Genomic DNA, 72,089 nt, shown 5'->3' with positions numbered 1-72,089 from the left:
GATGTGTTCACTGATCCAGTCACCACTCCATGTGGACACAACTTCTGCAGAACCTGCCTGAACAAGAGCTGGACAAACACACAGACCTGCTTCTGTCCACTCTGTAAAGAAACATTCAGCAGAAGACCTGATCTCATGGATCCCGGAATGCAACCTCTACTGAGGGGGACAAGCCAACCCACGCTCCATCGAGCACAATCTCTACTGAAGTGGACAAACAAACCCCCGGTCCCGCTTCCCCGTATCCGGTCTCTAAAGAGGAGAAACCAACCACCGCTCCGACAAATGCAATCTCTACAGAGGGCCCAAGTCAATATGATATTCACAGGGCCCAAAAACCATAGAGGCACCCCTGAATACAATGATGAGACTGTTGTGCAACACTTTCAGGAGAAGCTCAATCTAGGATCTGACGTGTTCTGTGACATCTGTGATGGAAGAAAGCAGAAAGCCGTGAAGTCCTGTCTGATGTGTCAAAGCTCTTACTGTGAGACTCATCTGGAGCCTCATCACAGAGTCCCACGTCTAAAGAAACACACACTGATCAACGCTGTGGAAAATCTGGAGGATTATATATGCCAGAAACACTAGAGACCTCTAGATCTGTTCTGCAGAGATGATCAGACGAGTGTGTGTCTGTTCTGCACTGAAGGAGACCACAGGACTCACAACACTGTTCCTATAGAAGAGGAGAATCGAGAGAAGGTCAGAAACATAACATTTTAAAGAACAAATGAAATGCTTCTTTCTTGTGCACTGACATGTTGAAGAACATGTCCCTCAGAGTTCACATAAAAAGGGTGGGCTGGGGCATGGTTCATGTGAATTCCTGTAGGTTTGTTTCTGAACGCAATCTTACTAAATCATGGAAGTGAACTGCTATTAATGATGTATGAATTGGTCAAAATATGTATTTAAGTGTAAACTCACTAGTTTTCCTGATTAGCATGACTGACGCTCTACAACTATTTGAAAACCTGGAATCTGTGGGTGCAAAAAAACTCCAAATACTAAGAAAATCAACATTTAAATTTGTATGTTCTAAATAAACATACATGCAGTATATATTTAGAAAATATGTACATTTATTTACATGTCTATTTTTTATTCATATAATTTATATTATAAATAAATATATTTAATATATAAACAACATATTTTTCTGAAATATATATATATATATATATATGCATGTAAGTTAATTTACATATACATAATGAATTTACTCAGTACACACATATATATTATGCAAACAAAAACTTTTATTTTGGATGCGATTGATCGCAATTAGTTTGAGTGCACTTGATATACATATAAAATTTCTGCCCACAGAGAGTGACTCCCGCATTAATTTTGAACACTTTTTATTACAGTCCTGACAAATAGTATTAGTAATCAAACCCAGGTTCAGACCAAGCAATCGAACCAAGTGTCAAAGCACACTCAAAGATACAAAACAACTATTTTGAATTCATGGGGTTTTATAATGGTTTTTATATTCAAATAAAACTTTTTTGTCAAAACTTGGAATGCTAAATTCAGTCATAAATGTCTTCTTCTGTTTATGTACAATCAGTTGGTTAAGAAAAAGACGGACATGCAGCAGATGATCCAGAACAAAATGAAGAAGATTCAAGAGATCCAACACTCAGTAGAACTGCGAAAAATTAAGTGTAAAATGTAAGTAAAATGTAAAACTGATATGCATTATAATATATTGCTCAACAAAAGATGGAGACACTTAAATCACTCATTTAAACCAAGTGCAAAATCTTATACACATTGTATAATTTGTTGAGAACAAAATGATGTGACAGTTGTCACTGGAATGCAAAACCATCAACCCAATGAGGGCTGCATTCAAAATCACACTGAAAATCAAAGTATTTACAGGTTTGCATGAATTTGCAAGCCACCCATAAAGTAACTGGCTCCCACATGCATGTATGTGTTACCGGCTCCAGACCTAGGGGAATCTGTGCTGGCACATGCCAAATCACGCACTAAGCTGTGAATGATAAGGAGATGAACACATTATTGCCATGCTCAAGTGTAGTTTTAATATCTCACAAAGATGATCACAGTTGAAATATGGACATATCATACTTTGTCTACAAGCAAACCAAAATTCTCAATAAAATAGCATTCAACTGTCACTTTAACAATACTCATATAAATAAATTCAAGGCAATGCAATTAGTTCTCACATATTAACATTGGCATAACTGCATGAACAAAATAGCCCAATAAAGCTGAAAATACCTCTATATAATGTAGTATTGGTAATACTTTGAGATATTGAATACAGCATTTAATTAAATTAAACATTTAACAATTTCTCTAACCTAAATCTTGTCCTAATATCCTACTAACACATTCCCACATCATTTCCAAAAATTTCTTCTTAGTAACAATGATGGATGGTTAACACAAATCACTTTAAAAAAGTTATTACCCACACCTGTGAATGATAAGGAGAAGAACACGTTATTGCTATTAGTGATGTCCGATTCGTGAACGAATCGTTCAATTTAACCGGCTCTTCTTAGTGAACCGGTTGAAACAGTTCACCAAATCGAACTGAATCGTTTGAAACGGTTCACGTCTCCAATAAGCATTAATCCACAAATTACTTAAGATGTTAAATTTTTTAACGTGACTGACACTCCCTCTGAGTCAGAATAAACCAATATCCCGGAGTAATTAATTTACTCAAACAGTACACTGACTGAACTGCTGTGTAGACCGAACTGAAGATGAACACCGAGCCGAGCCAGATGACGAACGAACACGCCCACTGCTGGAGCAGTTCTCGTTCTCGAGTCAAGAGCCGGTTGCATCGGTTTTCGCATAGACATGTATAGAAAGGCTAGATGGCTCAAGGCGGGGTCAGCTGTGTCGTCACTTGGCGGCCATCTTAGGTCAGGAGACTGCGCTGCTGCTCCCTGCTGCTGTGGACGGAAGGTGAGTGACATACGCCAACTAAAATGCTCGTAACTTGCTGAATTCTTGACGGATTTACAAACGGTTTGGTTTATTACAAACCTTATTAACGTGGCTATGATTTGTGCTGATGCCGATGTTTAAATTGTAGCTTCACGTTTTGAGAAACGCTTAACATTGCAGCGTAGCTGTGTGTTTCATGGCTGCCCTCTACTCTAAAGTGATACCACAGTCTACATTTTCAATTATTAACAGGTTTCCTGAGACCAACAACGTTTCTTGACAACCTAATCTTTTGTCTAAATGTCATTTTGTGGATGTGGTTGTATTTATTTGCTGGCTAGCAGTGAAGAGGTCGTAAGTGAGTCACCAAGCAATTGTAAATTGGTGGGAGAGGCAGGGTTAGTCTTTCGTTTCAACATAGCTTTGAGTTACACATGATTTCCAAGTGGTTTGGTTTTTTAAAAACATCTTTACATTTGGATTACTTTGTTGGTTTTTTGTTTACAGAACTTCTGATTACGCTTGTGGAAAATGAGAGGAGGAGAGGGAGGGAGCTGTATTGATTATATTGTATTGATGGAAAGAGTTTTGTGTCCAATTGTGTCTTAATGTTTTGTTGTTGTTTTTTTGTATATTTTGTATATTTTTTTGTAAGTTTTTTCTAATTGTGTGCCTTTGGACCTAAGTAAAAAAACAAAAAACAAAGACCCATCTCTTTTCTCTTTATTTTACAGAATGGCAACTTGAGACAGATTTATTTACACATGTATTTAATAATGTAAATATTAGTAATAAACTAAATTGCACTATTTCATGTTTCATGTACCTTATATATTGACATCATTACTGTGTGTGTGTGTGTGTATGGGTATACCTAGTACTTTACCTGTCTAGTCTACTTAATATACTATTTTCTTAATAAACTCCGTGGCTATAATTTTTCACAAGTATGCAGTTAAATAGCCGCATCCCTGAAGTTTATGACACACCAAGCCGTTTGAAAATCGGTTGAAAATTGAGCAAAATATAGTTATTTCAGCACTACATGCACAATAGACTTTAATGTTATAACTGGACGAGCGGTCCTGTCCTAAGATGGCCGCCGTGTGACGTCGTCGGGTCCCATTGGCTCTCAGCGCCGGTAAGCTATCTAGCCTTTCTATACATGTCTATGGGTTTTCGGATCACCAGTACACTGAACTGAGAATCGTTTCTGTCGGACGCGTCCGATTTGAGAACCGATGACCTGATGCTACTGCGCATGCGTGTAAAGTATTTCAGAAAGTGTGATAAAAGATCTATATACATTTTTATTATTATTATTAATTTATTTTTTTAAGATGAATGTTTCTAATCTGTATATTGTAGATTATGTACAGGCCAGAGGGGGTTTCAGGGAAGTTGGACAATAATTAAGAACTCTAAAGACTCTATGTTTAATAGGAATAAGTGATGATTTATGAAATATGTGTATTGTATTTATAGTTAATGATGACATATTCACAAATTGAGTTTGTAGTAAACAGAACATGAACATGAGTAGAGCAGCTGATGATACTGAACTGCAGCACGTGCCGGTTAGAGTGATTCTCGTTCTCGAGTCAAGAACCGGTTGCATCGGTTTTCGGATCATCAGTACACTGAACCAAAACCGTTTCTTTCGGACGTGTCCGTTTTGAGAACCGAGGAGCTGAAGATACTGCGCATGCGTGATTCAGCGTGAAGCCGACTGACTCACTGCGCGTCTGAACCGAACTGATTCTTTTGGTGATTGATTCTGAACTGATTCTGTGCTAATGTTATGAGCGCGGGTAAACCAAGGGCTTGAATGAAGGGGCAATCTGGCGAAACGTAAGTTCATTTAATAACAAATACATCGCAATGGTTTATGTATAGTGGTTTCTGCGCTGATGACACCTAATTTATTTACTTTATATCTTCAAGACTTAAATCCTCATATGCACATTATTGCTGTTACTGTATTTGGGTGCGTTGTTGCAAAACTTAATTGTAAACCTTTTCATGATTATGAGGTTTTTAACTGACTAAAGTTATGATTACTGACTTTATATATTTGAATGTTTGATAGACGTGACGCCATTACGTCATTGCCAATGACGTCATTACGTCGAGCGTAAAAGAACCGGTGAACCGTTTTTTTCAACCGGTTTATTGAATCGAACCGTCCGAAAGAACCGGTTCGCGGAAAAGAGTCGAACTTCCCATCACTAATTGCCATGCTCAAGTGCAGTTTTAATATGACCCGGAACTCGAGCTGTCGGTCTCCTAATAACCCACTAAAGTGCCACACTGCCCTCTACAGGTTTAGTGGTGAAATACATGAAATATTAACTCTTAGTACAATTCTGCTAAACACAAAGTAGTAATAAAAAAAATAAGTGGTGGGGTAACTTTTTTTTACTTTTTTTACCCATACAGCATAATTATTTCCTCTACCCGTCACACTCTCCCCTACTTTAAAGAGATGTCTCCTGACATCCAGAACGACATTATCTATCTGACGGTAGAGCAAGAAGAATAGAAATCTGTCTGTATTCCCAACTGTTTATAAGGTCAGTAGCTTACTATTCACTGTTATTGTCAAAACAGTCATTAGTAAAAATATCAAGTCAGTTTATGATGTCAAGGTCCCGCTCCTTCTCATGCACAATAGTTCTTCAATAAACCCAGGCCACTAGTTGAGAGTAATAACTCACTTCAGGAGTCACTGTTAAGATAGGCATTGGATAAATGGCACCACACATAGGGTTTGCTCCTAATCTCCAAGGCTGGTAAGAAGGTTTTCCTGGCTGGTCATACATAAGAAGATTTCTGGGCTTGACTTGTCTTGTGGATCTCCTCACTTGTTGTTCTATATCCCTTGTTGGTGGTAGGCCAATTGTGGCTTTTGTTTCAGGCTGGTCGAAGATTCCATCCTCCACAATGTCATCCTTGTGCAACTCCTGTCTTTCCACAAATGGTGATGGTCTAGCATGAAAGTCCACCGGTTCCGTTCGTCTGACATCCTCATACTCCGAAGTTTGACTTTGCAGATAATACTCAGGAGCTACCACTCTCAATCCACAACAAGACTCTGGTTACGGTAGGTGGTGTCTGACAGTGTTTCTCTCATACACAGACAAAGGTCTAAGATGGTAGGAACAGTCTTGCTCATCATCAGAAGTATCTGATTCAGCTGTCTCTTTACGTTGCACGTGGCATTTATTTCTAGGTAACTTCTTTCCAACACCTCCATCACTTTCCTTAGAACTGATTGGTAGGTCACTGACCGGGAGGAGGAGGTTGCGGTGCAACACCCGAAAGTTTTGGTCACCCGTTTCGGCTTGAATTCGATATACTGGACTATCCTTTATCCTCTCAATGACTCTATGGATCTGTTGTTCCCAGTATGGCCAGAGTTTGCCTGGACCCCCTCTCTCGGAGAAGTTCTTGACTAGCACACAGTCACCTGGTTGTAACACACCTCCTCTGACATGTTGGTCATAGTACCTTTTCCCTTTCTCAGAGGATCTCTTACTGTTCTCAGTGGCTATACGATATGCTTCCTGCATCCGTGAAGCCCACATCTGCACATACTGTTGCTGTGTCCGTACCTGCTGATCCGAATTAAGGTTGAAGATTAGGTCAACAGGCAACCGAGGATGTCTCCCAAATAGGAGGAAAAACGGTGAGTACAAAGGGTAAGTAAAAGTCGGGGTAAGCCAGGATGGGAGGACTAGTCAACATGTCTACCAGGTGAGACACCATTGCACTATGCTCTGAAGACCAACCGATAGGTGTCTTAGATGGAAGGTGGTCACAGGGCTTTCCTTTTTTGGTAGATTTTACATGAGCAGGATCTAGGCGAGACTCATCGGGGTGTTCTTGGAGCTTGAACAACGGTCGTGCTATCCGGGTGAAATCCTGGATAAAGGAGCGATAGTACCCCAAGAACCCCAGTAAAGATCGGACCTCCCAGACGTTCCTTGGTTTCCTCTCCTTTAACTTCAACACTGCTTCCAGATCCTTAGGATCCACTTGGATACCTTCACTGGTAACCAACCGTCCCAAATACTGCACTTGCCATTTAAAGAGCTCACACTTGGTCGGTCGCAGTTTCACACCGCACTCCCTAAGGCGAGACAGCACTCTTCTCAGGTCCTCAACATGGTCATGGAAGATCTTAGAGAAACAGAGCATGTCATCCAAGTAAGGGGAGCAGCATTCATCCCTCAGACCAGCTAGCTGCTGGTGCATTGGTAAGGCCAAAAGGGAGACGTACCCACTCATAGAACCCCCAAGGTGTGCTGAAAGTTGTCATATGTCGGCAACCTTTCTTCGACAAAACCCTGATGGTAAGTACTACCTTGGTCGAGAATGGAGAACCAGGAGTTGCCCCCCAAATTATCCAAAAGGTCTTGAATACGTGGCAGTGGGTGACGGTTGGGGATTGTTTTGCTGTTCAATCCACGGAAGTCGACACAGAGGCGTAAACTCATGTCCTTCTTCCTCACACATACAACTGGAGAGGAATAAGCTGACGTCGATAGTTGAATCCAGCCTTGGTCAAGTAACTTCTGTACATAATTTTTGACCTCCCAATACAAGGGTGTTGGAATAGCATTATATGACTTTTGTACTGGGGTGTCATCCCTGAGGTTGATTCTCAGTTGTAGTCCAGGGATACACGCAATATCTGCATCATCTTTGGCAAAAGCAGTAGACTGTTCATATAGCATTTCCCTAAAAATTCTCTGTTCCTCCTCTGATAGATGTGATACATCAACTGGAGGGTGCCACTTATCATGGACCTCATGGACTTTGCCTGCGGGGATGGTAACCCCTCTCTTGCTGATCTGTACCACACGTGGTGTTGGCTCATCCATGACAATTTAGATTGTGTCAAACCAGCTTGTGGAAATGAAGCAGTCAGTCAAGTTTGCATTATTTAGGAAAACAACTTCCATTTTAAGAAAAAAATAACAAAAATTATATATATATATATATATATTAAAACAAACATGATTTATGTAACCATTTTAAAGAAAAAGGGATGTTTTGTTATAGCTTTTGGAGCAAGGGTATAAAGCTATTGTTTTTCTTTAAAATTGTTACATTAATCATGTTTGTTACTTATTTTTTAATCAAAGTGGAAATCACTTTACTAAATTAAGTTAACTTAACTAAAAGCTTCACTTCCACTTTCACAGAATTAAATAGTGTGACAAAATAATGTGCTGTTATCCTATGGCCAGACGAAACCATTAATTCTAGGCTGCAACAAAGTCAGATTGTGCAAAGGACTCATCTGGTTTCTGTGGCCTTGTCTAGGTGATGGGGTCTTCTCTGGGGCACATTTAGTTGACAATGCTGCTTCAGATGCTCTGGTAAATAATGTCCCAGAGGTCCTCTAATGACAGGTCTGGGGAATGCGAGGGCCAGTCAATGGCATCAATGCTTTTATCATTCATAAACTAGTTAAAGTTGTACTAATTTTGTTTGTACTTTTGTTAGTTTTGTTTCTATAAACTGAAGGGTTTTACAGATGGTTTGTCCATATTCCTGATTTTATATGACATTTTATTCTAAAGCATGGAAAAAAAATGTTTTCTTCTGCTGTTGACAATATCTAGGGAATAATTAAAATGGAAAACAAAAAGCTTTTTTTAATGTGTAAATAATATAAAATAAGCTAGCTTTATTCAATTTCCTTAGATTTCTGTTCTGGGCATTTATGCAATTTGGTGTATATATATTTAGACAATGCATCATTTGCATATTTAAATATTTCAGAAAACTTGTAATACAGATGATATTTGCAGTTCTTTAGGGGACCGAAGCTGGTATCCATACTTTGGATACCCTAATCACCTGGGTGTCTTGCCCTAACTGTGGTTGAAAGCTCTTGTATAAAAATTTTTTGAATGAATGAATGAAACATTTAATTAACAATTAAAAACTAAAAACACTCTTCTTCCTGCTGTAGATGTTCTCATCCCTACACAGTCATTCACACACCAAGAACTGAACTGAGATCAGTATAGATACTGATGTGAATGTGCTCCCTCTGCATAGAGCTCTGACTCAACTGAAGAAAACAAATAAGGCACTAACTAAAAAACTCAGTAAATCAGGTATGTAAATCAGATACATCATAGAATTACAGTGCTCTTATGGCACAATACCTGTCTTTGGGAGTAGCCTCTTGAAAAAAACAGTTGGAAATGACTGAAAGGAACAATGTGTCATATTTTTGTATTTAAATATCCAAAAAAGCACAATAACAGTATTATATATTTTGCTGACCGGTGTACTTACAGTTGTAAAGGAAACAGGTCAATTTAGCTCAAAGGGAATCATTTAAGATTTTAAAGGGAATTTGAACAGAATCACTGTTTCACGGCTGATCACTGAGACGCCCTGCGATTCACTGAACGAGCCGTTTAACATCAAATCTGTGCTGGATATTAATATCCAAACTATAGTGAAAACACTATCAATTAACACAGTAACAAGATCAGCAGATTAAGACATTAACTTGTAAGCACAAAACACAAGATACTTCTCTTTTCAATATGAATAAGGCTTTATTAGATAAATCTAAGACATACCCAGCTGGCACATGACCAACTTTCAACGTTGAAATATGTTTGAAATAAGGTCAGTTGTTGTTTTAACGCTGAAACAACGTTGATACAACAGTGAATCAACGTTACGATATCAACGTTGATCCAATTTGCAAAATCGAAAGGTAATTCAACGTTGATTCAACCATGGTACCAATGTTGTTTCAACCTTCAATCAAAGTTGAAATGCCGGCTGGGTATAAACTAATCTAACACATAAACGCACGCACTCACACATTCACACAAGTTGCAGGAAGATCGAAAGTTAGGGAAAGATGAGTTTAAGAGAATGGAAATATGGAATCCCAAGTTTACAGCAATACGTTAAATTGCATAGACATGTACAACCATCAATCACTTAATGAACCCTCGCACTGAGTTCCTCAATGAGGTTAAAATTATATTAGATACACCAGCACAAATGTCTGAAGGTACATTGCCTGTGTTCCCGTTGTTGTCGTTGAAAGGGGTTTTTCCCGATGTCGCTGATTGGCTGGAAGTTCAGTAGTCGCTGAAGTGACGTCTTGACAAGCCGTGGTTGGTTGTTGGCTGAAGGTGCAGAGTTGTGTGTGCTGGTTGAAGTTGAACGTGCAGACGAGGTCAGACGGCGTTACAAAACTTAACTCAGAACATGAAACTCTCAAACGGAAAAGAAAAGAAATAAAGTTTGGCGAGACTAGGTGGTGTTCCTTCTCATCGTGGCTAAGTAACAGCAGGCGTGCAGGCTGAAGCACGCTGGAACCGCACTCAAAGAACAGTGATGACAAACAGCATGGCTAAAAGCTAAAGCTAAGAAGCAAAGCTAAAAGCAAACTAAAAGAAGACATGACTAATAGCAGAAGCATAGCTAGATACTAAAAGCAGACATGACTAATAGCAGAAGCATAGCTAGAGACTAAAAGCAAGATTTTATGGTGTCCTGAGTATTTAAACTGGCCTGTTGGCCACCCCTCAAATGTTGTCTTGACCAATCAGATATTGTCTTGGCTCGGGGGCATCATAAATCATATGTTTATCTCACCAAGCATGTGGTCCGAATTTTCCCGCTCTTGCAGGGTATAATTTTGGACATGATTCCTATAACACAAATATGATACATTTGACAAATATTTGATTGTCTGGACTAATTCAAGCAAGCAGATTCGATTACATAGATACTAGACATGACTATGTATCCTTAAGCTATCCCATAGTTATTAAAAGACATACACAATAAATGATTATAACATGATAGTCAAATGTGTGGGTTACACATAAATGAATATGGAGTGAAGCGATGGACTGATTCATTTATAAGTCATTTTGGAGTTCATTTTGGTCCATATACATGTAGAAAAGACAGTTTCTTTGCCATTCTCTTGAACCAGAGGTTCAAAGCCCCTTCCCCCTTAGGAATTTCAGTCTGGTTCTGCTAAGTGGGGGAAGTCAATGGAAGTGTTTAACTCTCATGGGTTTACATGTGATGTCCAGCGTTGCATTTCCATTACGAACAACAAATTTGACACTAAATTTCTCTCCTTCGAATTGAAATTGTAAATAATTGTTCTAGTGGTGTTAATGTTGAAAGCTGTTGTGTGAACAAGTTGGTTGCTCATCTTGCTTGGGACTTGTGGCACAGAATGTTTTATGGCTTCCTAAGGAATTCGGCTCGTGTTTCAAACACAGCCCTGTTCGACTCTTTAATTTGTCTGGTTAGAGTCATTTCTGCTACACAGTACATTATCTCAAATGTTTCAAAGAATGTTTAAATCCAGATAAATAAGCAATTTTAACTATAGTGACACGTACCGTGTCCATAGTGTCATTGTGTCACCTGCCAATGACGTCATAACCTGTCAATATCCGTGGACATGGAAACACCAAAGACACTTTAATATGTCATGCATTTTAATAGACTGGTGACTACCACACACAGTAGCATTATAACAGATCTTTCAAATGCATCAAATGCAGCAGGCGCAATGATATTACACAGCGCAGTAATAAATAAATATTTAACTGATATATTCCTTTATACAAATTATCACACTCATATTGTCATGTGTGTTCACAGGGTTGGGATGGGCTCAGAAGTATGCAGGTACAGTGTATCTGATTTTCTCCAATACACTTTAAATCATTTATAATCTGCTTTATAAACATATGAAAATGTTTGTTTTGAAGTCGATTGATAATGTCTGATCTCTCATCTAGTGGATGTGACTCTGGATCCTGATACGGCGAATCCATGTCTCATCCTGTCTGATGATGGAAAACAAGTCAGTCGTGGAGGCATAAAGAAGGACGTCCCAGAAAACCCAAAGAGATTTGATGACTATTGTGTTCTGGCAAAGCAGGGATTCAGTTCAGGATGATTTTACTATGAGGTTCAGGTGAAGGAGAAGACTAGGTGGAGTTTAGGAGTGGCCAGAGAATCCATTAACAGGAAGGGGGACATTAGTCCGAGTCCTGAGGATGGGCTCTGGTCTATAGTATTGATTAATCGGAGGCAGTATATAGCTTGTGATAATCCAGCAATTGGTTTCTCTCACAGAAGGACACCTGAGATTGTGGGAGTTTTTGTGGATTATGAGGAGGGTCTGGTCTCTTTTTATGATGTGGGCTCCAGATCTCATATCTACACATTCACTGCTCAGACTTTCACTGACAAACTCTATCCATATTTTGGCCCTGGCCATAATGATAAAGGTAAAAACTCAAACCCACTGATAATTTCACCTGTCAGTTGAGACAAAGTGTTTTCCTGAAATCTCATCTCAAAACATTAACTAACTATGGATGTGCTGTTAAGGAACAGAATATGTAAAGCAAAACCAAAAAAGGAATTCACATTCCAAAATGAAAAATTATTCTTATAATTAGTTTATATTAATGATAATAAATGAGTGTATGTGTTTAAGATCCATGATCAAATAAGTTCTATTGATCAAAATTAATACATGTGGTAAGAAATGGTTTAAAGTGCACAAAAGGCAATCAATAATAAAAAAAGAATGTTTAAAACAGTTGTTCTCAGCCTTTTTTTTTACTCCAAGCCTTTTATATTCACAAAATCCTTTGTATCCTAGTGATATTACTTTTCAATTGCATGAATTTTAAAGTGTTCTTTTTTGGAAATATTGTAAAAGAAAAAAGGTCACTGCAGATATTATTCTAAGCACAAGTCGCCAATCTGCCCCTGCAGTACAGCATAAATTGCATCTGTCAATGGTGTCGCTTAGTTTTGTAACGAGAGCCCACACTTTTTATCGTTTCACTCTTGCCGCAATGACTGACTGCACCTTCGAGCAAACGTCGGCCACATATTTCAGTGAAGGGAAATGACAAGCAGCAGTTTCTAATTCGTCATTAACAATGAAGTATATGAAGATGAAACCACGCAAGTATCAATAACAGTATCGTTTGTCCTGAAGCTTATCGGTACTCCGGTATCGACCCAATTACATACCAGTCCAAAAATAAAATACCGGTTCTCGGTACTCATCCCTACTAATGAATCTTTTACCTGCTTATAAAAGCAGCAAACTGTAGGTGTCGCACAATTATTTACATCATTCTCACATGAAAGTAAAATAAATCAATACTCGTATAGCCTATCTTAGCTTGACAAACCAAGAGTCAACATATTCTCCTCAGAAGAACTGCCAAAATGACTCTTGCAATAAAAAATATAAAAAATTGGCAGTTTCGAGCTTCAGGATCGTGGCATACACTCATACAGTGAAAACAGCTTGATTTAAATGAACAGAAATCTTTTATTATTATTACTATTATTGTGTAAAGGTCACATTCGCATTGTCTTGGGAACTTTTTACTATGTTTTCATCATTAATTTTTTAATATTATATTTATTTTGACTTTTTTAAGATGACAACATTTTAGTTAAATGTAGCATGATTTAGGTATTTGCTATATCTAGCTACATTTGCAAATTTGCAAACTACCAAAACAAATAGTTGCAACAATTATTATTTGTACATTAAAACTATGAAAATTCGATATTTGCCAATTCTCTTGTCAAAAAATGGCCTAAAAACAACACAGATATTCTTAAAGTTTGTTACATTATTTATACACTCATCACCAGGGATGAATAAAGAACTGTTGCATATTGATGATTATGGGCGGAGCTGATGTATGACATCACTGCAGGTGAGTGAAAGACTTCAGTGAAGGTGAAACTAAAAACAGATGAGCTGGAAGATTCTTCAAACAACAACCTCTTTATTCATACACACTGAAACTAGTGATCAACTCTGATAATGACTCACAGAAAAGGAAGGAAATGACAAAAGAAAAAATAAATAATTAGGTCAATATCTAATGTAATGAAGCAATATTATAAGTTCCTCTATTTAAAATCCTTAAAAGTTTTGGTAAAACTTTATTTTGGTTGTCCCTTTTGTACATGGTCGACTAACTCTCATTAAAGTTTTAGTAGCCTGTCTGCTCAATATCTGCTAACTCATTATTGTGATGGTCTCCCAACAGACATTCTACTGACCATAAGTAACTTTGCAAATGCATGTCAAGTTAATCTAACCTAACCCTAACCCTACATCTCTAAACACTCTAGTGAGGAGGAACCGATATGACCTTATTTTGAACAAAATCTTACCGAAACAAAGTTTGTTTTGAGTTTGTTGAGGCAGTCTAAAACAACTTTCCGGGGCAGTTTGTTTTGGCTCCTAAACACTCCTAAAAACAAAACAAAACGAATGGGCCGCCGATGTACAAATTTTATGGGACGTTTAAAAAAAAAAAAAAAAAAAAAAAAAAAGTATGAGTATGAAATATCGGCCCAAAAAGCACGTCGGCCCACCGGGCAAATGCCCGGTATGCCCAATGGCCAGTCCAGCCATGATCTTAGCCATGGGAACTTGTCACTCCATTCCGACCGATACGCCCTACACTTCGGCTTTTTCTCCGGTGGTGGCGGAGCTGTCTGGCTCTGGACATCTGAGGCTTCAGGCGTTCCTGATTCAGTATCCTCCTTCGCGTCTGGCCTCTGAAAAAAACTTTTAAGGCTAGTCTGCCTGGGCCTGGCCATATTTGAAATGTCTCTCAATAGTTTGTGGTTTAGGTCTATATTATAGCCGTTAGGCGTGCGCTTTATTTGAAATGCAACATGCAATGTTGTTTAAAAACTTTCAAACGGTCGATTCAGATTGTGTTGGGGGGCGGGGCCGGGATTATTAGGCAGTTTTAATCTGACAATTTGACCGGAGAGATTTAATTTTGTCGGACATTTAATTTTTTTCCCGGCCAATGTCCGGTAAATATTGGACAACGGAAACCCTGAAATATATATATATTGATATGTATTGATATATATATATATATATATATATATATATATATATATATATATATATATATATATATATATATATATAGCCTTTATCATTATTCCGTTTAAAATATAAATTCTGACAAAATCACGGATTCATTACAGGAGGCCCTTCATTCAAGCAACTTTCAAAGAAAGTCATATATGGCTTGAGGGGAAGTAAAACACAGGCTAATTTTCATTTTGGGGTAAACTAACCCATTAATTAAGTGTATGTGTGCTTGGGGGTTATGACACGGTCAACAACTGGAATGCTCTTTTCTGAAAACCTTTTCCAGCTCCTGAGAAACACGGTCACAGAAAATGACCCCGCCCCCCCCCTGCATATATAATTAGACTGCATATATAATTAGATCCTGATACGACTGCATCAAAATACGACTGCATATATAATTAGATCCTGAAGCAAAACCAGATGAAAACGGAATCAAACTGAGTTTGAACCAGTAACTTGATATTTGCCGCTTCTGTCGGCATAATTAATGAACTTAACAAAATAGCACATGTAACGTGGCGGTACAAAAGCAAAGGAGGTCGTAAGGGTGTTTTCCCACACTCTTAACACAAAATATGCATATGTATGACAATGTATGGTCGACTACGCCACCCCAGACCACTGGGGAAATAACAGCCCTAAGGGCACACAGGTTCGTCTTGAATGAGTGGGTGAGGAGACATGAATATAAAAAAAAAGTTTATTATGTTTGTCAATATTGACCAATAAATAGCTAAAAACTTCCAAGTGAAAACTCTACATTGGCCATATAATAAACAGGAAGGCACACCATCAATCTGCATCTACACACACACAATAAATCAATTCCCATTAAAGAAAACCAAATGGCCAACAGGAGCGGTAGCTGGGGGTCCGGGTCGGCTGCCAAATTGTAGAACGAACCCCCCCCACAATAGTCCACTACAAATACCCAAATGCACACGTGAAAGTTAGATGGCAGCAGGCACACAGCACTATAACGTGAACACACCACACAAATGGCAGCCTCGCCTTCACCCCCCAGAGACCCAGCTCCTATAACAGAAAAAAAAAGAAGAAAACACAAACTGATAACTACAATCTGACAGAAACTCAAAGAAATAAATAAAACAAAAATAACAAACGTTTATAAAGTACAATACCCCCAAATAAGTAAAACAAAAAAAACAATGTCACAAAATAAATCAAATAATTCAAGAAATTAAACCACTTAGCACAAACAAAATAGCACAATGTAACAAAAACAGGTTAACAGTTTGAAATAAACCAAGTTCACTCCGGTTTACAGTGCTCAGAGATGAGGCACGGACTGAACGTAAACCAAGGAAAACCAAATAATCAAACAACCACACGGTAGACACGAGATGCTGATTCCAAGTTAGACCAAGGGAATTCCATATGCGGCGGCCCGGGGAGACGTTCAGCCTGCCCTCGAAACCATGCACTACACCCCGATAGCAACGTGAATCAACCGCTGGGTTGCTATCGTGATAAAGGTCGAGGCAAAACAGCGACGCAGTCGCGATCACGGTTCAGTGTTGATGCTCACTTCCCACTAATTAGCCCAAAAAGACTCAGTTATGCAGGAGAGCCCTGCAGAGCATAAGGAAACTATATTAAAACAGGAAAAGAAAACATTACAAATACGCAAACTATAATCCTACATACCACGGGATGATCCTGCACGCAAACCGCTTCGTAGTTGCACACCATATTCAATATAGCGGCTCAGTCAGACCATATGAGTGACGTGCTATCAATGCCACTGAGGACAAAACCAATCATAAATAGCCGAGTCGCAGTCAATTACTTGTTATAAACAAAACTATACATACCGGTGAAGAGTGGGCAGCCAGCACAAAGCAGCGGGAAGGAAAAGAAAAGAGCAGCTTACAATCCAAGCCTGTGGCGACCACGGATGACGTCACGAGGGAAATACAAGGACGCATCCCAAGTGGCCATAACATGTCCTTTATATATCTCAAACCAAATAAGGAGGAGGGGTTACTAAACTAAGCACAGGTGGATGACATTCCCTACAGTGGATTCAACCACCCTGCTACACACAGATTCTCCTCACAGGTTTACGCACTCAGCAGGGATGAATAAGATACTTTTCCATATTCAGAATTATAGGTGGAGCTATATAACACCTTGGCAAGTGAGTGAACGTGAAACGAAACCGATGAACAGGAAGCTTCAAACACTTCTATTCAGAAACAGAAGTTAACACTCAGACCTGATACTCACTCACAGGTAAGTGATGGAAACATACATAGTTCAGTAGTTTAATAGCATGAATCAGTATTAGAAAGTATGTCATTTATTTGGCTGTAAAGTAAGGTTTGATGTGTACTTTTAAAGACTGCATGAACAGGACACAATTACTTGAATTGCAGAGAGAATGGGGAAAAAAAAAAAAAGTCAACAAACTTCTTTAAACAAAAATGATGCCCGGTGTTCACAAGGATTTATTGGGTACCATGCAGTGTAGTCGGGGCCATACGCAAGTATACGTCATATGCTTATTTTTCCCAGGGCCATTTGTGTATTATGACTTCTAAGGATCAATATCTGCGTATACCCTCGGTATACCCGCTTGTTTTTTGCTTCGCGAGTCCGTGATCTACCATCATGAAGGCTATAGTTTCCCCTTTAATGGTGTACAGTTTTGTGAAACTTGTGACTTGTGGAACTTTGTTGTAATTGCAGAGTCTCCTGCAGAGCGCGGCGTTTGTGCAACAAATTAAAATGATACAGCACAAGTCGCTTCATCTATTCATATAGTCGTATCGTGTGATACGAGAGATTAAAGGTTATATAGCGATGCTGGCTGAAAACATCCACGATAAAACTGCATGAAAATCCAACAGGCCTACATAATTTACCATGATTTTTATTCTAGTGACCACCATCTAGACCTACTGACCTACTAATTATAAGCATGAACTTCTCTCTTTAGATGTTTAGCTCTAATTCATTTATTCTTTTGTAAAAACTTGTTACATTTGTGGCTTCTTGTGACAGATATTTAGTTTATTTAGTTTCTTCTACCACCAAATAATGCAGTGCCACAGAGCCATCTGAAGCATCAGATCAGCAGTCTCAGGCAGGAAGTTAGGGGCAGAGCTTATAGCAGGGTGAGGTTTTAGTGGTGAAGACAGGTTAAACTTTCATCAACACTGCCTTAACTTCCTGACAGAAACTGCTGTCATGCATTGCTTTATGGCTACTTTGACTTAAACAGTAGTTCATAATTTTGAATCATTTTTAACATGGAACATCAATTTTTGCACACAAACTTAATTACTCAGTGTACATTAAATGTATCCAATTTACTCTATTCAGCAATGTAGATTATATATTGTCATTACTTATCTTTTCAGCATGGCATCCACCAGTGGTCCTCTAAATGAGGAGCTCCAGTGCTCCGTCTGTCTGGATGTGTTCACTGATCCAGTCACCACTCCATGTGGACACAACTTCTGCAGAACCTGCCTGAACAAGAGCTGGACAAACACACAGACCTGCTTCTGTCCACTCTGTAAAGAATCATTCAGCAGAAGACCTGACTTTGAGATTAATACAACCAGTAACACCGTAATGGGGGTTAAGCAAACTCTACAGCAATCCCAAGTCAATTTGATATTCAGAGGGCACAGAAAATTTTGCGGTGCCCCTGAATACAATGCTGAGAGTTTTGCGCAACACTTTCAGGAGAAGCTCAATCTAGGACGACCTAAGGTGTTCTGTGACTTCTGTGATGGAATACTACAGAAAGCCGTGAAGTCCTGTCTGATGTGTCAAAGCTCTTACTGTGAGACTCATCTGGAGCCTCATCACAGAGTCCCACGTCTAAAGAAACACACACTGATCAACGCTGTGGAAAATCTGGAGGATTATATATGCCAGAAACACCAGAGACCTCTGGATCTGTTCTGCAGAGATGATCAGACGAGTGTGTGTCTGTTCTGCACTGAAGGAGACCACAGGACTCACAACACTGTTCCTATAGAAGAGGAGAGTCAGCAGAAGAAGGCAAGATATACAAACAAAACACTATAAACACCCTTGAAATATCGTTTTATTTTCTCTGTGTTGACATGTTAAAGCACTTGACCCTTTTTAAAGGTTTAAAGGTCAGTCACACTATTCTTTTCATTCCATTGACTTCTATTCACACACATGCAAATGCGGGAGAGCAGAAACACAAGATCATGTGAAGTTGTTTTGCATTTCACTGCATTCCAAAATTCAAGTCTGGTGAACTTTGGTAAATTTGTATCACATGAGACCAACATGTCACCAACAGAAGATCAATATGTCAAGGCATGACCTCGTAGCTGAAATAAGAGAACATACATTTAAAACTGCAGTGCTGAAGAAAAGAGGAGTAGATTGTACGTATGTGTTCACATTTTAGATTTTTTATTTGTATATATTTAATCTGGGTAGATTTTTTTACAATTTGCAGTCCAAAAATTATTACAGATTACATGATAAAATATGTAGTTAGTAATGTGATCTAGATTACTAATTTTAGGTAATGTATTCTGACTACTTTTTAGATTACTTTTGTATCTAACTTGTTTCAAATGTATTAATATATATAAAAAAGAAAAGAGAAAGAATTTATATATATATATATATATATATATATATATATATATATATATATTAATTAAATTCAATCCAAGAGCTTTCTGATCCTCCATAGACAGCAATGTAACTGAAATGTTCCCAGACCAGTGCTAATTTCATCATTGAAGGCAATGATGAAACATATATGTTAATGAACATGTTTTTCTGTGACTAAGACAAGACGTTGAAGAGCTAAAACTATATCTGATGATAAAAGCTATGGCTATTTCGCATATCTAGTTTCATATGACAGCTGCAGTGGACAAATAGGCTACCAAAACGTGAACTAGCGATCTAAAACAATTGCCTCAGCACCAAAGTTATGGATAGGGTAACCAGACGTCATATTTTTACACAGAGTCAAAATTTGTTTGGTCAATTAACTTGGATTGCGGTAATAGGAGTGCTCTAGGCTTAATTGATTTGGTCTAAAGAGAGAACAATTAATTACTATTTTTGTTTGAAGACTACATATAAAATAGCTACCAAAATAAATGTTGGTAACTGCAGTTTGACTAAAAGTAATGACTAAATAATAAAAGATGAAAAAATGCAATGACTTTTCGTCAACTAAAACTAGACTAAAACTATAACAGACTCAAATGACTCAAATGTGACTAAGACTATTAAGTCTATTTTCGTTTTAAAGATAAAGACTAACTAAATAAAAAATGCCAGTCAAAATTAACACTTTCCCAGATCCAGAAATGTATCAAGAACATAGTTAAAATAGTTCATGTGACATCAGTGGTTCAACTGTAATTGTACAAAGCTATAAGAAAAATAATAATTTAAAAAAAACTTTATTCAACAATTCTGTTTTGGAACTTTATTTAAAATTTGACAGGAATACATAAAAATGGCGATTTGAATTGGCCTGTTGGTAAACCCCACCCCCTTACTTACTGTTGCTCACTCGGACAAACAAACGGAGTTGCTACTGTCTTACAATAACAACTGTCAATGTGAAAATCTTATCCACAGAACCATAATTCAAGTGGGGCTTAAATATGCCATGGAGGGATATAAAAATATATTAAAAAATATGTAAAAATACAGATCACATTGCAAACATGAGAAGTCTCATGTTACCAACGCTATGATCACAATGAAAACATCCTGGATCAAAACTGTTCATGTAAATCTCTGCCTAATAAATATGTACACAACCATAGCAATGACGTTTGCGAAAACAAGTGAAGATGACACATAAGCATATTCAAACAAAAGCCAATACAGATAAGTTGTGTTAAACAATGCAAAATCAACATTACTCACTTATCAAAAAGAAACAACACAACCTCAGCATCCGATTCAAGCTACTTCCTGCTCCATGAGTTCTCCCCACCACTGGAAAGCTGCTCCGATATTTATGCAGGTCCTACCTCTTGCCTGATCATAATTAGAAAACTGGCTCAAATCAATTCCTCCTCACCCGCTGTCATCTGGCAGCCCCTCTGCTCACCTTCTGTATGGTGCGAGCTCCACAGGTCTGTCATCCTCCATCGCCACCGTGGCTGCAGAATCCCTGACCTCCGCCTCCAGCCTCTAAGCCCCAGGTTCCGCTTGGCCCGTCGACCCAGCGGCTCCACCATGGCTCCTAGCTTCTTCCTCTCTGCCATTGCCCATATGTTCACTGGCTCCACTCGGCCACCTCATCCCTCCAGCTCCACCTTGGTCTGTCGTGGACCGTCCGTTGCCTTGGTACACCACTCCTGTGGTTGCACCTTGTCCCTCCGGCTCCTTCAGACTCCTCCAGCCCTTCAGCTCCTCATCAGTCCTCTGTCGCTCCAGCCTTCTAGATCCCCGCCTCAGTTGCCGGAGCCATCTACTCCAACTTGGCCCTCCAGATCCTCCCCATCTCCCTGGCTCATCGGCTCTCCATCTCCACCTCGGGCTCCTTTGTCACCTGCTCTGCCGCAGCTGGTTGGCCCCATTGAGTTTTCAGCCCTTCCTCCTCCTTGGCTCCACCCTCTGTCTGCTCACAGACTGGTCCCCATTATGGCTGTGGCCTGGGTCCCACCTGGCACCGCATGCTCCATGTCCCTCCGGTTTCCTCCTTAGCACCCTCTCAGGTGTCTGTCCTTGTCCTGAGCCTCCTCCTAAGTTTCTAACTGTCCCTCCTTCTGTTGTTTTTTTGGTGCGAGGACGCACCTTCTGGGAGAGTGGCGATATGTCAGAAATATGGACTGTCTGTGTTGTGTTTTTCTGCCCATGTGCCTTCCATGACCTAGTTTCTCCTGAGTTTATGCCTTTATCTGGTCTTTCCTGTTCCCATTATGTTAATTTGATTCTAGCTGTGTCCAATTTATTCCCTCGTTAGGTTCCGTGTACTTAAGCCCATTGTTTCCTGTGTCTAGCGTGGTGTGTTAAACATCTAATCACGATGCTATGTGTGGGTGTCCTGGCTACCCTGTTTCTCCCAAGTTTTTACTATAAAATATTTCAATTCCTTCATCCCTGCACTCTGTTGTTCCTCCACAATAGCAGTTGTGACAGCTGTCAGGTGATTCCCTTGTCTGTAGGGGCGTTCAACTTGAACATCAACTATAGGTGGCAGTCAACGAGAGTAGCTGCTTGCAGTCGAGGGCAGAGTTGAAATCGGACACGTCAAACTGGACACTTTCTGCTCCTGTAAATGACACTAACACTGTGTTTGCATACTCTATCACAGATGAAGTGAATAAAATGCAATTTTTGTCAAATACACAGACATTTCAGAAACATTTTCATGAGCAACAGAAAACACTTTTTATATACTGCTAAATACAGCGCCATCTTTTCAAAAATAAAGTTCAACATTATCATATACTATTTAAATACTAATAAAGTGGGGATAGATATGCTTTGATCAGTGTTTTATGATAAACGTGACTACAGCAAAAAAAGAAGCTTTTGCTGTTCTAAAAACAAAGATTTGTTATTAGAATAGAATAGGTTAGAATAATCCCTAAACACATGTGATTGTTGTCATGCTGTAAACCGTTAAACAGCTTTGTAGTCATCAGAGCTCCTCCAGTCGCTTTGGAGAAACTGAGTCAGTCAGCTGTTCTAGAAAAACTCTTTTGATACTTTGATGCCAAATGTGACAGTCACATGGCATCGGCGTCGTTACAAGTCTGACAAAATTTCCAACTGGCATGCACTACTTCAGGTCAGAATTTGATACAGTAGATCTGTGCAGTGCTGCATTAAGTTGAACACACCTTGTGTGTCATGTTTTAACTGTTTTTTTGGTTCATGTGTAATGCTCTCATTGGTTGTCTTAGTCATGGTTCCTGTTTCTCATTGATTGGTTCTTGTCATGTGACCTTGTGATGAGTGGGGCGGGGCCGAGAGCTGTGGGAACGGGGCGAGGCCGATGGAGTGATTGGAGATGAGCGACACCTGCTCGACCCACCTGTCTCTCGTCCTTCACTGTCGTCGCCCCTGTTTTATATCCTTCCATCTCCTCCGTGGGACTCGAGACCGGTGGGTCGAGCAGGTGTCGCTCATCTCCAATCACTCCACCGGCCTCGCCCGTTCCCACGGCTCTCGGCCCCGCCCAGCTTGTCACAGACCTGTATTGTTTTATATAAATAGCCCCCATGTTGGCTTTGACCTTTGTACACTGTTGGTGAGTCAAGTCTGTTCATGCCAAGTCAAGTCAAGTCACCTTTAATTTTATAGCGCTTTTGTAACTAATTAAAACGTCCTAATCATCGGGGAAGAAGGAGGCGGGAACCGGCAGACAATCAAATCAGGTTTTAATAATTAAAATAAAAACCAAACACAACTAAAAACCCAGGCCTGGCCCTCTCTCGTCCGTCAATGTCGTCGCTCCAATTTTATATCCTTCCATCACCTCCGTGGGACTCGAGACCGGTGGGTCGAGCAGGTGTCGCTCATCTCCAATCACTCCACCAGCCTCGCTCTGTTCCCACGTCTCTCGGCCCTGCCCCACTCGTCACAGCTTTAAACAAAATACATTACGTCAAAGCAACTGAACAACATTCATTGGGAAAACAGTGTGTCAATAATGCAAAATGACAGTTAAAGGCAGTTCATCATTGGATTCAGTGATGTCATCTCTGTTCAGTTAAATAGTGTCTGTGCATTTATTTGCAATCAAGTCAATGATATCGCTGTAGATTAAGTGACCCCAACTAAGCAAGCCAGAGGCGACAGCGGCAAGGAACCGAAACTCCATCGGTGACAGAATGGAGAAAAAAACCTTGGGAGAAACCAGGCTCCGTTGGGGGACCAGTTCTCCTCTGACCAGACGAAACCAGTAGTTCAATTCCAGGCTGCAGCAAAGTCAGATTGTGCAGAAGAATCATCTGTTTCCTGTGGTGTGGTCCTGGTGGTCCTCTGAGACAAGGTCTTTACAGGGGATCTGTATCTGGGGCTAGTTGTCCTGGTCTCCGCTGTCTTTCAGGGATGTAGAGGTCCTTTCTAGGTGCTGATCCAGCATCTGGTCTGGATACGTACTGGATCCGGGTGACTGCAGTGACCCTCTGATCTGGATACAGACTGGATCTGGTGGCTACGGTGACCTCGGAATAAGAGAGAAACAGACAAATATTAGCGTAGATGCCATTCTTCTAATGATGTAGCAAGTACATCGGGTGTTATGGGAAGTGTTCTCGGTTCACCTTATTAATGCAGCCTAAAAATCCTTTAACGGATTTGGATAATAAAAGCATATTAGTATGTTATGTGTATGCCAGGTTAAAGAGATGGGTCTTTAATCTAGATTTAAACTGCAAGAGTGTGTCTGCCTCCCTAACAATGTTAGGTAGGTTATTCCAGAGTTTGGGCGCCAAATAGGAAAAGGATCTGCCGCCCGCAGTTGATTTTGATATTCTAGGTATTATCAAATTGCCTGAGTTTTGAGAACGTAGCGGACGTAGAGGATTATAATATAAAAGGAGCTCATTCAAATACTGAGGTGCAAAACCATTCAGGGCTTTATAAGTAATAAGCAATATTTTAAAATCTATACGATGTTTGATAGGGAGCCAGTGCAGTGTTGACAGGACCGGGCTAATATGGTCATACTTCCTGGTTCTAGTAAGAACTCTTGCTGCTGCATTTTGGACTAGCTGTAGTTTGTTTACTAAGCGTGCAGAACAACCACCCAATAAAGCATTACAATAATCTAACCTTGAGGTCATAAATGCATGGATTAACATTTCTGCATTTGACATTGAGAGCATAGGCCGTAATTTAGATATATTTTTAGATGGAAAAATGCAGTTTTACAAATGCTAGAAACGTGGCTTTCTAAGGAAAGATTGCGATCAAATAGCACACCTAGGTTCCCAACTGATGACGAAGAATTGACAGAGCAACCATCAAGTCTTTGACAGTGTTGTAGGTTATTACATGCAGAGTTTTATATAATTAACACCTCTGTTTTTCAGAATTTAGCAGTAAGAAATTACTCGACTTTTATATCGACTATGCATTCCGTTAGTTTTTCAAATTGGTGTGTTTCACTGGGCCGCGAAGAAATATAGAGCTGAGTATCATCAGCATAACAGTGAAAGCTAACACCATATTTCCTGATGATATCTCAGAATCAGAATCAGAAAGAGCTTTATTGCCAAGTATGCTTGCGCATACAAGAAATTTGTTTTAGTGACATAGGCTTCCAGTACATAGAGACAAAAAACAAACAAAAAAAGGCTAATAAATAAGTGTATAAACAATTGTGCTATAAATGATAATGGAATATATTAGTTTGTATAGAGCGTGAAGAGGCCCTGGTACTGAGCCTTGAGGACTCCATACTGCACTTGTGATCGATATGATACCTCTTCATTCACTGCTACGAACTTCCAAGTCAAGTCTCTGTTTGAATTATGTTTGCATTTTGGATTACTTGTGAAATAAAAATCCATTTGCGTTCTTTAACTCACCTCCAGTGGACCGATTGTTACACCAGCTGACACATGAGTAAACTGATTAAATTAAATTACACCAGCATTACATGGCAGCTAGCAAAACTTACAGATTACAGCATTTTAATGTATTGATGTTTTTATTTTATTTTCCCAAAAAAAAGTATATATATATATATATTAGGGCTGCACGATGTGTCGTTTAAGCATCGATATCGCGATGTACGAATCCACGATAGTCACATTACAGGATGTGCGATGTAGGCTGTCGTAGTCATCCACCGTACGGGCCAGCTGCTTCCCGGCCCTTGACGAATGTGATTTGCGGATTAATTGCACAGCTTAACCATCATAGAGTGAAAGTTTATCATTTGCATGTGTTTTTAAGTCCTGTCAGTTTAACAGGGCAGAGAGAGAGAGAGAGCGCGAGAGAGAGAGAGAGGGATAGAGAGAGAGAGCGAGAGAGAGAGCGAGAGAGAGAGAGAGCGAGAGAGAGAGAGAGAGAGAGAGAGCCCCGGCCGCACGCTCACTGTCTTCAAACAACACGAGCTCTGTCTTGCTCTCTCTCCCTCGCGCATATTAATCAATTGACACGATGGTGTCGATGTTTAAATCATTTAAAATGAGAATGGAAGTGTGCTCCCCCATTTTTGTTTGTAAGAAAAAAATTTATTAGATTTAATATCGCAATATATATCGCAGAAAAATAAAATATCGCAATGTAATGTTTTCCCAATATCGTGCAGCCCTAATATATATATATTATATGTCTGATCCAAGAATCAATGTACTTTTCAGTTTTGTATTTGTGCATTTTGCAAAAGTAAAGTTTGTTAAAGATAGTTTGTTGTTGTTTTACCTCAATTTAATATATAATTAATTTAGCAAGCAGTTTTGTTTTGTCTTTTATTTATTCAAACTAATATATATTAGAAATCTATCCTTTTTTACATTAGACTGAATGGGTAACAACAGGAAGCTGCAATAATGGCAAGAGCTTTCTTTGCAAACAGTTTTTAAAGTAAAGCAAGCATAACTTATATCTAAGTGACTAAAGGCCAATAATATATTAGAATGCATAGTATTGTTAATTTAACATTAATTCATGCAAAGTTTTTAAGGTAAAATGTCTGTTTGACAGGCATTATCATCAAAAGTGGAATCAGCAGCAAGCACTCTTATTGATGTGTTAGACAGGGACCCGACTCCATCTTCTTCAAGTGGCCTTACTCCTCTGCCTACTCTGCCAGAACCTGAAAATAGGGTGAGGCAGGCATTAAAAAGGTAATTATATGTGTTGACCATTTTAATATTTAGCATCATTAAATATTTTAAAACATGGTAGTAAGCCTTTTAAACATCTAAAAATTTAACTTTTCTTGTCTTTTTCCAACCTTCTGCTGAAATACTATTCATGCGTCTGTCTATTTGTCACTCTTACTCTTAGGCAATTCACGAGTATGTTTGGGACTGAAAATGAACAGCCTAGGGGCAAAAAACGTTCCCCTGTGGCCAAACCTGGTACTGTGAAAAAGACAGATTTTCTCATTTATGTGCTCTCTGAACACACCCTGTTTGCTCCAAAAGGAGATGAAGACCTAAAACTTGTACATGCTGGGCTTGGGAAAAAGGTGTTAACTTTTCCAGACAGTTTTAAACACAGTGAGGTAATTGCAAACATTATCACAATGCAAGTATTTTTTTTTTTTCATGACTCAAAAAATGAATAATGAATGTGGTGTTTTATGCTTGTTAAAGATTGTCACTCTACTCGAGGAAGAATTTCCTAAATTAAAAACTCTTCAGGGGGGCTGGATGTTTTACAAGTCTACAGGTATTTACATTTTGCCTGTCAAATATAAATAAAACGTAACGAAGTATTTAGTTCTTTCTGATTGTATTGAAAGTAGGGTGTGAAAATTCTTGTGCTATTAGAAAATTTCCTTTTTCAAATATATAGTCCTAATTATACATTTGTCATTCAAGTGTTGCTTTGCTGATTCTTTGCTGACATTGGGTACACATAAAATTACGTAAATATGCATTACAAGTGTCACAGTGTCTGGGTTGTGTTCCCTGGGTTTCCACTAGGTGTCCTCAGTTCCCACGGTGTTTATCATATTATCACTTCCTGTCTCCTTATTTGGTCACCTTCCTCCTTGTTTAGTTAATTGATTGTTCCCCACCTGTCTCCTGTTTCCCCATTATCCTTTTATGTATTTATACCTGGTCTGTCTGAGTTTTAGTCACGGAGTCCTTGTTGTATGTGAGATACAGTTCGTAGTCTTGCCCTTGCCATGTGTTCTGTTCTGTTTTCTTGTTGGTTTGGATTCTCTGGTTTTGACCCTGCCTGGACTGTTTACCCTTTGGATTTGCCCTTTAATAAAGTCACATACCTGCACTTGGATCTCTCCTCGTTTTCTATATCACCGTACGTGACAGAAGGACTCCGTCACTCTGAGATCCAGTGGTATGTCGATTAACACTTCTTCCCCAGCCACCGAGCGAGAGAGAAGCAATCGTTTTGAGGGAACCCGCCTGGTCGTGATTCGCGGGACCAGGGGAGGTCGCCGAGGAGGAGGTGGGCGAGAGGAAGCCCAGCATCACTCTCCACCCTGCCCCCCCTTTGACTCGGGGCTCACGTGGGAGGGACCAGAGCCGCCATCTCACCAGGGCAGAAGGAGAAGGCCAGCGACACTGCCCATGATGGCCGCAGGTCCAGCACCACAGCACAAGATGGCTGCCAGCTCAGCACCAACGCCCAAGATGGCCGCTGACACCTTTCTCGAGTACTTCGAAAGGTTATCAAAGATCCTAGAGATTCCCAAGGCGGTTCACGTCATGGCTGCTGAGTCAGTGCCTCAGCACAAGAGGGCCGTCAGCTTAGAGCCACAGCACAAGATGGCCGCCAGCCCAGCGCCACAGCACAAGATGGCCGACTCAACGCCTGAGTCTCCAGACAAGGTGCCACCGACTGGCCATCATAGAGGGCGGAGGAGGAGGAGACAGACGTCTACCGTTCTTCAAAGTCCGGAGAACGTTCCCGAGCAGGCCGCTGCCGTCCAGGAGGACATTCCCGAGCAGGCCGCTGCCGTCAAGGAGGACGTTCCCGAGCGGGCCGCTGCCGACCAGGAGGACGTTCCCGAGCAGGCCGTCGTCGTCCCCGAGGCGGTGCCCAATGCTGTTCTGGAGGCCGAGGCGGTGCCCGATGCTGTTCCGGAGGCCGAGGCCATGCCCGATGCTGTTCCGGAGGCCGAGGCGGTGCCCGATGCCGAGGCGGTGCCCGAGGCGGTGCCCGATGCCGTTCCGGAGGCCGAGGCGGTGCCCGGAGCCGATGCCGTTCCGGAGGCCGAGGCGGTGCCCGGAGCCGATGCCGTTCCGGAGGCCGAGGCGGTGCCCGGAGCCGATGCCGTTCCGGAGGCCGAGGCGGTGCCCGGAGCCGATGCCGTTCCGGAGGCCGAGGCGGTGCCCGGAGCCGATGCCGTTCCGGAGGCCGAGGCGGTGCCCGGAGCCGATGCCGTTCCGGAGGCCGAGGCGGTGCCCGGAGCCGATGCCGTTCCGGAGGCCGAGGCGGTGCCCGGAGCCGATGCCGAGGCGGTGCCCGGAGCCGAGGCCAGAGGGCCAGTCACCGATTACCTTCCAGAGCCAGGGCTAGGTACCATGGACTTTCCAGAGACAGGGCTAGTCATCGTGGACCTTTCAGAGTCAGGTCAAGTCACTGGGTGGCCTTCTGCTCCGCCCTGTTGGATTCCGGCATCGACCACAGGGGCGTGGTGGTCATCCGCTCCGCCCTGGGGGGCGCTTGCCCTGACTACACGGTTGTGGTGGTCTTCCGCTCCGCCCTGGGGGACTCTGGCGTCGACCACGAGGACGTGGTGGTCTTCCGCTCCACCCTGGGGGGCTTCCGCTCTGACCACGAGGACGTGGTGGTCTTCCGCTCCACCCTGGGGGGCTTCCGCTCTGACCACGAGGACGTGGTGGTCTTCCGCTCCACCCTGGGGGGCTTCCGCTCTGACCACGAGGACGTGGTGGTCCTCTGCTCCACCCTGGGGGGCTTCCGCTCTGACCACAAGGGTGTGGTGGTCTTCTGCTCCGCCCTGGGGGGCTTCATGTTGTTTTTTCCTTTTGTTTTTGTGTTAATGTCTGTCCCTGTTCCTTTCTGTTAGTCTGGCCCTCCGTCCCTCCCCCTGAACCTCCTCCGGTCCTCCTTCCTCCTGGTCTTTCTGTGTTGTGTTTACATTCTGGTGCCTGTTCCCCATGTTTTTCTTTTCTGGCCCTCCGTCCCTCCCCCTGAGCCTCCACCTGTCCGCCTCCCTCCTGGTCTCTGTTTTGTGTCTGTCTTGGAGCATCTGGGAGCCGCTCCGTAGAAGGGGGGTACTGTCACAGTGTCTGGGTTGTGTTCCCTGGGTTTCCACTAGGTGTCCTCAGTTCCCACGGTGTTTATCATATTATCACTTCCTGTCTCCTTATTTGGTCACCTTCCTCCTTGTTTAGTTAATTGATTGTTCCCCACCTGTCTCCTGTTTCCCCATTATCCTTTTGTGTATTTATACCTGGTCTGTCTGAGTCTTAGTCACGGAGTCCTTGTTGTATGTGAGATACAGTTCGTAGTCTTGCCCTTGCCGTGTGTTCTGTTCTGTTTTCTTGTTGGTTTGGATTCTCTGGTTTTGACCCTGCCTGGACTGTTTACCCTTTGGATTTGCCCTTTAATAAAGTCACATACCTGCACTTGGATCTCTCCTCCTTTTCTATATCACCGTACGTGACAACAAGCTGATGTAGCTATTATGGAAAAAACTATAAAAGAATAGCAGTCACAGCAGCAATTGTGCTCCTCTCTGCCATGTTTTAAGTTTAAAGCCTGCACAACTTGAGAACTTGTGCATTAAAATTATTTCTGAGCTTGCAGTTTATAACTTAAGAGATCATTCATGTCCAAATTTTGACTAGGTAAACTCATGTTAACAACAATTCTGATAGTAAGTAAAGGCAGCATTAGTCCTGAGTTTGATTGTCCTCTTATTTTACTTTTAGGTGGTGGTGAGCGGCGGCGAAAGCTGTCTATAATTCCCACAGACTCTGATGGATACTCAACTCGGCTCATGAAATTGGTGTCGAATAATGGGAAGAACATGCTTTTTGTAGTTCCACTACAAGAGCAACTTTCCACTGAACCATTACCCTTTGATTCTGTGGAGTTTTCAAAGATGCCCCAGTCCAACTGTATGAAATGTGGCATGAAAATACCACTGCCATTGCTGCCCTTGCACATTAAAGAGTGCAATGTAAACAACACTGTAGGTTTTAATTGTATTGCTTTTCTTTTCTTTTTTAGATCATAATGCTTTCTTAATATTATCATTGCCAATCCATTTCCATTATTTCATTAGGACTCTGTAACTGATGTGACTGTTCTTGATTATGAGTATGAAAATGTTAGCGGAGCCACTGACCAGCCAAGCTCACTTCACACAGATCTAGAAGAACCAGAACAGGTATTTTGATCAAAATGCATTCTTTGATAAATGCAGATTTTTGTTTAGCAAAATGTGCACCCAAATATCTGTGGTTCCATGCAAACTGTTGTGTGAGGCTATTCTGAAATTTGACGAGACTGATCTGAAACTTTTGCATAGCATTATTTATTAAGTCAACAAATGTATTTTCTTTTGCTGGAAACCAATGAGTAACATATATAATTTTCTTACATTTTTATTTTTACAGATTTGTCCCATTTGCCAGATTTCACTCCCAAATGATCTGCTACTTTATCATGCAAGCACATGTGGTGAAGGGTAAAGTTATATTACGATATGTAGAATGACACTTACTTCAATACATAAAAAAATTTGTCCACCTATTCCATAAATCTAGCAGTAATATTTAGAAGGCACAATATTAATCATGTTGATCCAGCTACTCAAAGTCTCCTGAAGGGAAATGACATGTGTTTTAAAGAAACAAATCTACCAAATCTAAAACTATAAACTATAAAATGTGTTGCTGTGCAAAGATAAAAATTATCCATATTGTTAAAGACCTTGTTTGTTAAAGGTATAATTATGGATTTGTTAACTGTCACCCCGTCCCGTATCCAGGACACCTACATTTACTTCACTATATTACAATTAAATCTAATCTAATCTTGACAAACTATATATCGTTGGAATGACTCCCAAATATATATTTTACCAATGTTTTTTGTTAAAAATGATGTAGTAAAAGTAAAAGATTAATTTATGACAAGAGTGCACCCTCAAAAATCTACATTACAACAGGAGTTCTGACCTTTGTTAAAAAAAGACTTCTTCGTTGCCTTTTTCTCTATCACATTTTAATATATGAATTATTATGTATATGAATTATAAAAAATTAAGTTTGGATCGTGCACTATAAAGTCTATGTTCAAAAACGTAAGTGACAGTTAAAATATCTGAAAATAGACTAAGATTAACAAAAGTCGAAAGCGGAGCTGTAAAAAATAAAAATAAAAAGAGAGAGAAACATATTTTTTGGGGCAATTTATATATTTTTTATAAATTCATTCAATAAAATGGACTGGTTTCATAAGCCACGAGTAGACCTTACTTAAATTAGGTAATTCAAGTAATTTTTATAAACGTGCTTTAAAAAAAAATACACACACACATTACAGGTGTGCATCTTCAGACAAATCAATAGCACTGACATTTTAAGATGTCAGTGAAAGTTGCATTCAGTTAAAATGGTAAAACATGCATTTTAGTCTGGGACTAGGATTTAAACCTTGTCTGTAAAACCGGACAAATGTCTTTATCTGTAAAGACTTTATTTTATCATTGTAGAATCAATGTCACTTTAATTAATTTTAATGTGTAAGAAAATTTCTAATTGCTTAGATAGACTAAACTGAAAACTTGTATGTTATATGCCTATTTTAGAGGGTGGACTTTCAGTGGCAGTGATTCTCCGAGCACTTCAAGAAGAGAAGAATTGCCAGGACTCTCAACTGCACAAACATTCACACCGCTATCAGCAGGTTATGCACGACACATTCTGCTTGGGTAGTGCTGTTGTACTGCTGTGAAACAAGTGCATCCATAAGCATCGATTCAAACTTTTTCTGTGTTGTGGCTTTATTTTTAACACTAGATTTGTCATACAACTAAGCTTGTAAAATGGCCTTTGCATAAATTGTGAATTTCTTTTTTCAGCATGGAAAAATGAAATTGACCCACAGCAAGCATCTCGAATGTTCTGTGATGAATTGCTATCCCAAAATGAATACTGTCCATCTCTGTCACTACTCATCAACCAATTTGATACTGTGAATGAGCAGGACAGTACACTGATTTCATTTTATAAAAAGAACAGTGCTAACTGGTCAGCTCCATTGAGATGTAGCTTGACAGGTATTACTCGCTGTAATTATTAGAAAGAAAAAATTGTTTGTACAATTTCTGCAGTGTACATGAGCTTGCTGTCTTTTTGATTTCTTTTTAGAAGATGCAGCTGTTGGCAAAGGAGTCAACCGTCATGTTTTGTCAATGGTGATGCAAAAACTGAAGACTGGCTTTACTTTGAATTTAGGTGTGTAATTGATTGCTGTTCTTTTCCATACACATGCACATGTGCACACACACACACACATACATTATTTATATATTTATCACATTTTTACCTCATTCTGGTTGTTGATGTAAACATCAACTGAAGCTCCTTCCCTGTTTCCTCATTCTCTATTAATTTATGCACTGCTCTACTCGTGAGTCGTGATTGGCTGATGATTGTCTCACAGTTCTTTTTTTTTTTTTAAGGTTCTTCTACCACAGTACTTTTTGAGGGGGGAAAAAACCACCGTGTCCCTTCCGCATCTGCTGTATTACGGGACAGCAACTTGTTCCAAATGGCTGGCCGAATGATAGGTCATTCTTTTTTACACGGAGGTCCTTGTCTTTCTGGACTGAGTTTACCTGTGGTCATCCTTCTAACTGGAGGGAATGCGGACAGCGCGGCTTCAGTTCTGACACTGCAGGATTGCCCAGACCTAGACCACAGGGAAACTATTAGTTTAGTGAGTACTTGCAATGTAATAAAGTACTCCAGTACAAAAATTCTCTCTTTTTTCTATAAAGATGTCACCGAATCATTGTAATACTTTTCACACTTTCAATTTGTTCTTGCAGCTCAAGAAAACACAACTCACTGCAGAAGAAATGACTCAATTGACAAATCTTTGCCTTTTCTGGGATCTCCCTGTTCCATCGTTGCGTAATCGAGACTGGCTGTTTCAACAGCTGTTGTCACACGCTGTAAGTTTTGCTGTTTTGTTTTCATAATAATATTGTGACTGGAGTCATTGAAAAAGATTCAGTTCCTATTTACCTAATCAAAATCTTCTAGCAACATGCTGAAAAACGATGCATGTGTTAGTGCAGTACTGAATCATGCTAGTAACACCGTAGCATCCACATAGAATATCTGAGAATCACCCGCTTTGCAAAACACCCTAGCACCTGTCTTTCTATCTACCTGTCTGTCTGTGAATCCTTGTAAATGAATCTATTGTGAGTGTGTAAAGTGAAGTGACATTCAGCCAAGTATGTTGACCCATACTCAGAATTCAGAGTTTGTGTATGTTTCCAGGTACTCGGACGCGTTAAGTGCCAGATTAAAGATTTGAGAAAAGGCATCAAAGACACCGGTATCTGGCCACTTCTCTCCCAGAGACTAGACAGTCACCATGTTGTTTTCCCAAGGGAGTCAGTTCAGGACATTACATCACAGGTAAATACTTGTATCTGGAATCTGGTGTTCTCTGGTATATTTGGAAATATATATATATATATTTATTCTTTGTTATTTTTTTGCGTTCATAAAAACACTACAGGGGGAGAAAAATACATTCAATCCTCTGTATAACTTATTTCATTATAGATGTCACAAATGGTCATTTTGGGGTAGTCGATATAATGCCAAACTTGTACTATTATGAGTTGCATATTAACATTTAAAATTTGCATTCATGTGACATATAGGAAACCTTACAAAAAAAAATAAAAAATTCAGTTCAAACCTCTTTGAAAAAGTGCTGCTGCTGTAATTAATCATTGCCTACTTTCTTGGATTTGTGATGAAAAAAAGCCAGCTATTCAGAACACAGAAGCCTTAAGAGGTGTGCCCCCAAAAGTAATGTTTCAAATAGAGGGTGAAAATCAGGATAGAAAATGGCTGTGTATTTCTAAATTATGACTGTTTTTTAATTTAAAAAATCCCCATCATAAGCAGACCTTGTCTTATGAAGAAAATAAATAAATAAATAAATAAAGCAAGTTCATGACCTCATTAGCATTCTTATTCAAACCCCATAGGGAATTCTTCAGAAAATCGAATGGCCTAAACCTGTGGACAATATGTATGATGAAGACAATGGTGACTCCATTACTGTTGAAAAAATGTGTGTCATCACAGGCTATATGCGAAGATTTATTGAAGAAGGTATGAGTTTATTTATGCTACTTGCCTTGCAAACGGACTTTTCTTAAGGTCTCTGCCATTTAATAACAATTATATAACAAAACAACTAGTTATTTGTTCCTACTTTAATTACTCTTCCATAGCATCACCAACCAGGTTGAATAACCTAATGAAGTTCTGGGTGGGATGGGAGCTGCTAGAAGAACACCTGGTGTTAGAGTTGGTGACTGCCAAGTTCCCTGTTGCATACACCTGTTTCAAAACATTACGCCTCCCCTGTCACTACAAGAGCTACGCTGCATTCAGAGTAGATATGTTGATGTGCCTGAACTCTGTAAACAGTGGATTTGGCCTCGTTTAACTAGAAAGAGATGAAGAAGAAGAAAAAACAAGAGGGCACTGTGCTAGACGAACTGTGTTGCCTCTTTAAAAGAAGATACTGTAGTAATGTTCTTAAACTTGTTATTTGATTGCTTTGAACAATGTGTTTGAACTTTAACAATGTTTTACATTTTAAACCATTTTATTTCCCAGCTGGTATACATTTGAATGTATTCTTTTAAAACAGTACAAACTTGTATGTAAAGCAATAAAGGAATAGTTCACTTTAATGTAAATTCGGTGTGATTGTTTTTAGACCTAAATCCATTTTTAATTCAGTGTAAGATGTTCTAATTTTTTGCCCAAATATAATAAATGTATATACATATATTGTTTGATGTATACTGGAAATATATAAACAGGACTCGTTTTGTTTCCCCACTGATTTCTATTACATAGCCCAAAACATTGTCATACAGGTTTAAAATTGCAGTTGCATTAATGTAAAAAACTTGTTAGAGTGATACCTGTGTTTACTGTCATAAAAAATAAAAGAGAGAGAGACACGAATGTATAGACCATTTGCATATAAATAATTTGCCAAATTTACATCTGCTCCTGATCTAAATGGTAAGCAAACAATATTTAGTTCTTTTCGACAGATTGATGACACCGTATTTTGTCAATAACCACACTGTTATTCTCTGAAGGATTAAATTAATCATGATTTACTATTAATAGCAAGTCTAGATATTGGTATCTGTAACTGAAAAATATGGATTGTGAATTATACTACATCCAGTCTGCTAGGTTTCACTGGAGCTTCAAGACGACATAAAAACAGCAACACTTGAAACTTATGAATCCTACTATACAGTAGGCAAAATAAATTAAAAATAAAACAACATGTGACAAGAGTAGTACATCTGAATGAATGGTATTCATAAAATAGTACTGCCTTTTACTTTGAGATTGAGCTGAAGTTCACTGCGGATTTAAAAACATAAGAAATTGCCTAGTTTACTGATACTGTTGTGCAAACCGAATCTTCACATAACTACAGGAAACACTGCATCTAACAATGGTTTGGGAAACATCTGTAAAAAAAAAATGTAAAAAGCATAAATTAGAGCTGTGCAATATGGGGAAAATATCGAATTGCGATTTTTATTTGTCATATTGCGATTGCGATTTGATTTGCGAGCCAAGCTTCGGCTCAATAAAGTCAATAATTTGCAACACAGTATTAGTATCAATATCCTGCTGAAAACAAAATAAAAAAAAATCTGATATTCTTACAGTTTCCATTAAACCATTACATAATTCCTTTTTGTTTTGGCATTATTCCAATAGGAATTACTGTTGTTCTATTGGTTGTCATCTGCCCTATTACATCCCACCAATGGTATCCATCAAAAAAAACACCATTATAGTTTACATTAAAACCGATACAGTTCCCATTAAATATTTATGGACTCTGTGTTTGCCCTGCCTCAACAAGTGCTGGACAAACACACAGACCTGCTTCTGTCCACTCTGTGAAGAAAAATTCAGCAGAAGACCTGACCTTGAGGTTAATTCAACCAGTGGCACCGTAATGGGGGAGAGGTAAGGATGTTTAAAACGGCTCTGTTCAGGAATGCAAGGTCTACCGAGAAGGACAATACAACCCCTGCTTTCACTTCCCCAGAAAGCGAACTCTACAGAGGGCCCAAGTCAATATTCTGATCAGACTCTAAAAAGACGGATTTGGATTTGATCCGCACGTTTCCTGTTCTGTTGGCTCCGTAACACAAACCACCACTAAACAGCAGCTTCAAACAATCTGGCACGGCCAACAAACACTCCAAGCTCCCCCTCCTCTGTTCTCCACAGCGTCTTTTATCTCGCACCAATTAATGATTGGATGTTTTACAAGATAAGGATAATCATGATGAACACATTAACCGACCAATCAGCACCTAAAATCAGAGAAACAGTGGAGAGTGGGAAAACAGGAATAAACCAATAACAAGGGGAGAAATACAGCAAAAAAAATAAAAAAACAACCAGAGCACGTTACAGGGCCTTAACATTTCTGTCACACGCTTGAGGAGTTCGGCCAATCAAAATGCACTGGATAGCTGGCCAATCAGCATACACCTTGCTTGTCAAAATGATGAGCTTTGTAAAAACCAACATGTTTTAGAAAGACAGGGCATAGTGAAGCAACAATAATGTATAGGGTTGCCACCTTCAATACAGAAAAATAAAGGACGCCTGGGGGGGACACCTCTCAGGGTCACGATGACCACAGGTCTGATGACGTAACTATAACTTATAACCGTGTGGTACACCTGCGTTAACTCCGCTGCTGTAACCTAGAGAGGAGTAGGATGAGAAATTGCTAATGAACTTTAGTAATTGTATAAGGTGGCGTGAACACCGATTTTGGATAAAATATTTGTCATTGTTTGCAGACAGTAACACCATCCAAACCACATAATAAACAAGCAATCTACAAACATTTCTAAATTCTTTTAAAACATAAACAATTGTGAGTTATTATTGGTAAGTTAATCTGTTTTATAGAGTCTATTGTTAATTCTACAGTAGCCTATTGAAGAATGCAATCATTTAAACTAGTTAAGTTGTTTATGTGCTTCACATAGGCACTATATTTTTATTATTAACTATATCCCTCTTATCTCTTATTAAAATAATGCTTATGTGTATGACTGTACACCTTAACCGTAATAAATCGGTAACACTTTAAAATAAGGTTCATTAGTTAACTACATTAATTAACATTAACTAATAATGAACTGCACTTATACAGCAATTGTTCATGTTTTTTTTTTCATGTTAATTTCCACATTTAATAATACTTATAATTATAATAATTTGTAAAGACATTTTTTCATCATGGAATTACATGTAAAATTCTTCTTTATATAACAGCAACTGAATAAAGACAATATTGCTTGTGAATAAAAAACATTAAAATCCAAATAAATTAACTTGTTCATTATTATGCAAATGCACATTAGAGAATGACTTCAGTTCATGACCGAAGATCTGTTCACATAAAAGTTAGTACAAAGAGACAAAATACGAAAAAAGAGGATCTTTATTATTGACGTGCATCAGTTTCATATAAATTAGTCTATTAAACTTAACATTCTTACAAGTAAACAGAGCATTAGAAGGCTTTACATTGATAGTGCTTTTTTTACTCTGGTTTCACCACAATATCAGCGAATCCGTGCACTTGAGTGAGCAGACGGCAGTCCATCGACGCCAGGAGTTTCTGAGAGCCGGACACGGTTGGGACAAACTTCTCCATCAGTGTAACCTTCGCAAGCTTCTCCACATCACTGACAGACAGAACCAGAATATAAACTTACTGGAAGTTTTTCTCTCTTTAAACACGGTGTATCATTTCTGATGTAGCACTGTTACTATACGTCAGCACACCTGAAATGAAAACGCTTTTAAACACTGAAAGTCTTACCCATGTTCGATCATTCGGATGCTCTGCATTCCCAATCCCTCTATACGGAACAAAACGCTCTTCAACACTTGTGACAGCGGGTTCTGGAACGTGATCTGGACGGTCAACTCCTTCCCCACCACAGCGTCCTCTAGAGGCTGAAACAGTACAAACACACATCAGTGAACTCAGGATTAAATGAGAATCAGATCTGAGAGCCACAATGGAGGAAATGAACTTAGATGTAGCCTGTTCCACACACAAATAATCAGGTGACTTTAGAAAGACATAGTGCACAAGTCACACGAGTACTCCTGTTATGATTAGTGCCTGTTACTTTAAGAGCTGCTGCTGCTGCTCTCACACATGCTCGTAGTTTTGTTCGCTCTTAAATGTAAAATGATAAAGTCAAATCGCCTGCATTAATGTGCTAATTTTGGCAGCATGAGTTATAGAGTTAGTGTCTCATTGACGTACTTTGATGATGAGGTCTGGTGTGCGCAGTCTGAAGTTGAACTGTGTGGCCAGAATCTGTTTGGTCTGATTGACCCGACCGGTCACCGAGAGCATCAGAGCGCCCTGGTCCACCAGATGGTTCATGTACTCCTCATACTGCAGAGTCCAGGGAATAATCTTGGCTGAAGGGCGATAAAGGAGCATGACATTAATGAAGATGATAAAACAATTATAATGAGAACTATATGTTATTATGCATAGAAATCCACTACAGGTCTCCTCATATTTGCTCACTGCCCATAATAATGACAAATTAGTCATGTTACACTTTTTTTCAATATGTGTAAGAAACACCTTTTTTTTAAGTCTGCAATGAATGTTTCATCGCCCTCTCACTCACATATAATTCAAATTAGTATATGCATATCAGGTCGCTTCATACAGTTCATGAACTTGATCTAATTTAAAATTCGATTAAAATAGAGCTGCAAATGTATTAATCGTGATCAATTCCATTCAAAATAAAAGTTTGTTTATGTACTATGTATACTGTGTATATTTATCATGTATATGTAAATAGACACATGTATATATTAAGGAAAAATGTGTTCGATTTATATATAAAATATTTATATATAATATAAATAAGTAATAAAAAATAATATAAACAAGTATAATACAAATATTTTACATAAGTGTGTGTATTTATCTATACAGTACATAAAAATATACATAGTACACACACATATTGTATGCAATCATAAACTTTTATTTTGAATGTGATTAATCGTGATTTATTGTTTTGCAGTCCTAATTAAAAATAAGCATTAATACAATCTCAAACAAAATTTACAAAAATTGTACCTTTGGAGAAGTTGTTTGCACCTAAAAAATTCATCGTAGTGCCTTAAGATCAGGTGTTATGACTCTAAGGTACTGATATGCACTTTTTAGAGGTAAATAAGGCACAAAGATGGCCTTTTAAGGGTCTAAAGCTACAATTTGTAGATGAACTCTGAATCCCAACTGCAAGTAGGGCTCATCATCAAGTGATTGACAAAAGCAGCTACTGATTCATACGTTATGGGGCACGATAATCAGAAAAAGGTCTGTGATGAGAAGGTTTAATAGTCAGACTCCACTCACTCTCTTGTGGTTTGAGGTCGACAGTAATCCGGTCTTTCTTCACGGTGTCTTTCATCACTCCAGTGTAGTACATGACCATCACCTCGTACAGGAGACTGGCCGCGCGCTGCTTTGAGCTCGTGTTCTTCAGGACGATGGAGAGTTTGGCGTCTTCACCGATACGAGGTCCTGCCCCGTTCATGACGATCTCAATGCTCACGTCGTTGTCGGTGGGCGACAGATACAACGTCGGCTTGGAGCCGAAACGACTGGCTGTTTCCACAGCTATGCGCTCCTCCTCTGAACCTGATGGAGATGAATAGACAATAAGAGGAGTGTGAGTTATTATATCTTACTCTGTCAATGCCAAAATCAAACCTTTGCCCTAGATGTTTTGAGTTCATCTGCTTCTACCATTTGCTCTTTTTGACATTGACTATCACTCTAGACTGATACAATCAGATACAAGGAGGCAGCTCTAGTTGCATTTGTTTTGTGACCTTCTGGGTATTTGTAGAGGTGTGTGATGTCCACCCGAGCATCAGATCCCACAGCTTTAGTGCTGATGCTCTGACCGATGGAGTTCTTCTCCACGTGAACCTGACTTAAACTTCCATCAGCTTTCTTCTGCCAGTAGATCCTGTCACTGTTCACCTGAGACGCACAGAGAAACCAATTCAACCATTCAGTAGATGTTTTTGTTGTCAGATACAAATAAGTGGAAGAGTGTGTATGAAGCGCTCACTTCAGCGAAGACGAAAGGCGTGTCGTATTTCAGATGGACTTGTCCGTTGCGGACGGCAGAGACAGGGGTGGGACCGCAGCGGTATGACCCCTGGCTGAGCTCTTGAGGGGTCGCGTCCACCACCTGCCATCCACCGTTACCCGCCGGGAGATCTGGGCGCGTCATCCAAGCCTCGTTCCACACGTGGAAGTTCCTACAGAGACACACAGCCAGCGTGAGAGTTTACTGTTAGTCACCAACTTACACAAACACACTTGAACAGGCTTTGATTAAAACTGGGATTGAAGCATAGACACTGACATGAGGTCAAAAAATCATGACCGTCAACCTCAAACGAAATACTTTCAGCTTTTTTTTTTTCAATATTGATTTGTGTGATCTTGTGTTTTTAAAACACACACAATTAAATAACCCTGAAAATCAAATGCACTAAACATATTAGCAATAAATAATCAATTAAAAAACTGATGCATTCTATATTCCACGTAATTCCAAGAAATAAAGCTAGCTATTTTTCATGCTAGGTTAAGTTTGTGTTAAACGTTAGTTTATTAAACATATTTATTAGTTTCCCCCAAAACAATTCTAGCTCTAATACTTTGAAAACAAAAAGAGACACTAAAGTGTTATACACCATTTTATTTGAATGTCATTAATATTATAAGTTTTGTAAATATTTTGATTTTACATTTTCATATTACATTTATTAAAAATTTTCTTAAATTTGTTGTGTTTTGCCATTTGTTTTAATTAGTTTAAACATCTATAAAGTTTGTTTATTTTTTTATTTATTTTGTCTTCTTTTGTTTTGTTTTTTAAATAATATTGTTCATTATTTATTTAGTTGTTTTAATACTTAATGTTAAACTTAAGGAAAATTAGAAACCTTGCCTTGGCAACTAACTGAAATAAAATAAGTTTAAGTTATTTCATTAACATTTCAAGTGGTTTTAATTTTTGTTGACTATTAACCCTGGTGCCATATTAATGTAAAGTGTCAGTAATGATCGCTGTTTTTGAGAACGGACAGTATCTGTCACATTAAAATTTCCAAGCATTAATTTTACACAGTTTAGAAAGACCAGGTTTAACGTGACCCTGACACTGATGACATTAATGAGAGTAAAGGGCACTTAAGAGGTGATGGTTGTTATCATACCAGACAGAATCGCTGGTCTCGTCTTTGATAAGCTCTAGTTTCTCATCAAGATAAATGTCTGTGCTCAAAGAAAGGTCCGTGTCGTGAGCAGAACTGAAGTTGGTCACACAACGGGTGGGAATACCAAGACATCTCAACACTGAGAGAGAAACGGAAAGAACATTACAAAAATATTCACTCTGAACTGTAAATGGTCCAAAAATTGCAAACACAGTGTTAGAGTTGCCCTGATGATGAACAGCTTAAGGCAAGACACTACAGGCAAAATTATAGTTTTCTTTTCATGTTTTGGGCTATTTTGCGTCCATAGCATGTCTTCATTAACACTAGTGAAAAGAAAACATCTAAAATATACCTAAGTGTTTATTCTATTGCATTTTATCTATTTGCTTCTATAGATTTCAATTACAATACATATCTTTAAAGATATTTTTCTTCTTCCTCATTTCAGTAGCACTTACAAACACAAAACTTCCTGTTTATATTCTGAAGATGTTTACTGAGAGGTTTGTCTATAGGTTATTTACCTGATTTTATTAATGCACTTTATCTATTTGCGGCTGTAGATTTAGATTTTTAGAAGTTTTTTTCTCCATTTCAGCAGCACTTTTATACACCAAACTTAGCAGTTTTATTCCTCTCTGTATTCTAGGTTTTTACTGATGGGTTTGTTCATACTGTACATCATACTGTAACATTTCAAGTTTTTGCTCAAATGCATAGTTTTTTTTTTAAACAGAATTCTCCTTTAGACCAGAGGAAGGAAAACATCTGAACACATGATTGAGTATATTTTGCATCATTTTTGTCTGCATGTTTGCGGCTGTAGATTTCAATTACGATACACAAGGTATAAAGGTTTTTTTTGTTTTTGCTGCTGACAGTGATAAAAACATATCCAAGCGTACCAGACGTGGTGACTCCTGCATAAACCCAGCACTGGCCAAATTTGACAGGCTTCCCTGAGCTTTTGTAATACTGTCTCAGGATGTCCCCGCTCCCGGTCCAGGCGGTGGGACTCGTCCCGTCTTCATAGCTGTCTGACCAGTTACCCATCAGCACACCACGGTCATCATTGGTGTTCACCTGTCGCAGAACAACAGAAACACTTTAAAAAAACCAGCGCTTTTCATCTCTTCAATCATGCATCTTTTCATTTCTTCAATCATGCATCTTTTCATTTCTTCAATCATGCATCTTTTCATTTCTTCAATCATGCATCTTTTCATTTCTTCAATCATGCATCTTTTCATTTCTTCAATCATGCATCTTTTCATTTCTTCAATCATGCATCTTTTCATTTCTTCAATCATGCATCTTTTCATTTCTTCAATCATGCATCTTTTCATTTCTTCAATCATGCATCTTTTCATTTCTTCAATCATGCATCTTTTCATTTCTTGAATCATGCATCTTTTCATTTCTTCAATCATGCATCTTTTCATTTCTTGAATCATGCATCTTTTCATTTCTTCAATCATGCATCTTTTCATTTCTTGAATCATGCATCTTTTCATTTCTTCAATCATGCATCTTTTCATTTCTTCAATCATGCATCTTTTCATTTCTTCAATCATGCATCTTTTCATTTCTTCAATCATGCATCTTTTCATTTCTTCAATCATGCATCTTTTCATTTCTTCAATCATGCATCTTTTCATTTCTTCAATCATGCATCTTTTCATTTCTTCAATCATGCATCTTTTCATTTCTTCAATCATGCATCTTTTCATTTCTTGAATCATGCATCTTTTCATTTCTTCAATCATGCATCTTTTCATTTCTTGAATCATGCATCTTTTCATCTCTTCAATCATGCATCTTTTCATTTCTTCAATCATGCATCTTTTCATTTCTTGAATCATGCATCTTTTCATTTCTTGAATCATGCATCTTTTCATTTCTTCAATCATGCATCTTTTCATTTCTTCAATCATGCATCTTTTCATTTCTTCAATCATGCATCTTTTCATTTCTTGAAACATGCATCTTACTTGACTTTTTAGACCCAAAGGTGCTTCATCTTAAAATATCAGGAAAGATGTGAGAACGCGAGAAATTATTAAATCAAATTAATATAATTTTTTAATGCTTATGCGAAGAATATTGTATAATGACTGAACTGTTTTTGTGGACATTATTTAACGATGTATAGTTTATCAGAAGTAAATCAAATCAGTATCTTCTACTGTTATTTTTATACTTACTGACAATTTGTTTCATGAAAAGATCAATCAAGCAGATTTCTGTAAAAGTAACTTCTAAAAATTAACTTTAAAATGTTCTTTATTACCCCTTTTTAATTTAATTTACACTGTTGTTCTAAAGTTCAATCATTTAATACATTTTATTAAAATATATTAATACTTTTATTTAGCAATGATACATTAAATGGTTTAAAAGTGACAGTAAAGACATTTATAATGTTAAAAGGGATTTATATTTCGAATAAATGCTGTACATTTGAACTTTTTATTCATCTGTGAATCCTGAAAAATAAAACGCATCACGGTTTCAACAAAATAATAATCAGAAATATTTCTGGAGAAATGAATCAAGATATTTTCATGATTTCTGAAGATCATGTGACACTGAAGACTGGAGTAATGATGCAGAAATCACAGAAATAAAATACATTTTAAAACATTCACAAAGAAACTGTATTTTTGATCAAATAAATGCAGCCTCATTGAGCAGAAAAGACTTTGAATACATTAAAAACATCTTACCAACTACAAACTTTTAAAAAGGAGTGTATATTTGTAACATGGGTGTTTATGTTGTAGATTGATTATGTAAGACATTTGTAAGAAGTCTTAAAAACCAAGACTGCAAAGGTCAAATGTGACGTCTGAGGACATATCTCTACACTAATGATGTTTGGACCTGTACCAGAGGAGACAGAGGAGAATATGTGTCTCGATGAAAGAAAAAGCATGTGTTTCTGTAAACAAACAAGCCCCGGCTCTCGTCTTCAACATGTATAGTCTTGAAAAAGATAGATTCCCATCAACCTAAAGCTAACACATGCTGTCGACTGTAATTGACCTTCTCAAATCAGTGTCATATTCATGATTTCTACTGAATCTATGTTGATGTGATGTGAATGTGACTCACCAGAGCAGATATCGTTCTGGACACGATCACTGGATCTCTCCATTCGGTCACAGCGACCTGACCCCTCTCCAGCAGGAACAGACATGCTTCCAGGACGTCCTGTTCAAACTGATCAGACAAACACTAAATACAAGTAATATTCATAAAAACAGAATCATAAATAATCATAGAATCGGAGTGAAACTGAAAAAAAAAACACATATTAATAACAGCATTAATACGAATAATATATTGCAAATGCAACAATTGCAAATTGACAACAACAGCAGCAGCAGCTATATTATAATAATTGAACTATAGATAATAGTATCTGTTCAAACCGATAAAACAGTTGCATAATAATAGCAACAACAACGACAGCAACCCCAGAGCAGGAGAACAAGGAACACAAGAAAACACAAGAAAAATCCTTAAACATGACGTAGAACTGTATAATTATAAAATCTGTTCAAACTGATAAAACTATTGCATAATAACAAAATAAAAGAAATAAATAATAGGGATGTCCCGAACCGATCTCAAGGATGAACATGCGTTGCAATTATTCTGCTTATTGTACCGCAAAAAAAAAAAAAAAATTAAATCAGCAGTCCCATATTCATAATTTCATAATTCCACACAGTTCATTTACAGTGTTTACCATTGTAACATTCACATCTACAAACATCTTAATATAGTGTGTGCATAGAGAGAGAGTGTCTTGTGATATTATATTATCATATCATATATCATATATCATATCATATCATATCATATCATATCATATCATATCATATATCATATCATATCATATCATATCATATCATATCATATCATATATCATATATCATATATCATATATCATATCATATCATATCATATCATATCATATCATATCATATCATATATCATATCATATCATATCATATATCATATATCATATATCATATCATATCATATCATATCATATCATATCATATATCATATATCATATATCATATCATATATCATATATCATATATCATATATCATATATCATATATCATATCATATCATATGTCATATATCATATAATATCATATCATATCATATATCACATATCATATATCATATCATATATCATATCATATCATATCATATCATATCATATCATATCATATCATATCATATCATAACATATCATATCATATGTCATATATCATATATCATATAATATCATATCATATATCATATATCATATATCATATATCATATCACATCATATCATATCATATCATATCATATCATATATCATATATCATATATCATATATCATATATCATATATTATATCATATCATATCATATCATATCATATATCATATCATATCATATCATATCATATCATATCATATTTACACATATTGGATCGCGTCTCTGTCTTGGGTGTTAGATATTCAATATTCAATGACTTGGATATGATCGGGGGCACAAAACAAAAGAACAAAACTGATTGGGACATCCCTAATAAATAAATGTCACTCTCTACAATGGAATTGTGTTTTCAGACCTGGGCGAAATTCCACGTTCTGGCTCCAATCTGCTGCTCGGTTCCGTAGTAAATTCTGCCCATGCTGTTCAAAACATACTCTTTCCTTTCCTCTTCATTATCCAGAAACACGGGGTCATCTGAGGAGAGGCAGATCAGTGTGGTGTTACTTCATTCAGGTAAATCAGGTGGAAACGAGTGTGATTGTCTTCTGTAGACTCCATACCTTCACACCAGGGGTTGAAGAGCATGTAGATGTCGTTTGGGGTGCAGGGGAACAGCAGCTTGCCCCTCGGGGAGAAACATTCGACGGTCACCCTGTAGCGGCCAATGGAGGCGGACGGAAGAGTGTTGACCGCCAGCCGCACACGCTTGTCTTTCTGCTCCACCATCTTCATCTCCCAGCGGCCGTCTTCCAGGACGTCCACTAACGGCACAGAGATGCGAATCCCTGGACTACTGCTGAAGATGGGATCTGTGTCAAGAACACAACGACGTGGAAACGTTAGATGAACAATGTTTTAATGATTTAATCTAATAATAAATCATCTGTCAGTGACTCGGATGCAGATCTATTAATAAAGGAGACTCAACATAATAACCAGTCCTGGCCCAAACCCAACTACGTCATGACTCACATCCATCACCAGTGAATATATTCATCTGTCAGTTCTTCTCTTCTGAATGAAGAGCGAGATAATTGAACTAACCGTCAGAATGTCTGGGCATCTGTCTGTCTTTGGCACACACTGATTTGTGATTCAGACGATGAAAAACATGCTTTCATTTCCGTAATCACTGCATGTTTATGTTTTATGAGTGACGGTTGAATACAGAAAGAGTTTCAACATAAAAAATACAACAAAACACAAGTTACACCTTATTGTCTCTGTAAGATTTTGGTTCTGATTTATTTATTTATTTGTTTGTTTTTATTAATGATTGCGTCATTTTAATTCTGAATTTCTATTATGCATTCTATTATGCACTGATTATTAATTCTTATTCAAGTTGTTCTTCTGGTACTGCTTTTATTTCTGATTCTGATTTAATTCACATTGTGATACAGATTCAGATTTTTCAGAAATGTGATTATTTTCAGGGAATTTTACTACTATAATTTGTATTCATTTCTTCGATTAGTTTTTTTTATTAATGTTTATATTTTTCATTTTTAGTTTATTTAGTTTTCGTTATTTTATAATGTATTACTTTTTAATGTGTCTATATAGATTTAATTCATTTTTGTTTCATTTTTAGTTTAAGATAGATAAGAAATGCTGACTTACCAACTAACTGAAATAAAATAAATATATTTTTAATAAATATTTTGTAATATTTTTTTTCAAATTATTCAAGTTTCTTTTAAATGTGTTTATTTAATAAACACACAACACCCCAATAATATGTTCTGATGCTGATTTTATTCTAATTTCACTTCTGCTCTTCTGTGAGTTTAATGGTGATTTTAATTCTAGGCCTAAAACAAAATGTTGCTCAACACATCCCCAGATCTAATAATGCAAAGAAACACACTGTCAGTGGTGGGAAAGAAAAGTAATATGAAAAATATTCACTAAACAAACTCAAGAGGGAATCCAGACAAGTCCAGACTTGAGTCTGTGATGTTTAACGTCTTAGAACGTCAAATGAAGATACGCACAAATCATTTCAAAAGGTGAAATGAGTAATTTCTGAAATCCTTGTGAGATTAAACAGAACAGAAAAAGACTTGTCAAACAGGTTTTGTGACCGCGACTCTCTCACCTAACTTCAGCTGCAGCTGTAGTTTGTCTGATTTGGGGTTGAAGGGTCTGGAGAGCTCGATCCACATCTGGAAGGTCTGTCCTCTGCGGACGATCAGCTTGTCGCTGAAGTAAGCGTCTGTGTGATGCTCGCGTCGGTTCGCCCCATCCTTGGATTTCAGGAGGTCGACCGAACGAACCATCAGAAGCTTGTCTGAGAAGAAGAGAGAAAACATTCAGACACACAGACCTAAGTTCATCCAATTTAGAGCATCAGATCTTAGTGTTTTCCAGCAATAGTGGACCGAAATAAAATGCAGTTTTATACATTTTTATTCTTTTGCACAATGAGGTTTTGTTTATTTATGCATCATTCCTTCTCACCTGAAGCAGCTGATGTCCCACGGGGTCCTCCAGCGGTGCTGGGGTTAAAACTAGACATTTCGACAAACAGCCTGAAATACAGAAGGGAAGAATACATGAATATGCCAAATGCTTCAAATAAATAAATAAATAAAAATCCTAATATAATATGAATAAATATTTAATAAATTTAAGAAGTAAATCAATAAATTATAATAAATAAAATATAAACAAATTTCAATAAAATAATTACATTTTAACACATACATTAATAAAAGGTCAAATTAATGCAAATATAAATAATTGTTAAATAAAATTAATAAATAGAATTATGATACATAAATGTATTTATGTATTTACATTTCATATCCTTGCAGTTAATATGAAATAACATATGAATAAATAGTATTCAAAATAAATGAATTTAATTAAATAAGATCTAATATATAATAATGAAGATAATGAATAAATAATATGAATATATTTGTAATAATACATTTTAATAATTCACTTTACAACTGAAAATTATACAGGTATACAGTAAATAAAATAAGATTAGTTGCTTTGGATTGAAGTGTCTGCTAAATGAATAAATGTAAAAGTAAAATAAATGAACACAATCAAAATTCCTATTTTCACACCTTGTGCCTACATAAGAATTTCTCTACAAAGCTGAACTTTAGCTGAGTCAGATGGAGAAGGAAGTGTCATTCTCTAGTGTTCCCAGAATGCACCTCATGTTGTTTCTAACCGAGTCTTCATGACTTTACTACTATTCTAACAAATGGAAAATGGTCACAATAAAGAATCAATGAATGCATCCAAACTCTTAGTGTTCTTATTCAAACTAAATATACATGAACAAAATTCTTCTATCTTTGCCACGCATCTAGCAACAAGTTGCGTGTTTTTTAGTCTTTTTAGTAATCTAATGTAGTCCAGCCTTTAATAGTACGATTATAAAATCATTATAAAGACTTTTAGCTTCTTTGACACCCATCACCTCCCACACAGAATGTCAAGTCATTAACATAGTTCTTGCACAAAAGACGGCTCTTACTCTCACACCTGAATAAAGCACATGACATCACCCAGCTGCTGTAACTGACTCTTCAACATGTCTAAACCGATGAACGAACAACAATCTGCTCTCACAGTGTTATTAATGAGCATGCTAATGAGAGAAAAACTGTTCTACAACAACTTTCAGTATTAATTAAGCAATAAATACGTTTCAAATTCATGCATATTTAAATATGCATGCTCAAAATATATGTATCAGCGTTCTTTGACATTTCTGATTTTCCTGTTTTATAGCTACTATTAACTAAGTGTAATCCGTTTTATATTAATTATGTTAAAGGGGTGGTTGACTGTTGTTTTTTTCCAGGCTTGATTGTGTTCATGGCGTGCAATCTAACCTGTGTTCATGCTTCGTTTTAAAAAAAAAAACACATTATTTTTCACATAAAAAAAAAAACAAAAAAAAGCAGGGCGACATGAAGAACAGGATTGAGAACCACTGCTTCAGAACACTGGTTTTGTAACGTCTGAATCCACTAGAATCATTAGAAGACAGAATCGTGACTCATATATGCACAGATTCTTTACGTGCACCCCTAGTTTTCTCTTCCTATTCTCTAAAGCAGCACAATTTGTAACCTTTGTTGTGTATTCCTGGGGGCGGAGCTTATCTGGGGTCATGACCTGGGAAGAAGCTTGTTGTAGTCCTTTACCATCCATTTTTGTAGGCATTAAACTGCCAGAATTTTAAAAGTTGATATCTCTGTTTGCATTGAACTTTGAGCACAGTAACTTTGCAGATATTGTTTATGCTCAAACAGCAACATTACACACTAACAAACGATAAAAAAGTGAAATCGCAATCAACCACACCTTTAAAAAGAATGTTGCCAAGGCTTTAAATTACCTGAACACTAAAAAAAAACTTGCAGTTTTACTATTCTGAAGGTTTTTTTTACTGAGGTTTTTTTTCTTATATCGTTCACCTATATTGAGTTTATTATTGCATAAACATTCTATTTGTGTCTGGAGATGTCAAACATAATGCTATTTTTAAATGTCTTTTAAAAAATAATGAATAAAACAAAACAAAAAGTTTACTTTAGCAGCACTTACATACACAATGTTTTAAAACTGTACTCCTGTCTATATTCTAAACATTTTTATAGAGAGATTTGTTCATACTGTATATAATTTGCCTGGTTTTATACACTGTTTTATTAATAAACCCATAGTGAAAATTCGTTTTCTGGCTGTTGAATATTTTCTGATTTATGGAGAGATAAAATGATTCAAGGACAGCTCCGTAAAAACCTTTGACTCTAATAGGTCAACAAAATCAAACAAACGGTTTTTGGACCTGGCTTTATGTAAGATTTATTTTCTGGAAATCTATGCAAGTTAGTGCACATTTAATTATATAATGCATTATTTACATAAAACATTTCAGAAAAAAGTATTAGGCTAACAATTTTTTTTGTTGTTGTTTTTTTTTTTTTGCAATTCTTAAAGTAATCAGTCAGGTGGTGAAATAATGTAATATAATTTATTTTTAGTAATAAATAAAACGTTAAAAAACACTTGTCCCTTTCAGACTTGCACTCTATTAATTTGCTGCTTCTTTTCTTTAAAACAAAAACTAACTAGCTTTCTAAACTTTTTGTATTCGATCTGTTTTCCTTTCATTTATAACACTACAGTTAACAAAAGCAAAAAAGACCTCTAACACTAGCTTGCTCTATTCTTTTTCTATCCTTTCTGTTTTCTTTTATTTATTATATTATTTAAAAAATCATTGCTATGTGTAATGCAATAAGCTAGCTGAAACGTGTTATAATGCTTGTATATCATTGCTCTTTTGTTGATTTTGATTGCTTCCACTGTCCTCATCTGTAAGTAACTTTCAATAAAATCGTCTGCTAAATCACTAAATGTAAAAGTAGTATATGTTTTAATTTCATTTGCCTTATTCATCTGTAACGCTTTGCTTTAAAGTTTCATGCAATAATGACGCATTTTTTGTTTTAAGTGTATTGCATATATGAAAAAAAATGACCTTTTGATCAATGAATTAATTATGAAAACGTATTATACAGTGTTTTCTAATGCAGTATGTGTAATGCGGTGTTACCTGTGTGTTTGAGGCGTCTGGCGTGTGAAGTTCAGGGGATCTGACCGACCGTCTTGTGTTCGCGTTGATGAATTTTAAAGAATGTTTGGCACTGAACCACCTGCTCATGGCTCATATTTAGCCGTGTGTGCCACTCCTTTTTCACTATGGAGGAGGCGACAGGATCTGATGAACAACATGAATGGCATTCACAGTCAAGGAAACGTATAGAAATAAAGTGGATTTCTTCCTTCTCTTATTAAACTGGACATATTCCAGTAAATGCAAATCATAGTGAATCACCGACCATCAGAACCATGCATTTCAAAATCTATGAATCACAAGCCAAAAGCCATAATAATGTATACATTTCTGCAGCCTGTTTAACAAGAATAAGCTTAAAATGGCATTATTATTATTATAAATGAAATATAAATATGTTGTTTGTTTTATAGAACTTCTTTATTAATAACAATTGTTGTTACTGATGTTGTTACAAGTATTTTGTTATCTGTCCTCAATCCATTTCAAGGTGAAGTACATTATTTCTGCTCCACTGTTTTCAACAAACAAAACTAAAAAAAAAGGTGTGTCCCATTTTCATATGCATTTTTCATTTTTCTTTTTTTTTATGAAATGGTGTGCATATTAACATGTATAGAAGTACCTATATTGTGCATATCTAACCTTTCGAACCTTCACACTCAAATAATAAATGCATAGACTCATGCACACATATGGACATATTCATATTTATTAAACATGCTTCCATAAAGCCCTCGGATGTTTTACATAAGATGACACAGAGGAAGAGAAACCTGTTTGACATTTCTCAAAAAGAGTGAAAGAGTGGGAGGAGGAATGAGATTAGGATGAAGAAACTGAACCGGTGTGTGTGTGTGTGTGTGTGTGTGTGTGTCCTCTGGTTTTCTGAAGCATGTGATGATTGTCATCGGTCTGGTATGATAAGAGCCCAGTGTTTGCGGATGGGTGGGTCAGTCTGGCTTACCTTGGCAGCTTCATAATAGTTATGAAGACGTTTATCAAACAATGCAATAAAAACATTATATCAGCTGGAACAAAGTCTATAAATCAGGTCTGTTTATCCAAATATCAGCATATCATTTGTCATCTTCTCAATGGCAGCAGGTCAGAAATACACACTTAAATTGATTGCCGTTGTGTAGAAAAGATCAGAACTTTACACAAACAATTATTAAATGTAGAAAATCATCTCGGAGACCTCAGTTTGATACATAAAGAAGTGCTTTATAAACGAATAAATGGCTAAAGGCAATCAAATTGTGAATAAAAGTGTCTACTTAATAAATGTAAATGAATGTTGGTAACTTTATTATTAATCTAGACATAATAATTATAAAAATTGTAAAAACTATAGCACAAATAAATAAACACAATGAAATCGAGAAAACAATAGGTAATCCAGAAAAGTGCTTGATAAATTAACAAATGACTAAAAGCATTAAGCACTAAAAGCACTAAACAGGTTCAAGTCTGTTGATTAAAAAAAAGATTTTTAATATACTAAAAACATGAAGGGCCATACTTTCATTCAACTGTGTAATGATAATTAGATGACAATGATTCATGGCTCAAGAGTCATTAAAGGAAGTTTGGAAATGAAAAAACTATTAAATTAAACTTCCTTGAATTTGCAATTACACTTCATCTGGACGTCAGGAACTTGTCTACTTTTCTAATATGCACTGAACAAACATGTCAAACGTGAGGTCACATGATGACTTTTTATCCAATAATGAGTGTGACCGTGCTCTAAACACTATCATTTATTAAGATTAATCATCAAAAGCACTTCTAATGCTATGCTTTGTATGGAACCAGTGAACAAAAATCATTCCCATGACGTGATGACAATTATTTCTGAATGTTCTTTGAATGTTCAAAACTTAAAATGTAAAAATTTCAAACATTAAGGGAACATTCCATTTTGCAAACATTATCGGAATGTTATTTTTCAATGTTCTAAATTAAGTATTATGTTTTTTTTTTGTTTTTTCGTTTTTTAAGTTAGAAGAATGTTCAAAATAAAACATTTAAAAATATATATTCCTTGAATGATGAGTATGTTTTCATGATAACATTTTATTTATTTTTTTATCACCAATAAAGACCAGAGAACTGAACAAATGTTCTGTTTATATTAGTGGAAGAACATTTATTCATAATTTGGAGAGATCTAGAAAGGTCCTTGTTAACGCTGGGAATCCTGTTTCTGCCATGGTATAAAAAAATAAAAAAATAAAAACTTTTTTAAATCACTAAATTCTGAATTAATTGAAATTACTACTGTGCATAGTACTGTGAAATAACTCATTTTGTTATTCAAGCAGACATTTTCATTCAAGTAAGCAGCACTTAAAAGACATTAAGAGGAAAAAAGTCAGTTCTGTGAATTATTAACCTAAAAATTCAGAGAGAAAAAAAGTTGAGATGTAATTAGGAAATGTAAACTGAACTCAGAAATGGAACATAAACATATCACAATAAATAAAGTGATAGATTTGAAGTTATTGTTGTTGTTTTGCAAAATGTTATTCTCAGAATTCCATAAAAAACATCTTATATTTGTGAGAAATTATAATTGAGAGAAATTAAGTCAGACTTTTAAGATCTCAACTCAAATTTGTGAGATATAATATCAGAATCTCAAGAAATAAAAAAAGATGAAAAGATAAAAAGTCACAAAAGTCAGTTTTTTTTATTCTGTGCTGCTACTTATGTGCAAAATAAAAGAAACCTGATAACCATTTTGATTGAGAAAGGACTGGGTTTGTTGCACAATATTGTAGACGTCAGTAAATTCTTCTAGTTGAGTAAAACTTCTTGCTTTCACCAAAATTTCACAGATAAGGTGTGGTATTACCATTTCCTCCATCATCATATTCCTGCTGCAAAGTGTGTCATAATTTATCACAGCTTTTGAAATTCTGGAGTAATGCTGTTACAAAACAGCTGGATTACATCATTGCAAGCTCATGACACAACGGGCGATTCAGACAGAAAAAATAAATTATGTTGCCCTAAAAGATAAGGCTACCCTAGAATAAGATCAATAAAAATAGGATTTCATGCTTTCTATTGCTAATTTTATTTATTACTTTACATATTTTCATGACTGCAACTGTGTAAACTGCTTTAACTTGATATTTGACACTGCTGTCTTCAGAAAAGGAACTAACCAAAACTAAACACTCCAAACATTTCTTACACTGTTTCACACAAAGCAGAAATTAATTAGAAACGGTTTCATGTTCACAATTTTGAGCGGAACTACAGTATGACATGACATCTTTCCAAATGTGATATATCACCGTGTGAACTGCATTTCAACCCCATCACTATATTCTTTTTATCGAAATTTTTTATCTTAAAAATCCATTTTATACACCATCATTTCAGTTTCTATAACGTGTGAATATATCCTCTATCGTATTCTACAACAAAAACAATCAGAGCGCCTCGCTATCACTAGTTTTATTTTGATCTCCCGGGTCCGCTATTAGCTTATAGCCCGTTAGCATCAGCGGCGTGGTTGCCGCTAGCCGCGCTTACATTGCTAATACTCTATTCACACACATTACCATTGCTTTACTCACTGTTACTTGGGTGTAAAACCATTCAAGCTGGTGGTTATTAAGCCTCTTATTAAGAAACCAAAACTAGATTCTAGTGAACTGGCAAATTATAGGCCTATTTCAAATCTTCCATTTATGTCTAAAATTTTAGAAAAAGTTGTGTCTGCTCAATTGAGCTCCTTCCTGCATAAAAATGATCTGTATGAAGAATTTCAGTCAGGTTTCAGGCCCCACCATAGCACAGAAACTGCACTTGTTAAAATTACAAATGACCTGCTCCTTGTGTCAGATCAAGACTGCATCTCATTTCTAGTCTTACTTGATCTTAGTGCTGCGTTCGACACCATAGATCATGACATACTCATAGATTGATTACAAAACTATACAGGTATTCAAGGGCAGGCTCTAAGATGGTTTAGATCCTACCTGTCCGATCGCTACCATTTTGACCACCTTGTAGCCTCTTGGTAAACAATGCTGGTTTCTCCAGAGAGGGGCCACCAGGAGCACTTTGCATTTCTGTTCACTGATCTGCTTGATTACCTGTGGAATCAGGGTAACCGGGGGAAAAGTGTAGAGAAGGAAGTTGGGCCAGTTGTGGGTCAACGCATCTTTGTCCTTGGAATAATAAATTGGACAGTAAGAATTGTCTTCTGAAGCAAAGAGGTTTACTTCTGACCTGCCGAAGAGTTCCCAAATTTCTGAACCATCTGTGGATGAAGCATCCACTCCTCCGAGCTGCAATTTCCTCTTAAGACATTTGCTCTTAGTAGCTCGCCAGATGGCGGCAGGGGAACCGGAAAACTGCTACGCGCCGCTGAAGGTGGCAGGAAGGCAGTGAATTAGCTGAGCAGGATCATTCCACTCTTCAGTCAGCGGAGATCACAAAATACATTGTCATCACTTATGGAGAAAATGTTTTAATCCTATGGCGAAGTGGGCACTTATATAGCCAGATGATTCCGCCCATTCTGCCGGGCTTTTTTGAGTTTCACGGCCAGAGGTTTGTGCAGCAACGCTGCCAAGCCATTGGTTCATTTTTAAAACATACTGCATGAACAAATGGCTGTGCACTATCACTGTGTGATTGAAAATGGCTTCAGTTCAGGAGAAAAATTACTTTTTCCCATAGCGTCTAGGGAACCAATCTTTCTTCAAGGTGTCTATTGAGCTTTTGTTCTTCAGTTTGGCATCTCCACCGATATGAGGTCCTGCCCCATGCACGATGGTGAACAAATAAAAAGTCAGCTGTTCTCAGAGCATTTGATTTTCACATTTTGCACATGCTTCAAGGAAAACACTGGGCAGGATGTGAAAAAACACGTTTTCCTCAGTAATATATGTACAGTCCAGAAATAAATGGCACTTAATCAAATTAGCATTAGTAGTATTATCATAAAGGGTAGCAGAGTCTATGCTGCTTCAACTTTAAAGATAATGCACAATAATAAGGGTAAAAGATCAAATTAATCTTTATCCTGTACAAACTTCTTTATTCGTTTCTTCTCTGCATCAGCTTTGCCTCCTCTTTTGTCATCTGATTCTGTGATGAAATCATCAATATTTAGCATTGAAAGATATATTAGCTCTTTCAGGTGACGAATTTACATTTTCTAAACAGTATTACCACTACTGGTTTCTTCACTACTTGGACTGTCTGAACTCCTTTTAAATAAGTGAGCTGCTGCTTTGTTTTGTATACTATGGATCTTAATCTGAAAAATGGTGCATTTCTGCCACCTGCCAGACCAGTATGTAGCAGAAACACAACAACCTTCAACAAATCACTAGGGCACTACTTTTGGGGAAGTAGTAAGTAATCAATTATGTTTTAAAAATATGCACTTTCATTTGTATACTTAATATGTCAGTATATGTGTCATATTTGACATGTTTAAACACTGAACATTTCAAAGATTTCACTGTGAAGCGTAGGTTTCTTGTAAACTACTGTGCAAACTGCCATAACTTAATGACACTACTGTCATCAAAAAAAGAACTAACTAAAATACTCTAAAGGTTTCTTACTCATCTGGAATGAATTAGAAACTTTTTTTATAATCACGGTTATGGGGGGAGCTACTGTATGAAAAAAAAGCAAGATTAAGTGAAAGAACTGGATGAACTGGAAGCTTCTACAAACAACATTTCTTTTCAGAAGGCAAAAATTAACGATCACATCTGATATTCACTTACAGGTAAGTGATGGAAATGGAAATAACTTGTTCAGTTGTTTAATAGCGTGAAGCAGTATAATTGTGATGAAACGTTGTGATGAGTCAGTTAGATCCATCTGCAGCAGTTTATTTAGGCAGGTAATCAAACAGAGAACGGCAGACATAAACTCAGGCTGGCATAAAAAGGGAACTCAAGCTGACGTTAGTAGAGAACTCAGATAGTCTAAATAATCAGGTTACTGAGTCCAGAGGTACTACGGAGAATAGCAATAAAGACCAGGGGTAAAACAAAACTTCACAAAATACCAAAGAGGAGAGCAATCCATATAAAGGGGAGAAGACTAGTTGCAGGTGATAATACTTAAGGTAATCAAGATAATTAAGCAGGGTTAGACGGGGATGATAGGAGAGAGGGAGACTGGGAAATGCAGTTCTAATATTCAGGAGAGAGGGATCTGATGCCGCCAGAGGAGGGCGTAGCAGACCGTTCCATGACAATAATAATGTTAGTAAAAGTATTTAATTTAATTGGTTGTAAATTAAGGGCTGATGTGGGCTGCCAGTTTTGAGATGGCAGAAACAGGGAGTACTTGAACTACGGACAGAATGAATAAAGTCGTTCAAAAAAACGAAATCTCGTGTTTAAAGGTATTTATGGGTTATAGGCCTATGTTTGAAATATTGCACTTCCGCCTCCTGTTGTCTTTCATATATAAAAATGCCTTTTCATGATAAAATTTAAAAAATGTTGTAAATCTTTATTTAGTTCCTTTATATAGCTTCTTCTTCTATCACACAATAACAGGCTTATCCATTGCCACAGAGTCATCAGAAGCACTAGACCAGCAGTCTTATGACCCTTTCACACAAAGGACATGGAATGCACGGTGCTGGACACTGGGCCGAGCATAGCCCTTCAGATACAAAGCTATTTTTGCTACGCTGACCAGAGCAAAGGAGGCGGAGTTTTCAAAACTTGTAGCGAGAGAACTATAGGCTAGGCTAGATGAGAAAAAAAAGTCAATTTCACATATCAAACTGATGCATATTACCAACCACAATCTACCCATTTTCAAATAAACTTCAGGTCAACTTGAATTGAAATATGTCTCCATGATGACACGCCTTTTCTCCAATGTCCCTGTACTACCGCAATCAGGGCCGCTGCTGGCCAAATGGGTGCCCTAAGCAGTATTGTATTGTTGTGCCCCCTTCCTCAAATATGATGATGGAAAAATAAAAACACCTAGTATATGGAAAAATGAAAATGAAAATAGAACTTTAATCAAATAAAAAAGTAAATTAATAAATTGTATTATTTACAAATTACAATTGTAGCTCTCGACATTTACCTGTGGCTATAACTTTATTATGACTCATTTATTTTATAGTCTCAAGCAGTCAGAAATCATGCAAAAGGAAATTAAGCAGTTTTACTATGATAAAACCATGGTTTATTTTTGTAAGGGTTGTGATATGCATGCATGAAATATAAAGGCTGTGTCATCTATAGCAAAAAGGTGGCCAAAAATGAAAGATTAAGTGAATATTTGGATGAAATGTTTGGTCAGTAGCCTAAACAAGGATTTGATTCTCCTGTTAGTGTAACATGGCTTTTGGCTCCCTTTGCATGCATTTGTAATAACATGTACATAAATTGTTTATTTGGTATTTGCCTACATTTTGTATTTTAACAGTGTTATTATTAACCAATCATTATTGTCTTATTGTTTTTTTTATATATATATATAATGCATTTTAAGTAATTTTCAAGGCAATTATTATATAAGGTGTGCATTGTAGCTGCACTGGCTCCCTATCAATCATCGTATAGATGATTGTATATAAATGTATATAAATTATATAGATGTATATAAATATTGCTTATTAACTATAAAGCCCTGAATGGTTTAGCACCTCCATATTTGAATGAGCTCCTGTTACATTATAATCCTCTACGTCCGCTACGTTCTCAAAACTCAGGCAATTTGATAATACCTAGAATATCAAAATCAACTGCAGGCGGCAGATCCTTTTCCTATTTGGCGCCTAAACTCTGGAATAACCTACCTAACATTGTTTGGGAGGCAGACACACTCTTTCAGTTTAAATCTAGATTAAAGACCCATATCTTTAGACGGGCTTACACATAACATACTAATGTGCTTTTAATATCCAAATCCGTTAAAGGATTTTTAGGATGCATTAATTAGGTAAACCGGAACCGGGAACACTTCCCATAACACCCGATGTACTTGCTACATCATTAGAAGAATGGCATCTACGCTAATATTAGTCTGTTTCTCTCTTATTCCGAGGTCACCGTGGCCACCAGATCCAGTCTGTGTCCAGATCAGAGGGTCACTGCAGTCACCCGGATCCAGTACGTATCCAGACCAGATGGTGGATCAGCACCTAGAAAGGACCTCTACATCCCTGAAAGACAGCGGAGACCAGGACAACTAGAGCCCCATATACAGATCCCCTGTAAAGACCTTGTCTCAGATGACCACTGGGACAAGACCACAAGAAACAGATGATTCTTCTGCCCAATCTGCTGCAGCCTGGAATTGAACTACTGGTTTCGTCTGGTCAGAGGAGAACTGGCCCCCCAACTGAGCCTGGTTTGTAGCCTCTGGCTTGCTTAGTTGGGGACACTTCATCTACAGCGATATCATGGACTTGATTGCAAATGAATGCACAGATACTATTTAAACTGAACAGAGATGACATCACTGAATTCAGTGATGAACTGGCTTTAACTGTAATTTTGCTTTATTGACATTTGTCTGTGGGCTCACTACCTGCAGGACGGAGCGTAAGGGGCTGGTGCATAATGGATTGGGCGACAGTCGAAGGCGAGACCCCCGACGACCCGATCTCTGGACACGGAATCTGGCTTTAGGGACGTGGAATGTCACCTCGTTGGCGGGGAAGGAGCCTGAGCTTGTGCGGGAGGTCGAGAGGTACCGACTAGAGATAGACGGGCTCACCTCCACGCACAGCTTGGGCTCTGGAACCACACTTCTTGAGAGAGGCTGGACTCTCTACCACTCTGAAGTTGCCCATGGTGAGAGGCGGAGGGCTGGAGTGGGTTTGCTTATAGCCCCCAGCTCAGCCGCCATGTGATGGAGTTCATCCCGGTGAACGAGAGGGTCGCTTCCCTGCGCCTTCGATAGGTCTCTCACTGTCGTTTGTGCCTACGGGCCAAACGGCAGTGCGGACTACCCGGCCCTCTTGGAGTCTCTGGGAGGGGTGCTGAAAAGTGCTCCGACTGGAGACTCCCTCGTTCTACTGGGGGACTTCAACGCCCACGTGGGCAGTGACAGTGACACCTGGAGGGGCGTGATTGGGAGGAACGGCCCCCCTGATCTGAACCTGAGCGGTGTTCGGTTATTGGATTTCTGTGCTAACCACGGTTTGTCCATAACGAACACCATGTTCAAGCATAAGGGTGTCCATCAGTGCACATGGCACCAGAACACCCTAGGCCGGAGGTTGATGATCGACTTTGTGGTCGTGTCATCAGACCTTCGCCATATGTCTTGGACACTCGGGGGAAGAGAGGGGCGGAGCTTTCAACTGATCACCACCTGGTGGTGAGTTGGATCCGATGGTGGGGGAGGAAGCTGAACAGACTCGGCAGACCCAAACGTACTGTGAGGGTCTGTTGGGAATGTTTGGCCGAGCCCCCTGTCAGAGAGATCTTCAACTCCCACCTCCGGCAGAGCTTCGACCGGATCCCGAGGGAGGCTGGAGATATTGAGTCCGAGTGGACCATGTTCTCCACCTCCATTGTCGCTGCGGCTGCTCGAAGCTGTGGCCGTAAGGTCTCCGGTGCCTGTCGAGGCGGCAATCCCTGAACCCGGTGGTGGACACTGGAAGTAAGGGATGCCGTCAAGCTGAAGAAGGAGTCCTATTGGGCCTGGATGGCTTGTGGGACTCCGGAGGCAGCTGACAGGTACCGGCAGGCCAAGCGCACTGCAGCCCGGGTAGTCGTGGAGGCAAAAAATTGTGCCTGGGAGGAGTTCGGTGAGGCCTTTTCAAGAAGGGGGACCGGAGAGTGTGTTCCAACTATAGGGGCATCACACTTCTCAGCCTCCCCAGGAAAGTCTATGCCAGGGTACTGGAGAGGAGAATTCGTCCGATAGTGGAACCTCAGATTCAGGAGGAACAGTGTGGTTTTTGTCCCAGTCGTGGAACACTGGACCAGCTCTATACCCTTTCCAGGGTGCTGGAGGGTTCATGGGAGTTTGCCCAACCAGTCCACATGTGTTTTGTGGATTTGGAGAAGGCATTCGACCGTGTTCCTCGTGGCATCCTGTGGAGGGTGCTCTGGGAGTATGGGGTATGGGGGGAGTATGGAGTATGGGGCCCCCTGCTTAGGGCTGTTCGGTCCCTGTATGACCGGAGCAAGAGCTTGGTTCGCATTGCCGGCAGTAAGTCACACCTGTTCCCCGTGCATGTTGGACTCCGGCAGGGCTTCCCTTTGTCACCGGTTCTGTTCATAATTTTTATGAACAGAATTTCTGGGCGCAGCCAAGGGCCAGAGAGTGTCCGGTTTGGGGACCATACGATTTCGTCGCTGCTTTTTGCGGATGATGTTGTCGTGTTGGCCTCCTCAGACCAGGACCTTCAGCGTGCACTGGGATGGTTTGCAGCCGAGTGTGAAGCGGCTGGGATGAGAATCATCACCTCCAAGTCCGAGGCCATGGTTCTCAGTCGGAAAAGGGTGGATTGCCCACTTCAGGTTGGTGGAGAGCTCCTGCCTCAAGTGGAGGAGTTCAGATATCTTGGGGTCTTGTGCACAAGTGAGGGAAGGATGGAACGGGAGATTTACGGACGGATCGGTGCAGCTTCTGCAGTAATGCGGTCGCTGTACCGGTCTGTCGTGGTGAAGAAGGAGCTGAGCTGTAAGGCAAAGCTCTCGATTTTCCGGTCAATCTACGTTCCTACGTTACGACAAGATCCCGGATACAGGCGGATACATGACAGGACCTGGATCAGTGAGCTGTGTCTCGGGCCGATGATGTCACTTCCAGGGAGGCATGTTGTACACGCCCCCGTCCCTTGACTCCGCCCCCACATCAAAACAGTGCCACAAAGAGAGACGTGCAGAAAAGTGAAGCGCAAAGGAAAAATGGTTTTGCAAGCTCAAACTACACTGACACGCAAAATAAAAGCAGCGTTTCAAATAAATTAATAGATATGACCATGGAAAAAATGTATTGCAAAATCATTGCTTTCGCGCTGTTTCATTTATGTTTTGCAATTCTTAATTTTTGTTGCAAAAAGCAAATTTATTTTCCTCAATACTTTAATTTTAGTTTGCAAAACGTAAATTTTTTGTGTATATATACGGCGTTAAATTGACTCCATAGACAACACACAGAAACACCCTACAAATAAAATTCTTGATTTGGTTGTGTTGTGAGCATTTGCAGCACCTTGCTGTCAAACTGATGAAGATGTTTTCTTGATTTGATTGTGCTTTTTCTATTTGCATGTGTTTTTTGAAGTTGAACTCTCTCGGCCACCGTAAACATGAAACCAGCAGATGAGAAATTTCATTTTTGAGTGGCCTCTCTCCTCAAAGTTGGCCCAGGCAAAAACAAAGCATACCTGAATGCATTAAAAAAATACTTAAATACCAGCAAGTGCATTTGTAGTACATTCTTATTTTGTGTGCTAAATAAAATAATACAATTGCAAAAGTATACTAAATACCACTGATATTTAAACTGATTTTTAGTATACATTGAAATAGGTGTACTACCGCAAAAAATTACAAAGGGCTTTTATTAGTGTGTTATGAGCGATTTAAAAATGATTTAAATAGTTATCCTAAGTTTAAATAGATTTTATTCTAAATACATTGGTATGTAATAGTTATAAATACATTTTCCCCACTGTGCTACTTAAGTACACTTAATATAAATTGATACACTATTTCGCAGGAACACTTAAATTGATTTTAAGTGTAGTACAAGAAGTGCTTTATAATTGCATTGCTTAAAAGTGTGCTACAATCACTTTACATAAAATTTTAATGGATTTTTATATATTAGCTATCACTAAGTTCTGTTTGGATTTCCATGAAAAATACAGTTGAAATGTTTTACTTAAAGTTAGGTTGTAGTTGTGTATTAATTATCCTTTTAATCTATGGGTGATTACATTTACATGAATTACATTTACAGTAATGTATTATTTCTAACTTTCAAGAAATATTTTATTAATGATGGAAAACAACAGCTTCATGAACACACAATAGATATAATATTAGAATGAGTTTAGATGTGAACCAAAATTCACAGTTTAACAAGAAAGTATACTTTTAGCAAAAAGTACATAAAGTGCTAATAATAACATAGTAATAATGTACTTGATTGTATTTAAGTATCATATAAAGGGAATGTTAACATAATTACAATACATGTGAAATGAATTATTTAATCTATAAAAATGGCAGTACATTATGAATACATTTTGTGTATATGCATTATGGATTATTCTTATATTTTAAATAATTAATACATGTTATTTACTATGCATGATGAGTATATTTAAAAGTGTATGAAAGTTGGTTTCAGTTGTACTAATAACTATATATATATATTTTTTTTTTTTTTTACGAAGAAAATATGTTAAAAAGCACATTTTAGTTTATAACTATGGTGTCCCAAAATAGCACAGTTGAGTACACTAGATTATCTTAAGAAGTGATAAACAATATTTTTTAGTATATTCAGTACAAAATTTGTGTGTGAAAATAGACAACTTTAAGAACATTATATAAGTGTACTAAGTAAAAAGGGGTATTTTACTGTACTGTTTTTCACCTGGTGGCATGAAACAGAAGTTGTGATTGTCGTTGCTTCTCTATTGTGAGGTACATCTGAGTGAAACTAACTGGTAATTGATCTCATTGATCAGAGAAACACAGAGAAAGAGAAATCAGCCAGAAATCAGTTCTTCACTGATCTGATCCGCTCCATTGAGAGATGTCAGTCTGAGCTGCTGAAGATGATGGAGGAACAGCAGAAAGCAGCAGAGAAACAGGCTGAAGATCTCATTAAAGAGCTGCAGCAGGAAATCACTCATCTGAAGAAGAGAAACACTGAGCTGGAGCAGATCTCACACACTGATGATCACCTGCACCTCATACAGGTCTATCAGCATCTGTCTCATCACTGAGAATGCAGAATATTATTGGTCTGATGCTCTGTTGACAAACCTGATGAGCTGCTGTCTTCAGAAACTGTGCAAAAGAGAATGAAACTGTAATAAAGTCAAAGTAGAAAAATGAGTTAACTGTATTATAAAGCTCCTGCAAATGATGATATTAAATAGTCTTCTCTCTCCTGCTGTAGATGTTCTCATCTCTGTGCAGTCGTCCACACACCAAGAACTGGACTGAGATCAGGATTGACTCTGATGTGAATGTGTATTCAGTGAATACAGCTCTGATTCAGCTGGAGAAAACTCTAGATGGGAGAATAAATAAAAACATTGGTCAAACTGGTATGTGAATATCAAATATAGTGAACAGATTTCTGATGTGAAGATCTATCCAAACTTAAACTAAAACAATATGATGTAAGTATTAGCATACCTGAACAAACTGCACTCACAGGAATTACATCAGTGACACAAACCATATCATTATATTGTCATCTGTATTCACAGGGTTGAAGTGTTTGCAGAAGTTTGCAGGTACAGTGTGACTGACATCATTTCCTTCAGTACATTTTATACAATGTATTATATTAAAATTTTTGATCTGATAATGTCTGATCTCTCATCTAGTGGATGTGACTCTGGATCCTGATACAGCACATCCACATCTCATCCTGTCTGATGATGGAAAACAAGTCAGTCGTGGAGGCATAAAGCAGAACGTCCCAGAAAACCCTAAGAGATTTGATAATGTTGTTTGTGTTCTGGCAAAGCAGGGATTCAGTTCAGGGATATTTTACTATGAGGTGCAGGTGAAGGGGAAGACTGAGTGGGATTTAGGAGTGGCCAGAGAATCTATTAACAGGAAGAAGTTCACACTGTCTCCTGAGGATGGATACTGGGCTGTGTGGTTGAGAGATGAGAATCAGTATAAAGCTTTGGAAAGTTCATCCGTCTCTTTATCTCTTAGAGAGAAACCTGAGATTGTGGGAGTGTTTGTGGCAGACATGGGGACTTGTGACTTGGTGACTTGGACTCGAGTCGACTCGAGTCGCTATTTTTATGACTTGTGACTTGACTTGACAAAAAATAAAATACTTGAGACTTGACTCGGACTTGGAAGTTAAAGACTCGGGACTTGACTTGACTTGAGACAGGATGACTTGAATGACTTGAGTGTTAATCACATTATGTTTTCAGTTTGAATATAAAATATATAAATTATTTTTTTTTTAAATAAAATTGATTACTCAGCTGGAGCGCAGGCTGAGAATCGCGTTGTCATGTCATGACATCATCAGTCAAGCCCTGTCTACCTTACGCAGACCACGCCCACTTAGATCAGATATCACATCAACATCTCAGCTTGAGGGGTACTGAGGGTCATCGCTTTTGTCGTCAATAATTCGCGCCTAAAAACGCGTGGAAATCGCTAGTCGCGCCGCTTTCTCATTGTTTCCAAGCGCTCGGGCAGTTGCGCCCCTGAGGCGTCGAGCGCGTCGCGACCGCGTTGCTTCCATTATGAGCGCGCATACCGGTGGCGCATACATGGTGGGATAGGCCACATCGTGCTCGGCTTGCAGACAAGACTCTCGAATCTTATATTTTGTAAGTGCAATACCTTGTAATAGAGGTAATGACTTACGGATGTACTCTGAGAGAGAGAGTGTGTGTGTGTGTGTGTGTGTGTGTGTGTGTGTGAGAGAGAGAAAGAGAGAGAGAGTGAGAGAGAAACACGTGCTTCACCTGATGAAGGAAACCCAAACTGAGTCTGACTCCAATCACAACCCCAACATTCAGAAACTAATTGACAAAAATCTGAAGTATATAATTATGATGAAAAATGAAAAAAAAAATAATTTGAGCTCCAAACCAAACTCCAGTGTTATTCGGCCCTAAACAGAACCAGAAAACTGGCAAATTACTTATCACTCAAGCAATTAAAAGAAAGACAAATCCTTTCAAAATATCGACTCAGTGATCATGATTTGGAAATAGAGATTGGTAGACATAAAAGATCCTGGCTACCGAGAGAAGAGAGACTGTGCAAACACTGAGCTGAATCAAACAGAGGATGAGAAACACTTCCCAAATACAGCACTACAAGAGAAACATTCTTCTCACAGTTTGAAGCTTTGAATCGTTCATTCTTGTCTCTAAATGACTCGGAGAAACTACTCTATATACACACCATACGAAAGGGATAATTTATTGTATTCAACTGTTTTATTTTATATTCTTAATTCTATACAATTACTATTATTAATATTAGAAATATTATCTGCTGCTGCTATTTTTATTGTATTTTATTGTAATCATATTTTATTCTGTATCTAAATGCTAAATTTGGCAATACTGTAACTCAAATGTCATGCCAATAAAGCAACTTGAACTTGAGAGAGAGAGAGAGAGAGAGAGAGAGAGGAGAAATGTAAGAAAGTTTAATGTTGTATGTAAACTGTGTTTGAGGGGAAGTTGTGGCCTAATGGTTAGAGAGTCGGACTCCCAATCGAAAGGTTGTGAGTTTGAGTCCCGGGCCGGCAGGAATTGTGGGTGGGGGGAGTGCATGTACAGTTCTCTCTCCACCTTCAATACCATGACTTAGGTCCCCTTATGCAAGGCATCGAACCCCCAACTGCTCCCCGGGTGCCGCAGCATAAATGGCTGCCCACTGCTCTGGGTGTGTGCTCACAGTGTGTGTGTGTGTGTGTTCACTGCTCTGTGTGTGTGCACTTCGGATGGGTTAAATGCAGAGCACAAATTCTGAGTATGGGTCACCATACATGGCCGAATGTCATGTCACGTCGTTTGAGAGAGAGAGAGAGGGGAGGTGTTCAGAGAGGAGTCTGTTGGATGTTTAGCTGTTATTTGTTTTATGGACTCAATGTTGAAAATGTAAAACATTTCTGTTGGCAGAAGTGAAAAATAAATAATTTTATGAGGTTACAATTTTGTTTGATTCCATGATGTATTTTACTGAACATGAGTATTTACAATGCAAATCCAAATTATTTTAATTTACTGTTACTTATATCTTGTCTTTTAACTTTATTAAGATCAGATTCTGCAGGTAAAATTACAATAATAAGGTGACTTGACTTGACTTGACTTGACTTACTACAGGACTTGACTTGGACTTGACTTGACTTACTACAGGACTTGACTTGACTTGACTTGACTTACTACAGGACTTGACTTGGACTTGACTTGACTTACTACAGGACTTGACTTGACTTGACTTGACTTACTACAGGACTTGACTTGGACTTGACTTGACTTACTACAGGACTTGACTTGACTTGACTTGACATAACTTGTGACTTGACTTGACTTGCCCAAGAAAAAAATACTTGGGACTTACTTAAGACTTGAAGGTTAAGACTTGAGACTTACTTGAGACTTGCACATGTGTGACTTGGTCCCATCTCTGGTTTGTGGATTATGAGGAGGGTCTGGTCTCTTTTTATGATGTGGGCTCCAGATCTCATATCTACTCTTTCACTGCTCAGACTTTCACTGACAAACTCTATCCATATTTTAGCCCAGGCCTTAATAAAGGAGGTAAAAACTCAAAAACACTGATCATCACACCTGTTAACAAATAAACTGCTCTGAAATATGAAACACAATGTGGAACGGTTATGCAAAAGCTTTTTATTATTATCATTATTTTTGTTTAAAATGAAATATTTCTAAATATGTTTCACAAAAATTGTAAATTGTCTCATCTCCAGACTGGACAATGAAAACCTGAAATGGGAATTTGATTTCCACAAATGAAAACTCATTTCAATAAATACTGACATTTCTTTCAACCTGGTGTGCAGATTTTTATTTATTTTAATTTTGTCATAATATACAACTTCATACAGGGTTAAAAAAAATTTCATCAGTTTAAATATTTGTTATGTTTTGTAAGTTTTACTGCAAATGATATATATAATAGCAAATAATCCCAGTGTGTGACATGAAGAAGCTTCTCTCCTCGTTAGAGAGGACTAATGAAGCAGCGCTGAAGGTTTCAGAGGACAGTCTGTAAGTGAGGCAGGATCAGTCTTCTGACACAGAATGGCACTCATCATCATGATTCAGATGCAGATATTATATATTTGATATTCACAGAAGATGAGTTTGTGTCCAGCAGAGGACAGCGTTTACAAGAAATTCACTGCATCAAGCCTCTGGACACTGAGAAATGAGAGCCGCCTGTGCTCAAATGACAAAGAAACCAAAAATATTAATGTAACAGATTAACACAGTTCATCATACATTCAGACACAGCTGATGTCTATTAGTTTATGACGGATGATTATATGAGAATACAAACTAATTAATTAATATTTGCCATTGTTGATAAATAAAGTAAAATATTGGCCCAAACTATCACATAGCTGCTAACACTAAATAAATAAATAACTGCAAAAACAGAAAACTAAATAAATATTGCTCCAAACTATCAAGCATCTGCCAGAAACAGATAGACTGGAAAATTAGAATTTAAGAAAAGCAAAAATAAGAAAGAAAGTTCGACTTCTTTCATCAAATGCATGTTTTTCTGTGCATACTGAAGATATACACACTGTGTGCATTCTGCAGAAATAATAACATGGAAGTGTTAATGAAATACTGCATCTCACAATACAATGCTCTCAACTTTCCATTCATTTTTCAGTCGGATCAGCTGTAAACCCTGTTTGTCTCTTTATCAGACGTCCTGTTTGAAATGTTCAGTACTGCATACTACAGATTGCGGCACTGTGGTTAAAAATATTAGACAAATAAATTAAAGTGTTAATGTTTTAAACATTTCTGAGAGGGATCCTTTAACTGAGTCCAGTTTGGAGGATTCAGGTTTGTATTTCAGGATGTTGTTGTATAAAATCAGTCCAGATTTTCCACACACATCAAACACAAACACTGATCCACAGATCCACTCACTGCATGTGAACGAGAGAGAAGAGTGTGTGTCCACATCAACAGATGGACATTCACATGAAGAGCAGAAACTCCAGGGGCCCGTATCACTAAGGAGGTTCAACCAACTGAGTTTAAACTTAAACTCTGAGTTGACTTACCCTGAGATGGGAAACTCTGAGTTTTCGGTTACAGAACAGCTGAAATGAGTTGATTTAATCAACTCTAAATTGACTGACTGATTTAAGCGCGTGCAACACAACTATAAAAAGCCATTATCAATGGAGCGCCGATATTACGATTCACCATGGCAACAGCTCCTGCCAAAAAATCCGTCTGCATACTTCAGACTCGAGACAAATGTAATTCTTCTCAGTGTTATAATATCACAGGGGAAAACTGGCAGAACGTTAGATTAATTAACTAATAGCTAATCCTTTTATGGTATCTCATGGGCAAAAAATATATATAAAATAACAATATTAATAATAATATTTTAAGTGCAATTTTCTTATTTTACAAATGACTGCTAATAGAGTAAGAAAAACACGGCAGTGGCTATTTACACTAAGTGGAATTACCATACTTTCTCAGCGATAGATCCTATTTACAGTAGGCTAAGAGCAAGTAGCTCAAGATGCTATTTACAGAAAAAAATGTACAGTGAAAATCGTGATATATTCTATTGACCATGTAAAAGATTGTAAATTATTATATTTATTACAATTATAAATAGTTGTATCATTATTAAACACTCGTTAGGCACTTTACTTGCACTTTTAGAACATTTTGTTCATTTTTATTGAAAATAAATTTTAATGTGACGTGATGGGAAAAGTGAGAAGAATGAGCTTGGCAAGAGCTGGAGTCTCTGGTGTAACTCAATCAATTGCGTTACAAGCTAGTCTTCCTGCCCAAAACATTACTGTCTACACCATTGAAGCCGTTATTCACATGTGTTGTATTTAGCGGGAGGTTGGCGCTCGGCTCCAGCACGGTTAGCGCTCACACTGCATGCGAACCGCGCCCGAGTCCAACTGAACCGTGCTCTGGCCCACCGCTTCCAAGCGGGCCAGGGCCGGCTAATCGAGCCTCGCCCGGGCACGGTTCGGAGCACTCACACTAGTCAAACGAACCGTGCTTTGGTGTTGAAACGCACTCGTGCACGGTTCAAACTGGCTAGTGTGAGTACACCCTTATAGAGATTCCGATTGGATGAAAATCTGTGTAGGGCAGGATGATGTCATTAGTATTTTCATTCATAAAGTCTGATGAAAATGAAACAGTGAAAGAGATATATGACTGAAATATTGCCAAAATATCAAATATCTGCAAACACGGATTAAAATATTTACTGAAACATCAAATATCTGCCAATATCTAAATAAATACATACATTTAAAAAGTTGCCCAGTGTATTAAATATGTACTAATACAAATTATAAAAAAATAATAATAGTAATTTGGCCTGTCATAGTAAATGTCTACCAAAGCAGATTGATAATCAGCAACCAACATGACTATTATTGCATCTTATATGTTATTAATAGTTGGAAGTATTTTACCAGAATCAGAAAGACTTGAAAAAGATGAGTAGAAAGAATAACCTTTTCTAGACTGCTTAACTCACATGAATGAACACAATTTCAACATTTAAGTGTAAAACTTTTACTGTAAGTAGATAAACAATACTCAAAGGCTATCAGCAGCAGAACAAACAGACAGATGAAGCACTTATAAACATCTGTAGACAAATTTATTCCATTTTCAACAACAAACACAGTTGATTTGACTCTGACACGCAGCGTTTCTCCAGAGCGAAACGAGACTCGTGAACATGAACAAGAGCTTGACGTGTAGATGAGGGATGTCTGTACACCAGCTAATGAAAACTATCATCTGTACAGAACATTAAACATGTTAAACAACACGCATGTAACAACCTGACAGTCACTACACCTGTGGGTTTCATTTAAAACAGTTCACCCAGAAATTAAAATTTGCTTAAAATGTATTCACTCTCAGGCTGTCCAAGATGAAGATTCATTTTTTTGGAGAAATGTAGCATTGCAACACTTGCTCACCAATGTATGTGAATGGGTGCCATCAGAACGAGAGTCCAAACAGCTGATAAAAACATCACAAGTAACCACATCACTCC

General features: G+C 38.1%; 3 protein-coding genes and 1 pseudogene across 4 annotated transcripts; 3 read left to right on the top strand and 1 right to left on the bottom strand.

The window, feature by feature from the left end:
• The window catches only part of LOC132117620 (nuclear factor 7, brain-like), a 13,223-nt pseudogene extending 798 nt beyond the window's left edge, over positions 1-12,425 (top strand).
• Positions 12,426-26,454: 14,029 nt separating this feature from the next.
• On the top strand, positions 26,455-35,496 carry LOC132118563 (uncharacterized). 2 transcript variants are annotated; one of them, XM_059528497.1, is made up of 13 exons: positions 26,455-26,727; positions 26,891-27,110; positions 27,202-27,277; positions 30,478-30,740; positions 30,834-30,938; positions 31,168-31,238; positions 32,364-32,834; positions 32,926-33,012; positions 33,240-33,496; positions 33,609-33,734; positions 34,069-34,209; positions 34,794-34,920; positions 35,043-35,496. In XM_059528497.1, exons 7-13 carry the CDS (start codon positions 32,675-32,677, stop codon positions 35,258-35,260), a joined length of 1,116 nt encoding a protein of 371 aa, XP_059384480.1. In that variant the 5' UTR covers positions 26,455-26,727; positions 26,891-27,110; positions 27,202-27,277; positions 30,478-30,740; positions 30,834-30,938; positions 31,168-31,238; positions 32,364-32,674; the 3' UTR covers positions 35,261-35,496. The 2 variants fall into 2 exon arrangements, with proteins under 2 accessions (XP_059384480.1, XP_059384481.1); XM_059528498.1 differs by lacking the exons at positions 26,455-26,727; positions 26,891-27,110; positions 27,202-27,277; ... (1 more) ...; positions 30,834-30,938; positions 31,168-31,238 and adding an exon at positions 32,076-32,170.
• Positions 35,497-38,235: 2,739 nt separating this feature from the next.
• LOC132118562 (protein-glutamine gamma-glutamyltransferase K-like) lies at positions 38,236-52,130 on the bottom strand. The gene is made up of 14 exons (XM_059528496.1): positions 52,063-52,130; positions 48,930-49,000; positions 48,568-48,759; positions 47,027-47,275; positions 46,822-46,940; positions 45,295-45,402; positions 43,086-43,263; positions 42,178-42,316; positions 41,019-41,211; positions 40,774-40,927; positions 40,295-40,579; positions 39,170-39,330; positions 38,714-38,850; positions 38,236-38,576 (listed from the first exon to the last, which is right to left on the bottom strand). Exons 2-14 carry the CDS (start codon positions 48,985-48,987, stop codon positions 38,432-38,434), a joined length of 2,118 nt encoding a protein of 705 aa, XP_059384479.1. The 5' UTR covers positions 48,988-49,000; positions 52,063-52,130; the 3' UTR covers positions 38,236-38,431.
• Positions 52,131-64,492: 12,362 nt separating this feature from the next.
• LOC132117619 (nuclear factor 7, ovary-like) lies at positions 64,493-68,768 on the top strand. Its single transcript, XM_059526952.1, has 5 exons — positions 64,493-65,005; positions 65,209-65,359; positions 65,525-65,551; positions 65,645-66,031; positions 68,749-68,768. The coding sequence occupies exons 1-5, from the start codon at positions 64,862-64,864 to the stop codon at positions 68,766-68,768; spliced, it is 729 nt and encodes a 242-aa protein (XP_059382935.1). The 5' UTR covers positions 64,493-64,861.
• The last annotated feature ends 3,321 nt before the right edge of the window (positions 68,769-72,089 follow it).

This window comes from Carassius carassius, chromosome 37 (genome assembly GCF_963082965.1).
Source record: "Carassius carassius chromosome 37, fCarCar2.1, whole genome shotgun sequence".
NCBI classification, from domain to species: Eukaryota; Metazoa; Chordata; class Actinopteri; order Cypriniformes; family Cyprinidae; genus Carassius; species Carassius carassius.
This window is presented reverse-complemented; position numbering and strand designations above follow the sequence as displayed.

Coding starts and splice junctions, on each gene's coding strand:
- LOC132118563 (XM_059528497.1), top strand. CDS start 32,675: ATGTTCTGTGATGAATTGCTATCCCAAAATGAATACTGTCCATCTCTG. Junction 32,835..32,925: donor ATTGAGATGTAGCTTGACAG/GTATTACTCGCT, acceptor ATTTCTTTTTAG/AAGATGCAGCTGTTGGCAAA. Junction 33,735..34,068: donor AACAGCTGTTGTCACACGCT/GTAAGTTTTGCT, acceptor GTATGTTTCCAG/GTACTCGGACGCGTTAAGTG.
- LOC132117619 (XM_059526952.1), top strand. CDS start 64,862: ATGATGGAGGAACAGCAGAAAGCAGCAGAGAAACAGGCTGAAGATCTC. Junction 65,006..65,208: donor ATCACCTGCACCTCATACAG/GTCTATCAGCAT, acceptor CTCCTGCTGTAG/ATGTTCTCATCTCTGTGCAG. Junction 65,552..65,644: donor GTGTTTGCAGAAGTTTGCAG/GTACAGTGTGAC, acceptor TCTCTCATCTAG/TGGATGTGACTCTGGATCCT.
- LOC132118562 (XM_059528496.1), bottom strand. CDS start 48,987: ATGTCTAGTTTTAACCCCAGCACCGCTGGAGGACCCCGTGGGACATCA. Junction 46,941..47,026: donor CTTCAACCCCTGGTGTGAAG/GTATGGAGTCTA, acceptor GCCTCTCCTCAG/ATGACCCCGTGTTTCTGGAT. Junction 40,928..41,018: donor CGCCTTTCGTCTTCGCTGAA/GTGAGCGCTTCA, acceptor TGTGCGTCTCAG/GTGAACAGTGACAGGATCTA.